Consider the following 72089-nt stretch of genomic DNA (forward strand, 5'->3'; position numbering starts at 1 on the left):
TTAAGAGGTTCACCGTAGCAACCCAGGTCTTTCCCTGGTGGTCTCCCATCGAAGTACTGACCATGCCTGGCTCCCTATCTCTGATGAGATTGAGCTAGTCTGGGTTGCTTCTTGACTGTCTTTCAATATGGCAAAAGTTGTCCAGCTCTGGCAAACTATTCAAACCTGAATATGGAGATGGGGTTCGCTCCGTTCCTGCCTAGAAACATCTTTACCCTCATCAGTTGCTTCTCCAGCTTCTAAAGGGGTGAACAGCTTCTTGCAGGCTTCATGTCTTTCCCATACGGGAGCTCCTGACTGAAATCCCCTTTCTCTGGCCACTTGCCAGCTGTTTCCTGAGCATGTTGGGAAAAGGGAAAACCCTACCAGGTAGGGTAACATCTGGTCGAAATGAGCTCAACCTTAATTTGTTTCTCTTCTAGCTAATTGCTTTTCAAATTGAAAGATGAGCCTCATTAAACCGATGTCTCATGAACAGCGAGCCAATTCGGCAGGCTGCTTGAAAGATTTACAGTAACATTTGGCAGTTATTCACTTGCCTTTCCAGGGTCCCCCTCCCCCAGGACAAAAGCAGGGCGGCTGGCTGTTCTGAGGATTGATTTCCCCACTGGATTACCCCCAGAGCATTTGCAGAACCTTCTTTCAGGCTTGCACAATTGCCCAGCAGCTAAACCAAATTCCACCCTCCTGTCATGCATGGTAACCTATCCAGATGTATTTGACAACCCCCCACCCTACCCTACCCTTGTGGCTACAGTACCCAGTAGGCAACCCCTGTTAGGCTGTAAGAGCAGAAGAGTCAGGTGTTAATAAAGCAAGTCAAGTTAAGAAGCCCCACTGGTGTAGGCAGGAAGAGCCTGTTGCTTCCTGCTGCCATTAGAAGGTCAGATTAGGGTTGTTAGGTCCCTCTTAGGTACCATGGGGGCTCAGGGCAATGGTTGCCAGCTCCAGGTTGGGAAAATCCTAGACATTGCGAGGTGGATCCTGGTGAGGACAGGTAGCTCCCCAGAATCACAGTATCATAGAGTTGGAAGGGGCCATACACATCACCTAGTCCAACCCCCTGCTTAACACAGGATCAGCCCAAAGCAACTTAAAGCATCTAAGAAATGTGTGTATCCAACCCTGAGAGCCAGTTTGGTGTAGTGGTTAGGAGTGCTGACTTCTAATCTGGCATGCCAGGTTTGATTCTGCGCTCCCCCACATGCAATCAGCTGGGTGACCTTGGGCTAGACGTGGCACTGATAAAACTGTTCTGACCGAGCAGTGATATCAGGGCTCTCTCAGCCTCACCCACCCCACAGGGTGTCTGTTGTGGGGAGAAGAATGGGAAGGCGACTGTAAGCCGCTCTGAGACTCATTCAGGTAGGGAAAAGCAGCATATAAGAACCAACTGTTCTTCTTCTTCTTTGCTTGAAGACTGCCAGTGAGGGGGAGCTCACCACCTCCTTAGGCAGTCTATTCCACTGCTGAACTACTCTGATGGTGAAATTTTTTTTCCTGATATCTAGCCTATATCATTGTAGTTTAAACCCATTACTGGGTTACTGCGCGTCCTTTCCTCTGCAGCTAATGGAAACAGCATCCTGCCCTCCTCCAAGTGACAACCTTTCAAATACTTAAAGAGGACTATCATGTCCCCTCTCAACCTCCTTTTCTCCAGGCTGAACATTCCCAAGTCCCTCAACCTATCTTCACAGGGCTTGGTCCCTTGGCTCCAGATCATCCTCATCATTCTCCTCTGTATTCAATTTTATCCACGTGAGGCCTCCAGAACTGCACACAGTACACCAGGTGTGGTCTGACCAGTGCCGTATACAATGGGACTATGACATCTTGTGATTTTGATGTGATGCCCCTGTTGATACAGCCCAAAATGCATTTGCCTTTTTTACCACTGCATCACACTGCCTGCTCATGTTCAGCTTACAATCCACAAGTACCCCAAGGTCTCGTTCACACACAGTGTTACCTAGAAGCGTATCCCCCACCCAGTAGGCATGCTTTTCATTTTTCTGACCCAGATGCAGAATTTTACACATCTTTATTAAATTGCATCTTGTTCTCATTTTCCCATTTTCCCATTGCGTTCAGATCTCGTTGAACTCTGTCTCTATCTTCCGGAGTATTTGCCAGTCCTCCCAATTTGGTGTCATCAGCAAACTTGATGAGTAGTTTCTCCACCCCCTCATCTAGATCATTAATAAATATGTTAAAAAGTACCGGACCGAGCACCAAGGCCTGAGGTACCCCGCTACTCACCTCTCTCCAGTCTGATGAAACACCATTGACAACAACTCTTTAAGTGCGGTTCTCTAACCAATTCCCTATCTACATAACTATCTGAAAATCCAGATTGCAGTCCTTCAATTTATCCATCAGAACATCATGGGGAACCTTATCAAAAGCTTTACTAAAATCCAAGTAAACGACATCAACCAAATTTCCACTATCCAGCAAACCTGTTACTTGGTCAAAAAAGGAAACCAGGTTGGTCTGACAGGACCCCTTCATTTCTCCTTCGACAAAAATGTCAGTGCAGCCTTTTGTAAATTCAGCCCTTGCAACTGGATCTAGCAGGCAGATATGAAGGCTTGGGAAGAAATTGTTTGAACATCTACAGACCTTCTAAACACCAACAGAGTGAAATTCTGCCCCTCTCTTTTTGAAGTTCTCCTTGATAAAAAAAAGAGGTTGATTAGAAATTGACACCAAATCCCTTTTTAAAAAAAGAGGAAAAGAAATGGATTATTAGATTTCATGGAGAAATTGGGTAAAGAGGAATTTAAGAGCGCCTCTTTACAAGGCCATTTGGACATGAGCTTTGAGCTTTCCTGATCCCCAGTCCAAAGCACAAAACATAAATTCAGGAAACATTAAATTATTGGGGCCAGCAAGAATTTCAGGACACACACTGCTCTTAGAACTCCAATTCAAATTAGGAGGTAAAGAAAAAGAATGATGGAAGCATAATTGAAGTGATATGCAAACACTGCTAACTGCTCTAAGGATTCTTATGACTATGCAGGGAATATCCCCAAAATCCCCCAAAGCTATGTGTAATCTACATATAAAATGAGCTGAAATAGAAATGAAAATTTAGCCCAAATATGCATAGACACCAAACTGATCTACAGATATTTTCTGATGACTCCACAAGGAATATCCCCACACTCCCCAAAGGCTGTGTGTAACCTATATAGAGGTTGGGGGGAGAAGTGCCCCCTCTCATCAGACCCCAATTCTTGGGAGACCACCAAGGAGGGCTCTACAGAGGAAGGCCATGGCAACCCCCTTCAGCTTCTCCCTTGTCTTGGAAGCTTCTTGCTGGGCTGACCATAAGTTGGTTGCAATTTGACGCCACTTATGGACGTAATCTAAGATTTTAGATGTTTTATTATCTTGACTTTTTGATCAAGAAGATCACCCAGTGAGTTTCAGGGAGGGGCTATGGCTCAGTGGTAGAACATCTGCTTTGTGTGCTGAAGGTCCCAGGTTCAATCCCCGGCATCTCCAATTAAAAAAAAAATCTGTTAGTTCACCATGGTGTGGAAGACATTTATTTGCCTGAGACTTTGGATAGCTGCTGCCAGTCAGAGTATTCCATACTTAGCCTGGTGGACCAAGAGTCTGATTCGGTATGAGGCAGCTTCATATGTTCCTGTGATGTGCTTTGAAACCAAGGCTCTCCACACTAAACCCACTGTGCCGCAAGGACTGACTAATGATTCAGTAATATTAATAGCTTGATAATTTTAGCATTTTCAATTACAGTTTCTTCTGGATATGCCCGTGTTGAGTAATTGGTCTACAGGGCTGTAAAAAATTATAACTTAATAGATGTTGACTTCAAAAGGAGGAAATGAACATTCAAAGTAGCTGTCCTTGGGCAAAAGAGTCACTCTTCTAAATTTATGCAACCTCTGTAGGTGGGGAAGAAAATGGTGGTTCTTCTGTAAAACCAAACAGAAGTTGGTTGATAACCTGCCTCCTACTTTTATGAATCATCACTGGAACTGGACACATTCCCATTTAGTTTCAGCTACCCTCAGGGAAGAAAATGCTCATGACCACACTCCTGTTTCACCCCAGGATACTCCTCTTCATCTTCAGTGGCCTGTGTCAATGCTCAGGTAGCCCACCCTATCATTCAAGAAGTGAACTGAGTTGGCTTTGCTCTTTCAGCCAGATGTGGGTCAAACTGGGCTCTAGTTTGTGACAAGAACAAGTCTCATCTTTTACACTCATGGAACCATTCAGGAAGGCATCCATCCATGGAAGGACATTCCACCATCTTTGTCTAGATTAGAATTTTGATGGAGTGGCATCATGTACATTGCCTAAATTTCTGGTAGAAAAAGTAGAATAAAATGCAAATAATGATAATGAAACCCAGCAATCTTCCAGCACCAGCTGGCCAGATGTTCATGAGGGATTCATGATGGTGGTTTCCATCCAACACTGGTGGATGTATCGAACTTCTCTTGGCCAAGTGCAGATTTGGGCTCAAGTAGGGTTGCCAAAAGAGCCTCTTGTGGCGCAGAGTGGTAAGGCAGCCGCCTGAAAGCTTTGCCCATGAGGTTGGGAGTTCGATCCCAGCAGCCGTCTCAAGGTTGACTCAGCCTTCCATCCTTCCGAGGTCGGTAAAATGAGTACCCAGCTTGCTGCTGGGGGGTAAACGGTCATGACTGGGGAAGGCACTGGCAAACCACCCCATATTGAGTCTGCCATGAAAACGCTAGAGGGCGTCACCCCAAGGGTCAGACATGACTCGGTGCTTGCACAGGGGATACCTTTACTTTTAGGGTTGCCAACTGTCGGCTGAACTTCCTAAAGATTTGGTAGTTCAGCCTGGGGACAGGAAAATCTATGAAAGGGAGGGACCTTAATGGGGTAGAATCTCCCTCAAAAACAGCCAATTTCTCCTTAACAAGATTAAAGATGCTCCTCTCGTCTCACATTGGTTGGAACATAATCATAGCTTAGAAGAATTCATATTCTTAGGTCTGGAACAACTTCAACCTTCACTATATGCCAAGGACAACAATATCATCCGCCTTCAACAACGGGAAAGTTTTTTCATTCATCATTTGAATACTGTGATGCCGGGGGGTCTTAATGCCAACAATGATTACAATTGTTTTTTGTAAAAATCTGTTTTGGTTATTTACTTTAATGGATCTGGTCTCTTTAAATAATTGACTACTCCTGTAACTGCCAGTTTCTCTATAAATACTAACTGAAGGTAGCCCTCATGGGCACTTTATGAAATCCCCAGATGATTATGAGCATTTTGCCAATGTGATACTACGACTACTACTATGACAGTATATTGGAAGGTATGTTATGCTACTTTGTAAAATTATGAACTATGTTTTGAAATTCTACATGCATATATTGTCTACTTGTCTATTCATTTTGCAGAGCAATCACTGACGAAGATAGAACAGAAAGCGGGTCACTTAACCTAGGATCCCGTTTTGGTTGACTCTATGTTTGATCATATGTTTGACCATTTAGACCAGGGGTAGTCAAACTGCGGCCCTCCAGATGTCCATGGACCACAATTCCCAGGAGCCCCTGCCAGTAAATGCTGTGCTTTTTATCACTCTCTCTCTCGTGTATTTTTAAAACCCACACAGGACCTGAGAGTATCTTCCATGTTGTATATTAGTTGTTTTATGCCAGGGGTAGTCAAACTGTGGCCCTCCAGATGTCCATGGACTACAATTCCCAGGAACCCCCTGCCAGCGTTCGCTGGCAGGGGACTCCTGGGAATTGTAGTCCATGGACATCTGGAGGGCTGCAGTTTGACTACCCCTGCTTTATGCCAATCAAAGGTTACTGACTGACTGACTATTAGTTGCTATTTTTTCTTCAGTGTATGTTGAGCAAGAGACACATATGCTGATGATGACTGGAATGAGTTTCTTGGAATTTGAGATGGGATTAGAGGGAGTCATGGAGAAGGGGCCAGCAAAGGCCAGCATCTAATCTCCACATGTTGGCATGCCACTTCCTGCAGAGGTTGTAGTTGAGAGAAAGTGTGTGTGTGAACAAAGCAGAGGTGCTCTAAATTCCAAAAAGTAGGAGAAATGCTGGTTTAGCCCAAGACGCAATAGCCTTTACCACAGTCCCAAATGTTCAGACCTTTGAGGCATCTGGGGTAGTACAATCAAGTATCAGCAACGTTGATGAGTTTCCTGTGATTCAACGTTGGCAAAAGTCATGAGCTGCTGTGCCGTGTCCATTCTTCACTCCTGGCCACAGGCATGCCTCATGCTACTGCAGGTGCGCTTGTTCATCCAGAAGGCTGTGGGCAGGCAGAAGCTCGAAGCAACATCATGTTCATCTGCAGAACAGACTGAGTAAGCCAAACATAAAATAACTTGTGTTTATAAATAGATGCAATTCTGGGACATTAGGTTCTATAGCTTAAATCATCCGATGGTAAGCATAGGATAATTCAAAGTAGTATTAATTGCTCCCATGCTTTCAATAATAAAAACCAATTCCATGACCCCAGGCCCCATCCTCAGCCTCCACTCATTCTTGTTTTACATGTATTACCTCTGGGCACATCCAACTGCATGTACATGGAGCACATACTATCCATGATGTTCTCAATATGCTAAGGAGGGTTGGCTCCTGTTAGCAGTTGAATGGGAGACCACCAATGAAGTCTAGGGTCCCATGTAAAGGCAGGCCATAGCAAATCACCTGTGAACAGCTCTTGCTTTGAAAATCCCACAAGGTCACCATAGGTCAGTTGTTGTTGTTGTTGTTGTTTTGTTGTTGTTTTGTTGTTGTTGTTATTTAATTTTTAGACCGCCCTTCTCTAAATAGGGTGGTTTACAACATAAACAGTTAAAACACAATAAAATCCCCATAAAAACCCCAATTAACATCCACAACAAGTCACACATAACATATAAGCGGTGGTGGTCACAATTCTGATCATATTTACCCGACTTCCCCCCCAAGTTCAACCTGGTGGGGAGAATAATATTCAGAAGAGGGTGGGGCCAATGCAATAGATCTAACAATGATCTCGATGTTAGAGATCTCAATATTGGAGGGGATCCTCCGATGGATTAATGGGAGAGCTGCCCTGCCCTCAACCATATACCTGGCGGAAGAGCTCCATCTTGCAGGCCCTGTGGACAGCTGGTAGATCCCGCAGGGCAGTTGCAACCTGACAGCACCTTCTGCCACTAGTTATTTACAATATTCATATCTTGCCATTCTGTTGATTTAGTCACAGTTAACAACTGGAGCAAGCATAATAAAATACATTGTTTAAAAAGTATCAAAATTTGTTGGAATTGCAACCAGCAAGTATTTTGGTGAAGTCAGCCTTGAATAGCTGTTAAGCTGTTTAAGCAGCTGAGCTATACTTGTGTGCTCACTAGTGGCATCAAGTGGTCACTGGTGACGTTATAATGGGAAAACCCTGAGCACATGTCCTGGGGATTCCTTTGTTTAAGGTGGGCTCCCACCCACTTTCCCTTACTTCAGGAAGAGGAGATCAGTCCATGTGCTTGCTGAAGCAGCGATCAGCCATATGCCATAATTCAAGTTAACACATATACCATAATACAAGTTAATCATGCAAACGTGTGCTAAAAATTATGGAATCTAAAACCCTAAAACTAGAAATCTAAGGCCAGAAATCCAGGACTTTTGGTAGGGTGGGATATAGGAAGGAGTCCAAATTACATGTTGGCTATTTTACTGGCCTCAACCATAGACCTGGAGGAAGAGGCCTGTTTTACAGACCATGCGGAATCTGGTGAGCTCCAACAGGGCCCTGATATATGGAGCCACACAGCATTTTATTTTAAATTTAAGGATTCTTGCTGCTGACTCACATATCTATACAAGAGCTCTCTCTCTCTCTCTCTCTCTTCATAAATAATCAAAGCCAAGTATTCAGAACTAATGAACTAGACACATTTTCCTGCCCTCAGATTATTACTTGAAATTATAATGTTAAAATCTTGGACAGGGCAACGTTAAAGTGAATGCTATTTACTTTCTTGACTTTGAAGTCTCTAGAGTCATTGTAGATCTTATTTACAGTCCAACAAGCTTAAGAGATGAGCCCTCAATCTACACTGGCTTTAAAAGTGAGAAAGCTTTTTTCAAAAGAAGATTCTTATCAGAATCAAAAGTACTGTATGTAGGGAAAGGACATGTCCAGTCAACTCACAAGAGCCAGTTGAAGCAACTAGGTCTGTACAATTGCACTTGAGGGAACGGCAAATGTCAGACCGCAAAAGTACTAGATTGACTTTAAATAGTTAAGAATAACCATGAACTTGTCTTTCTTAAGGGTCTTCAGTCTGATCTGGGGTATTTTTACCCATCTTTGAAGTGACAGCGTGGCTTGGAACAGCAAGAATCCTGCGAAAATACGTCTGCAATTCCTGAGGACTTGGCAAGCTCCCAAGTTGCAGAACACCAACTACCAGTCAAATGTCTGACTGTGATCATTCTTCTTCTTCTTCCTCTTCTTCTTCCTCCTCCTCCTCCTCCTCTTCATCTTCATCTTCTTCTTCCTCTTCCTCATCATCATTGCCGTCATCAACACTGTGGTACTTATATATAGAAGAGAGAAGCCTACGCTAAAATCTTGCTTTGACATTCTAGAGCAGGGCTGTTTTTGTACCCCGTTTTTACTAACTGAAGGATTCTCAAAGCTATCACCTTCCTTTCCTCTCCCCACAACAGATGCACTGTGAGGTAGGTGGGGCTGAGTGAGCTCTGAGAGAACTGTAACAGGCTCAAGGTCCCCCAGCTGGCTGTTACTCGTAGATTGGTTTTGCTTTGGTGGCCTTCAGGTAGTGCCGACTTGCTCTGCCATATTAAGTTGAAGATTGCCCCCTTGAGGGGAAAGTTTGGGCTGGCTGTCACCTGAGCTATTTCATGCATTCCACTGCAATCTCATTCTGTCATCAGAGATTGCCTTCTGTGCCCAGCCCAGCTGGGCACCTGCTCACAACCTGCCACCTCTTTAGGTAGGTCCCTCAACATGCACTTAGGCCATCTCAAAATGTCATCCATGAGACCCCCCTCATAATAACCAGCTTCTCCTCTGGGAGCTGAGAGACCCTGAGTACAGAGTCCAAGGAAATCCCCAAGAACGTGATGCATTCCGCCGGGCCCTCCGTCTTGGCAGGCGCCAAGGGAACCCCCAGTTCCTCAGCCATATCCTGAAAAGCCTACAGCCTGTCCTGGCAGTCTGAGGACCCTTTTGCGCTTGTGAACAAGAAATCATCGAGTTAATGCATGATTTCCTCAAATCGCAGCCTGTCCTTTTTGGCCTCGACTCCAACCGAGCCAAAAATTCTGGCAACCTTAGGCTAACAATGCTGGTATTTCAAAAATGAGTCCGCAGAGAGCCCATCTGAAGTATCAAAGGCAGAACCTTATCAAGAATGCAGTTCTGGTGCACCTATGACTCATGAGACCCTAACCCAGGAGGGTGTACACAGCTGTGACTCCCAACCATATTCTACACTATCACACCACTACTGGGGTTTCTCAACACCTAAACAATGTTTCAGGGCTTTCTCAATGGCAAAAAAAAAAGTTGAGAAAGGTTGCTCAAGAAGCAACCTTTTCACTTTCAGAGGGGTCAGGGGCTGATCACAACTGAGGGCTGAAAAGACGTCCTACATGTTCCCGGGTTCTGTGATTCAGTCTGCGATAGCCATTAGGCTGGGTGACTTTCTGAAGGTCATTCTGTGATGTTCATAACTGATTGCTTGAATAGGGCTTTGGACCAAGCTCTTGGGGTGTACATTCAACTGTGCCTGAAATGAAAAAAATACCCCCAAATACCTTTCGGGTATTTTTTGAGTATTTCTTAACGACAAAGAAGAGCGGCTTAATAAAAGTTATGAGATAGCTTTTGAGTCTTGGATTAGATTGCTTTTTTTATTGTGAGCTGCCTTGATTTCTTGGGAGAAAGCACTTCTGTACCATTTTGCAAAATCACTGCTTTCTGCCCTTCTGCTTTTTCTGCTTGTAGCTGAGTGGCAGGTGCGCTGCCCAAGTCACATGCTGCCTTCTGAACTGTTTAACCTTCCAGATGCCTCTGGCTCCTTGTGGAAACAAACCTTTTGTTTGTTTCAGAAGAAACACTGGTGAAAGCCCCAAAAATGAGTCACAGGGCAGTGATTCACCTCTCTTCACAATTCACCAGTCATACTTGATGACAGCAGATGCTCCTACATAAGAGAAACTCCATCAGTCAACATGGAAAATGCACTGCTGGGTAAAATGGACAGTTTGTTGAGAAGTTTTCCCAAGCTGTGGTTGAGGAAGATCCAGCTATGCAGGTGAGATCTAGCTTGGCTACATGCAAAACCAGGGGAATTCCGAGTTTCAGTGGAGAAAATTTCGCTGTACAATCAACCTAGATCTCACCATGGAACTTTCCTCTTCATTGTTCCAATCTCTCTCCAAAGCACCAAGCTGATGAAGTCTACCTGCACAGACTGATGCATGTTTGGCAACAGCTTCTTTGCAAGTACAGGTTGCACGCATGCAGGCACTTAGCTCATATGTGGGCAGCCCCTTGGTCACACATAAGCATGAACACACACAAAACTGTCTTAGATTTGGTCCATCAAGGTCAGTATCTTCTAGTCAGACTGGCAGCAGCTTTCCAGGGTCTCAGGCAGAGGTCTTTCACATCCACTGATCCTTTTAGCTGGAGATATCAGGAATTACCTTAATTCATAGGCAGTTTGAATCAAGTCAGCCATGTGTCCCCTGGCTTCAACATGGGGGGAAATTCCAGCTTGAAACCTGCATAGCTGCCACATGGAAGGCTAAGTGCAGGAGAGAGAATTGGACACTGGACAACACTCTGTAAATTCTGGACTTTTGACATTCCCTCTGATTTTGGTTACTGGGCATTGATGACATTTTCATGTCCACCCTCCTGAAATAAGAGCAAAAAAAGAGACTTTTGTGCAGAAAAGTTGAGGTTCCCCTGGAAGTAGAATTCTTTGTTTCATGTACCAATCTATGATTCACCCCTCTTGCCCTTGCACAAGTTCTTGTCATGCCCACAGCCTTGCTTAATACAAAATGGGTTCTGACAAGTAAATTACATGTTGATAGATGCTCATTCCACTCTATCTTCAGGTAATAGTCAGAGTCCAAAAGAGGCCCAATAAACATACATGCCATATCATCAAAACAAGGGTAATTCAAAGAATAAATGCCCAGAAGGGTTACTCAATGAGAAAGAAGGAATACACGGTATCTTTAATACAATCAATGTGTATAGATTGCCTGCATGCATATAATGTTCTCTCATCAATTTGCAACACGGTGCTTTCCTGATAAATGAAAAGAACAGCAAAATTTAAATGGCGAATGATCCCGCAGTGGTGCAGGGGTCATCAACCCCCGGTCCGCGGCCCGGTACCAGTCCATGAAGGCCACAGTACGAGGCCACCGGCAGCCGTGCCTGCCTCCCCCCCTACAGCGAGAAGCTCGGGGAAGAGGCAGGCCCGGCACGCCAGCAACGCAAACGAGCACGCACAGTTGCCGTGTATGCGCTTTACGCCCCCTGGTGGCAAAAATGTACATGCACAGTTGCCGCGCATGCGCGTTAGCGCCCCCTGGTGGCAAAAATGCACAAGTGTGTGTGCGTTTGTGCACAGCTGCTGGGCGGCGCCTGGGCCATCGGCTCTCCCCTCACCCCGGAGGCTGTATCTCACCAAAGAAAGGTTGGGGACCGCTACAATGGTGGACAAGGTGATGATACTTGGAAGGAGAGTTAAGCATAGCTACAAGCATAAGGAGGAATTCACGTTCCTGGATGAGGTGCCATATGTGCACAGATCTCTCTATGTAGCATAGGATGCGTAGAAGGAAAACACATCCCTATGGATTGGAAGAAGACACATGGAGAAAGGGTCAGGCCCAAAGGAAAGGGAAATTGAGACTTTTCTCAAGACACCTCCTCTGCATGTAGAAGGCAGTTTGAAATATTGTGTCCAGTTCTGGGCATCCCAGATCAGGAAGGATATTGGCAAGTTGGAGGATGTTCAGAGAAGGCAACTAGCATGGTTGAGGAGTTGGAATTCATGTCTTACAAGGAGATGTTGAGAGAGCTGGGTCTGTGTAGCCTGAAGAAGAGGGTGACAAGCAGTGATATGATAGCTGTGTTTAACTCCATAAAAGGTAGACATGTTGAAGAGGGGGCCAACTTCCCCACTTCACATGCAGCCAGCTGGGTGACCTTGGGCTAGTCACAGTTCTGTTAGGGCTGTTCTCAAAACTCTCTCATCCCTACCTACCCCACAGGGTGTGTGTTGTGAGAAGAGGGTGTTTGTAAACTCCTTTGGGCAGTGAAAAGTGGGATATAAAAAAACACCTATTCTTTTTCTTCCTCATTTTTGGTGCCACAAATGGCCTTCGCCTCAGAATTCTTAGCTGGACCCAAAGAACAGACTTAGATGTATGTGGTAGATTGACAGAACAGTCAATGTACATGAGGTGACTCTGAAGTAAAAGGGGATCCTTCACTGTAGTTGTTTGTCTTATATATAAATAGAGTTTATAAGTATAGCAGCGTAACAGTTTTTGTATGGCTAATAAGCTTAATGGTTTCAGCTAGACACATAAACATAATGCTTTCCTAATAAGCACACTGGCTTATTTTCTTACAGAATAAATCATCAATCAAATATAGAACTGTAGATTCCTCAATATGGACTCAGAAGAAAAGGAATCACAAGGCAAGATAATGTAATAGTCCTCTCTGTATTATTAGTGATATTGTTAATGATAAAGACTCTTTATTATTATTTGGACTTTTACTAATAATACAGAGAGGACTATTACATTATCTTGCCTCGTGATTCCTTTTCTTCTGAGTTCTTATTTTCTTACAGGCTATTTAGACCAATAACTTCCACGCAACTTAACTTCCCAACTCATCACCCTGGCTAGTCACTTCCACACAGGACACAGATTTCTCTCACACTTATAGCGACTCACTTTCTCCACACAGAGTGCTTCAATGAGGAGGGGGGGATAGAGGAAGTCCTGAGTTCAAATCAATCTGAATTCAGCAGGATCCACAATGAAATAAACAAAGTGAGTGCAGAATCAGTCCTGTTTCTGGAGTAGAGACAAGATTAGGGATGATAATGAACCGGCTGCTGAAATAAGTTCATCAGGAATTTGGGCTGGTTCATGGTTCATAAAGCAGTGTTCGTGAACTGAAGAACTTCCATGAACTTCAACGGATTTTTCTGCAGTTCATGGCAGTTAATGAACAGCGGAAAGCAAGGGTTTCTACTCTTCATGAAAAACAAGTGAACACGGTGTGAGTCAAACTTAGTTCCATTTCTCAAGAAAAGCAATTTTCCATCCCATTTTTATGAGAAGTCTCTCTATGGAGCTACAAATATCCATAGAACTCTCTATAGCTCACCTGAATGCAGACAGCTTGAGAAAGAAAATCTGTAGCTCATGGCAGGTTGACTCCTGGTAGGTCACTAAATTGCCTACTAGGTCAAATGTACTCAGGGGTAGTCAAACTGCGGCCCTCCAGATGTCCATGGACGACAATTCCCAGGAGCCCCCTGCCAGCATTTGCTGGCAGGGGGCTCCTGGGAATTGTAGTCCATGGACATCTGGAGGGCCGCAGTTTGACTACCCCTGTACTAGATCATAGAGCTCTTTATGTTGGCAGTCAAGCATAACATTCTTGGACAGAGTTTAGCACAGATTCCAGATGACCTTGTCATGATGGAGGGGAAAAAACGAAAAGCACAATTCCACAAGTAAAAGAATCACATGCTAGATACTCGAATATGAATCATGCAACTTGATTTAATAGACCAACGTTTTAGATTTCATAAGTCTCCATGGAAAAAAAATGAGGCTTTGTGATATTTATGACCAAATAAAACACTAAATTTTAGGCCCGATGGCTAACTTGTCAATTATCAAGGCAGCAGCTGGTCCGGCGTGCCATTTGTCAAACCCAACTTGAGTCACTGAAATCTGTGCTCACAGTGTTTGTGCACTGGTGTTTCCAAGAGCACTCAGCAAGCAGTCATTAGTTGGCACCTGCTCTTCATCCCAGAGCCCACCTCAAGCAAACCATTCCAAAAGGGGGTCCCAGCATAAAGATGGCAGCAGCAGCTGATGATCTTGCCCACTTGCAGGTGGCACCTGTAGGAGACCGTGTTCAAATGAATGATGTTGTGGCGGGGCCCAGGAGGGGAGGTGACCCAGTTTGTGGTCTTTCAGGTTGTGGTCTTTCACAACACCCGCTACTTGCTTACTTAAACTAGAGATACTGATCCCTCATTATATTCGCCCCCCCCCCCCAAGCAAAACATAAGGCAGAACAAGATTATAAACTGCGGTCAGCGATTATTCGTTGATACACAACAATATAATTTTTTTTAAATGCTCCGTTAATGGTGACTCTGCTAACCGAAGGTCTGGACGATGGTGGACAGGGTTTTGAGCTATGGACATATTTTGGGGCCGTGATGGTGTGTGCTACTGTGCTTTTAAATACTATTGTGCTTTTCGGGTACAATTTCCGATTGAGATTGTGCTGGAAAGCCAGGCACTTCCTCGCTTATTCGTTGGTATCGGTGCCTGCAAAGAAAAAAAATGGCGAACAGTTCGCCGGAAGTTCGGAGGAGAGATCCAGGGGGAGGGGCTTTGTTGGAACCGCAACAATGTTAACGCACAGGTCTTTTCCGCTAGTGTTGCAGATTGCTTGCAAGAGTGTAGCGCTTTTCGGAGGGTTAATCTACTTTTCTGGATTTCCCTTTAAGCACTACAACGAATCGCTTTTTGCGGGACTGTTTCAGGAGTGTGTTCAACGTCGTGCATAACTGCATATTAGTAGCAATTACAATTTGCAACCCTTCTGCTACATTAAACTTGTGCGAATTGGACCTGAGAACTGAACTTGGGCTGAGCTCTGCCCCAGTACGTAGTCTAGATTTGATGGGCATGACTAAAACCAAGCTTGGTTTGAAGAGCCCCTGGGTCTTATAGACTCATAGAGTTAGAAAGGGACATACCGGTACTCTCATCCCACTGCCTGCTCAAAGCAGGATCAGCTGAAAGCATCCAGGATAAGTATCTGTTTAGCTATTGCTTGAAGACCACCAGCAAGGAGAAGCTCACCACCTCTGCTGCTGAACTATTCCCTATTGACTAAGGCACTAAAAAATATGAGATTTTCTGCTCTTGCCACTAGAAAATGAGGTCCAATTTATGTAAGCAGAATTTTTAATGTTTTGCTATTCCCCCCCCCCCAAAAAATGACAGTTTGTTCTCATTCAGACTTTGTACTTTGTAGCCAATTGATATGCTTGTTATTAGCATATAAGCTTTATGCGAAGAACTAGAAATAGTCAATCGTGTATGGATTTTGTAAAATTGTGATGGCCCATGGCTAATTTAATAAACCCTTACTACTACTATTCCACTGCAACACTACTCTGATTGTGAAAATGGTTTTCCTTGTATCTAGCCAGTATGTCTACATATAGTTGAACCCCATTCCTGCAGGTCCTCTCCTCTGCTGCCAACAGGAACCCCTCCCTTGCCGCCTCCAAGTAACAACCTTTCAACTTTTTAAACAGAGCAGTCATATCTTAACATATAGTCCTCCCTGATACATTTTGCTTTTGTAATAAATGACTACCCCTTTGGATTTTGGAACGTGGACCATCATCTTAATTTTGCCCAATGGGTAAAAAATTTAATGACTTTGCAGACAAGACAAATCATGGGCATGATTGGAGAAACCCAAAACAAACCACAGCAAAAAACCCCGAGGTAGAAATGTTATCTCCCCCCCCCCCAGGAATATTTCTGATCATCACTGCTATATCATGTTAAGTTTGTACCATGGGGGGGGTGTATTTTACGCACTGATTGTACACTGAAGATAATGAAATAACATTTCATGCATGCCTTTAGGGAGCATGAAAACTCAGAACACCTTCACCAAAGCTGACTAGTGCACTCCAAAGAGGATTGCTTGGAGATATGTTGTGCTTGTTGATTCATGTCTTGCATGGCTCTGAGCTGGGGCATTCCAGTCCTGTGTTAATAACATTCTGGACTAGTTCAAACACTTCAGTATATACTTAAAACGCTATTAAGGTGTTCATTGAACTGTAAGCGGCTGTACTTTTTTCTCTTCTTGCTTAATCAGCACAGAGGCTGCAGCGGAGGGAAAGTGGGCTGCGTTTATGTCCAATGGGAAGGCAGATTTTCGACAAATGACAGCCCTACGTCAAACTGTTACCATTCCCGTGTCACCTCCCTGTGTATACCTTCCAGTTTTGTGTTAAGATAAATGGCAATGTATTATTATTATTGTATTAAGATTCATGGAAATACCTAGAGCGCTTTAGCTTTCTATGTCCTGCATTGGAGACGGAACTAGATGGCCTAAAACAGGGGTAGTCAACCTGCGGTCCTCCAGATGTTCATGGACTACAATTCCCATGAGCCCCTGCCAGCATTCGCTGGCAGGGGCTCATGGGAATTGTAGTCCATGAACATCTGGAGGACCGCAGGTTGATTACCTCTGGCCTAAAAGATGCCTTCCAGTACTAAGACTTTCTGCATATGAAAAGGAATATGGGGAAACAAATGGTAACAGGAAGGAAAAGAAAGGACGACAAGGAAAATAGATGCAGTAAGTATTGTGGACACATCTACATTGTTGGAATTTCCCCAGACCTCTGTGGCCTTTCCTATAGGGATTAAGGGAAATTTCTGGAAAATTATCCAAAAGTGATGCCATATTCTCTCTGAAATTCCACCCTCACCAGGCACTTTCCTCAAAATCTCCTGACATTTGCCAAGGCTAACCTTACCCCACCCCAGATTGACTTAAAATGATAGTAAAGGCCATTGTGGCATAGTGGTTAAGAGCAGCAGCTTCTAATCTCACAAGCCAGGTTTGATTCTCCTCCACATGCAGCCAGCTGGGTGACCTTGGGCTCGCCACAGCCCTGATAACGCGGTTTTCACAGAGCAGTTCTGTCAGAGCTCTCTCAGACTCCCACGGTGTCTTTTGAGGGGAGAGGAAGGGAAGGCAATTGTCAGCTGCTTTGAGACCTCTTCAGGCCGCAAAAAGCAGGGTCTAAAAACCAACTCTTCTTGTCCCCCCTTCTTTACTTCTGGTGGAAATTTAGGGGTGCAAAGTCCAAGCTGAGAAATCTCTGGAGATTTGGTCAGTGGAGACACCTCAGCAGGGTGCCATGCCCTAGGGCAGTGGTCCCCAAACTTTTTATCACCGGGGACCACTCAACGCCGGGGACCACTCACCGGGGACCACTCAACGCCTTTTACTGAGGCCCGGTGGTGGTGGGGGGGGTAGTTTACTCCTCTACTCTCAACCCCTGCCCTAACGCTCTCTGATCGCTATGGTAATGTTTAAACATCCCTTCAAAATAAGATGCAGACACGCCACAACAATGAACATAAGGAACATTTTATTTTCATGGAAATTTTAACTCATGACAATGACAAATCAATGGGAACCCTGAGCTTGTTTCTCTGCAACGAGATAGTCCCATCTGGGAGTGATGGGAGACAATGACACCCGAAGTGTGTTGTAAAGGGCCAGGGGAGGGGGATGAAGTAAAGGGTCGGGGGGGGGAAGAAGGCGTCCTTCGGGGCCCACCTCCAATTAGTCGAAGGACCACATGTGGTCCGCAGGCCACAGGTTGGGGATCACTACCCTAGGGTCTGCCCTCTGGCTTTGTGTAGTGTTTAAGAGTGGTGAACTTTAATCTTGAGAGCTGGGTTTGTTTGTTTTTTTAGTTGGGTTGATTTCAACTGAGCAATTTCTATTGGCTCTGCCTTGACTCAGTGGCCCAGAATATTCCAGTCTCATCAGGTCTCAGAAATTAATCAGAGTTGGCCCTGGTGGTTCTTGAATGGGAGACCAGCAAGGAAATCCAAAGTTGCCACACAGAGGAAGGCAATGACATGCTGCCTCTAGAAGCCTCTTGCCTTGAACGACCTCTGAGGTCACCGGAAATCAGCTATCACCTGATAACACTTCCCATCACCACTAGTTTCCATTGGGGATTATACCTGAGCCCTAATGCATGCAAAGCCCTCCCACCAAGCTATTGCTCCTTCTCATTCTGCTAAATCCAGCTCTTGCAGATATTTCCAACACCATAGATCAGGGGTAGTCAAACTGCGGCCCTCCAGATGTCCATGGACTACAATTCCCAGGAGCCCCTGCCAGCATTTGCTGGCAGGGGCTTCTGGGAATTGTAGTTCATGGACATCTGGAGGGCCGCAGTTTGATTACCCCTGCCAAGGATTCTACCAGGTACCTTATTAATGGACAAACTTGCCAACAGCATAAGCTTGGAGACTGGGTTATATTGGCAGGTTGTGGGACAAAATGACATCTGTGGGCCTCCCCTACAAAACACCTCCATAGAGAGAATTCGAGTCGGGAGATTCACAGGCAGCGAATAATCTGGAGGTTGCTATGACTGAAATGCTGCTGAATGAACGATTTATGCCTTTGACTGGGTTTTTATATTGTCAGTATTGTTACTGTTATGTGGATTTTGATTATTGTTCATTTTAATTGTATTTAAACCGCCCCAAGTTATTAGGATAGAAGGTATAGAAATTTAATAAAGCTTATAATACATGGTTCCATTTCTTAAAAAAGAAAGGAAAGTATTCAATGGTTGGACAAGCTAATTTCAGAATCCAAATAAATGTTACCCATTATAAAAATGTAAGTGCTAATCGAATGGCCTGTGGTTGGGGGAATGACAAGATTGTGGAAAAACAGCCATCCATTCAATGACAAAGAGGTCTCACTAACACGTTCTCCTCCAGCTATAATTTCATGAGAATGCCAAGGTCACTGAGACCTCGAGTTATCTGAGACAACTCTGGCATGACATTGCAAATTATTGATAACAAACGCAGTGCGTTTCATTCTCTAGACAATTCCCCCATTTAAGTCAGGACAGTTTCTTCTGCTTTCACTGCTCTTGGCAGGTCAAATTCCATGCATCATACATTTGTTCCCAAGTCCTGTCGAATGGCTTCAGTTGGAGGAATTAACTTCCTTGAACAGTAATTAATGGAGGGGCAGCTTGATATCTATCCATCTGAGTCTTCCAATGAAGGCTAGAAGTTGATAATTTTTGCGTTAATATATGAGTTCCATTCTTCTGTCCTTTTTTGTTTTTAATTGTATTATCCACTTTCATGAGGTTGAAACCTTGGATACTGTTATATGCTAAATTGTTTGGACTAATTACATGCAATTGCATGGTTTTTCATCCTGATTTTGGAAATGGATTTTACATGGACCGCTATGGCTATATTTTTTCCTGGTTCTGGTTCTGGATTTTACATGGAGCACCATGACTGTATGACTTTTGCATAGGGTTATTGGCAACCAGCAGGAAATGGGGGGAAGGAAGGCCAGAACCAGGTTGGAAAACTCCTGGAGATTTGGGGTTAGAGGCTAGGGAGGACAGGGACCTCAGTGGGGTAGTAGTAGTTTATTTAAATAGCCTAAGACCAGAATAATAATAAAACTCAAATAGAAAAAACAATAGACTAAAACATGAGGGGAGAAAAAAAAATCCCTTATCCATAAAAGTAGGGTAAAATAAGGCAATCCCAATACAATAGGTACAAATTTCACAGAAAAATCACCATACCTTGAGGCCCCTCAGTGGGTTACAATACAATAAAGTCCACCTTCCAATGCAGCCCTTTGCTCCAGGGGAACGATATGTTAGTCTGGAGATAAGCTGTAATTCAAGGGGATCCCCAGTTCCCTCCTGGAGGATGGCCTCCCTTCTTTTCCTGCATATTTCAAACTCAGGGTGGTGGCTTCATTCCTGCTGCAATCAAACTGTTTTCAGCCAAATCACTGGCTCAACTTACATATGGTGCCCAATTAGGCCCTTACTCCAATTTTGCTCCCCTAGAGAGAATTCAAGCAGGTTTTCTAAGAGCCCTCTTTAATGTTCCAAGGTGTACAGCTAATGTAGTTCTCCGGCAGGAGGCAGGGTTGATAAAAGTAGAGACCAGGGCATGGATAACAATAATTAACTATTGGCTACAAAGTCATCTTCAACCTGTAGGCCTTATTCCTTCTTTCTTGTCAGTTAACCCACAGCTCACCTGGTGTACAGAAATAATTAACAAACTTCTTAAAATTGGTTTAGCCCCTGATCATCTATTAGAAACGGGGCACAGGCAAGCAAAACATCTGGTCTATCCATGACTTATGGATATTGAGCTGCAAAATGAGATGGCCCTACTCCCAAGCCCATATAGGTTACTAAAGTCCTGGGAGGGATTTTCTACTGCACCATATCTAACATACATCACCTTTACTAAATTTCGATGGGCTTTTTCGAGGGCCCGGTTCAATGCATTTCCATCAGCACTGCTAAGTGGAAGACTGCAGCGTGTGCCCATAGAGGACCGACTATGCCCTTGCAATTCAGGTGTAACTGAATCGATTGCCCACATTATATTATACTGTGGCTTTTATAAGGTTTCCAGAAGCCGTTTAATCTTGCCCTTGCTATCTAGGTTCCCTGGACTTACAGATGATCATCTCATTAACATCTTGCTTGCTGAAAAAGATACCGTATTTACCGGCGTATAAGACAACTGGGCATATAAGACGACCCCCCAACATTTCCACTCTAAATATAGAGTTTGTTACATTACATTACAGTACTGAAGTGCACCCGGCGTATAGGACGACCTCCCCACTTGGAGGCATGTTTTTCAGGGGGGGGAAGTAGTCTTATACGCCAGCAAATACTGTAATTCTGTTTCTTACATGGTGGCAAAGTTTTGCTACACTGCCAGCAGAGTGCGGAAATCTTTGGTTACTGTTGATGCTAAATGACCTGACTGTCAATGTGCTATATTAACGTTTTGTGCCTTTGTTAACTCTCTGATGCCGAGTGTCCTGTTAAAACGCTGTAATAATGTATGTGGTCTGTAGATACTTTGATGCTGGTCAGTGACCGTAATAAATAATCATTTCATTTCATTTTCCTGCATATTGCAAACTGACAGATTTTTCATATTTATGCACATATCAAATATGCTTTTCAGATCATCCCAGTCAATTCTCTTTTTTTACTGTCTGGCCATTTGTATTAGAAAATGTTGGGCAACTTTTCATTTCATGAGGCTATGAGACAGGGGCCCCAACCTCCCTTTTGAGCCTGTGGCACCTTTGGGGCAAGCACAACCCAAGTGAGGGCTTTCAAGGTAAGTGAGAAGCAGAGATGGTTGGCTGTAGCCTCCTCTTCAGAGTCTTCCTTGCTGGTGTGTGATCCAAGTACAAATCTACTTAGCTTGCAAGATGTAATGAGATCAGACTATACCATGCTGCCTTACCTTCCAATAGCTAACCTATATACTATTATGTCTTCTTCCAGTTATTCTGGGAACTCTAGTTTGCTGAGATCCTATTAGAAGAAGAAGGGGTTTTGTTTTTTATACCCTCTCCTCACAGTGGACATCCTGCGAGGTAGGTGGGGCTTGAGAGCTCTGAAAGAACTGCAACAAGCCCAAGGTCACCCAACAAGCCTCAAGTGTCTCAAAGCAGAACACGATCGCCTTCCTTTCCTCTCTCCGCAACAGACACCTTATGAGGTGAGGCTGAGAAAGCTGTGAGAGAACTGTGACATCGCCCAGCAGGCTTTTGGAGTAGGAGTGGAGAATCAAACCTGGTACTCCAGATTAGAGTATGCTGCTGTTAACCATTTCACCACACTGGTTCTTTTCCCTACTCCCAGCAGACACATTTGATCCCTAGGATTCCTCAGGACGAGGAAATGCCTACTAAATTTTAAAATCTGTGGATGTGAATAGGCCAGTCTGTTTATTTACTGCATGCTATCCATGATTTGGCAGCTTGGCTAGTGGGAAAATGCATTTCATTTGCTCTTCTCTCTCGTGAAAACTGTTTTGTTTACAATATCAGAAGGACCAAAGGAATGTTTGGCCTTGTATGGCTGGCAAATCAAATGATAAGGCTTTATTTATGTTCTACTCTGAGTTATGTTTAGAGGGGGGGGATGGCCACTGAACACAAGAATAATCTTTCAGATAAGAAATAGTTAGAAACATAATGTGGCATTTATCAAATGTTTCTGCTGAAAGAATCTGTTTCAGTGTACAGCTGGGATATCCAGTCCTCCAGTCGGATACGTGTTATCCACATCAGACTGTAAACACTTGAAGCTGGAAGGAGATGCTCTCCTAAAATAGGCAAACACCAGGGACATCAGGTTCATGACCACAGCTGCTTCGTAAGCGATCATGGAATAAGAGCTAGGACTTTTCATCTTGTTTGCCTTAGGGAGATAGTAGAAAGCTAGAAAACTCTGCTCCTGACAGATGATACCAGCTTAACACTAGTTCATTGATGCATGTCCCTTATTTGCAAGTCGCAGATACTTGTGGGTTATGTGCCATGGAGTAACTTCTAACATGGCTGCCCTGTGAATTTATGGCCTCCAAAACATCCTATCATTAACAGCCTTGGTCTCCAGCCATGGACCCTGAAGGCTCTGGCTGCCTTCACATCCTAACGGGCCACCACAAATCAAAGACCTCTCCGTATGGCCCTTTCCAATCACATCTCAGCACCTGACGTGCAGCACTTCTCAATGGGGACTCATCAGCTCAAATTTTCAATTGTGAGCCAGAGGTGAACTTTTCTACCTCCTCTGGGACAGACTTGAGCAATTTCTGCCAGCCGTCGCTCCTGTTATGATAATGTGTTTTCTAACTGGATGCCAAATTATCATTTAGAATCATAGAATTATAAAATCATAGAGTTGGAAAGGGCCATACAGGCCATCTAGTCCAACTCCCTGCTCAACGGTGGATCAGCCCAAAGCATCCTAAAGCATCCAAGAAAAGTGTGTTTCAACCTTTGCTTGAAGACTGCCAGTGAGGGGGAGCTCACCACCTCCTTAGGCAGCCTATTCCACTGCTGAACTACTCTGACTGTGAAATTTCCCCCCCCCCCCTGATATCTAACCTATATCGTTGTAAAGGTAAAGGTATCCCCTGTGCCAGCACCGAGTCATGTCTGACCCTTGGGGTGACGCCCTCCAGCGTTTTCATGGCAGACTCAATACGGGGTGGTTTGCCAGTGCCTTCCCCAGTCATTACCGTTTACCCCCCAGCAAGCTGGGTCCTCGTTTTACCGACCTCGGAAGGATGGAAGGCTGAGTCAACCTTGAGCCAGCTGCTGGGATCAAACTCCCTGCCTCATGGGCAGACAGCTTCAGACAGCATGTCGCTGCCTTACCACTCTACCACCCCGTATTGAGTCTGCCATGAAAACGCTGGAGGGCGTCATCCCAAGGGTCAGACATGACTCGGTGCTTGCACAGGGGGATGACTATCCTAGAAAGATGAAAACACTGCAGGAGCTTTAAAAAGCCTATTTGGATGAACAGAGCACTCCAAGAGAAACTAAGAAAGAAAAGGGAAATGTTCAGGAAACGGAGGGAAGGACAGAGCTCTAAAGAAAAGTACCTATAGGATCCTAGGCACTGTAGATCAATCATCAGAAAGTCCAAAGCTGAGAGTGAGCTAAGATTGGCCACGGAAGCCCACTGTAACAAGAAAAGATGTTTGATCTGCAAACATCTGGAGGACAATTTGGTGATCCAAGGAAGTCAGAATGGATTTGTCTCCAACAGGTCCTGTCAGACCAACCTAGTTTCCTTTTTTTGACCAAGTAACAGGTTTGCTGGATCATGGATATTTGGTTGATGTTGTTTACTTGGATGGAATAATTCCCATTACTGGAACAGGGGCATCACATCAAAATCACAAGATGTTATAGTCCCATTGTATAGAGCACTGGTCAGGCCACACCTGGAGTACTGTGTGCAGTTCTGGAGGCTTCACTTCAAGAAGGACATAGATAAAATTGAAAAGATACAGAGGAGAGCGACGAGGACGGTCTGGAGCCAAGGAACCAAGCCCTATGAAGATAGGTTGAGGGACTTGGGAATGTTCAGCCTTGAGAATAGGAGGTTGAGAGGGGACATGATAGCCCTCTTTAAGTATTTGAAAGGTTGTCACTTGGAGGAGGGCAGGATGCTGTTTCTGTTGGCTGCAGAGGAGAGGACACGCAGTAATGGGTTTAGATGGGGCTAGATATCAGGAAAAACATTTTCACAGTCAGAGTAGTTCATCAGTGGAATAGGCTGCCTAAGGAGGTGGGGAGCTCCCCCTCACTGGCAGTCTTCAAGCAAAGGTTGGATACACACTTTTCTTGGATTCTTTAGGATGCTTTGGGCTGATCCTGTGTTGAGCAGGGGGGTTGACTAGATTACCTGTATGGCCCCTTCCAACTCTATGATTCTGTGATTCTGTGATTCCTTTCCCACCCTTTGATGTGGCTTGTAAAGGGCAAGGAGGAGGGGGGAGTAGAGGAATGGACCAATTGGCAACGCATTACATTGCCTTTGCTTTGCAAATTGATTGCATTGCAAATTGATCGCTTAGCAAAGGCAATGTGCTACAGCGGTCCGAATCTGGCCCAGCTTGCACAACCCTAGTCACAACCCATGAAATGCATCCAGAAAAGTGCATCCTAAAAGCCAACAAAGCAGAGACCCAGGCACTGGGTACATAGCTAAGTTGGTATTTTATGGAATGCACATTCAGGGATAAACATCAGCAGTAGGTACTTACAGAGCCAGGGATTATGGAAGACATTGTAGATTTGATAGAACTTTCCACCATCAATGATCATTCAGAAATTACATTCTGATATCCCTATGTTTCCCTAGCCATGTGGTTGGAGAGCTGGTAGGGAATTGGGACCCACCAGCATCAGAAGATCCAGGGTTGCCAAGTCCTACCCAGAAGTCTGCTACCACCAGTGCTCCAGGGGTGCCAGAATCCAAAATGCCATCTACTTCAGCTTGGAGGGCTCTCCGGAACAGTGACAGCAGTGGAGGTGAGATGGTTTGAAAGCACATTGGCGGAGAGTGTGGTTGGCAGCACACTGTCAAAATAGATAGGACACAGCTGTGGATCCTCCATCTGAGGAAGATTGGGGCCAGCTGGAAATACATGGGACTTAAAGAGAGATGGTGGCAAAGTTGCAATTAAAGGTTCCTTTTAGGTGTATTGTTTGTGTTCCCTGCCTGTCCACCAGAAGCTCTGCTAGCTGGAAAGATTTCAAACTTGGCTGCCCTTTGGACCTATGACCTTGCTCAGCAATAGCCTGACTCCTGTGCTTCTAGTCCTCTGACTTGTGACTCCTCCAGCCCTGACTGATTGCACCAGTGTGCCTGCTAATCTCAAGCCCTGCTACCTTCCTGGATCCTTGACTGACTCCCGGTAATGACATCTGCTGTGTAATGGTGATGGTGATAGTAGTAGTAGTAGTAATATACCACCCTCCCAGGCAGCTCAGGCCATGAACATCATGTTACATCATGATCCTGCATTGAGCAGGGGGTTGGGCTAGATGGCCTGTATGGCCCCTTCCAACTCTATGATTCTACAGTACAGAGAGCTAATACATATATAATACAAAATATAAACTACAAGTTTAAACTACAAGTACAACGATATAGGCTAGATATCAGGGGGAAAAATTTCACAGTCAGAGTAGTTCAGCAGTGGAATAGGCTGCCTAGGGAGGTGGTGAGCTCCCCCTCACTGGCAGTCTTCAAGCAAAGGTTGGATACATACTTTTCTTGGATGCTTTAGGATGCTTTGGGCTGATCCTGCATTGAGCAGGGAGTTGGACTAGATGGCCTGTATGGCCCCTTCCAACTCTATGATTCTGTAATTCTATGAAAATAGAAAGTATACTAAAATTTCATCACATAAAATTATCAGTTTTACTACAGTATTAAAACATTCAACCAAAATTGACAGTTAGCCAATTTATTTACATTCCAGCTCATGCCAGTTATTCCATTGAGCAGATTGATGGCAATTCGAGGGGGGGGGGTAGATGGTTCCTGGAGTTGTTAGATGCCTGATAGATGTTAACAGATCACTGGCCCCGATCCCAAACTTGGTGGAAGAGCTCCATTTTACAGGCCTTGTGGAACTGAGACAGCTTCGACAGAGCACAGATCCCTAGAAGGTCATTCCTCCATGTAGGGGTGACGACAGAGAATGTCCTGGCCCTGGTTGAGGCCAGATGTACTCCCCTAGGGCCAGGGATCATTAACCACTTGGAGGTGGTTGAACATAATGCTCTTCTGTTTTGGGGCTTACTTAACCTGTTTGCTTGTTCCTGCTTGAATAGGGACTGTTTGTGTCTTCACTCTTGGACTGTGTGTGGATGGGTTTCCCAGCCGCAAGTGCAGAATAGGTGTGGCCCGGCAGGGTAGCACAGTATCTCTTGTAGATAGGTAGCCAATGCATTTGTTGCTTTAGAGCCCATTTCTGAAAACATCTGATTTTTATTCGTACAAACACTTGACCTATGATCATAGCCCATCTATGAGTCTCATGACTCCAAATCCCAGAGTTCCTGAGGTGTTTTTTTTGGTTATCTGTCATAAACATGGCAGTCTCCCAACCAAAGAAAAGTGATTTGGCCATAAGAGCAGCTCTTGTTCCATCTGAACTGTACGTGATCATACAGCACTTGTAAGCCTGCCTTGGCACGCCACCTTCATTTCTGTATTTGTTCTTTATGTGAGGAGACATTGCTGCAGTTCTAAGGAGAAGGTTATTGTTAGGTCATTCCAAGCCTGCATCACAATTTCCCATGCCTTCTTTGGCAAGTGGCCACTTAGGCTAGTGGCTTCTGAGGAACCCTCAGGTATGTATTGAGGTTCCTCAGGAGAAAGAGCAACAATAGTTTTAGAAGTTTCCTTGAAGGGTGTCTGGCTATTCAAGATGGACCAGCTCTGGTCCCTTCAAGACTGATGGTTCAAAAATGGGAATTCTTGAAACAAAAAATGGGATTTAAAAGAAACAAACCCAACCTGTAAAATAAGATAGGGACCAAAGAGTACGAGAAGTCAAAAATTATTATAAAAATAAATGAAATGCACATTTTATTGCACAGTGCTAATGATCAATTCAAAACAGTGCATTAAAATCTCAATAGACCATATACAAGAATGCTGTCAGTAACACAAAATAACAGTCCTTCCTTCTTTCCTTCCTTAAATTACAGATCCACACATAAATAAATATTCATAAATACCTGTAAACCTTTCCTGGATGGGAGTGAAATCTCTAAGTGTAGCAGTCTTTTGACCTGCCCACAGCCACACACAGATATTTTACTTCAGGATTGTGAATTCTATCTTTCACAATATAAACTGAGGATACTTACTGGCACTTAGACGGCTTCTGGTGGTACCTGTTAATGTTAATGCTGATATTGATATTGTCAGAGACACCCCTGTGCTAATGCTTTTCACTTGGTTTGATGACCTGTCTGGCACTAACAAATTTATTTGGACTAGAATTTCAGTTGCCCTAACCTGGTTTGGCAAGTCTAGCATGATCCTGCAGATCTCAAAAACCAAGAAGGTTCATACTTAGATAGGAGACCGCCAAGGATGTCCAGGGTCAGTACACCAAGGGATGGCAAGCCATGAGTCACCACAAATTGGCTGTGACTTCACAGCACTTTGCACACACACAAATCTTCATGAGCTAGGGTCCATCAAATGAATGTTGGCCTGAACATCCATTTTCCACCCCCACCCCTTCAGACGCTGTTGTAATCAGATTTGGAAGTGGGCAGCTGATGTCTTAAGAATTTTAATTTAATGCTAACCCAGACTGTTTTCTTTAAAATATTTAATATGGTATTGCTAATTTATAAATTAAGTAATATTGACTCATCCAAGATGGAGTGGTATAGAGATTGAAACTAAAACATAGACACAAAACAGACAGAGAAAGTGGGGGGGGGGGCAGTGGAGAGAGAGATCTGGTGTCTGTCCTTTTGTAAGAAGTGTCTTAAATTTGCATATTTACATATTCGTTTTTTCCATTAATTTCAAATTTAGTAATTCCCACCCTCAGCCCCATGCTTCACTTTGGCTTTTTCTACCTCTTCGATGTTTAGACCTCCGATACGTTACTTCCTTACGGAGTGTAAGGAAGGAGACCGATCGGGGGCAGCCCAACCAGGAAGGCCAGCTCATAGGGAACCAAAAGTAAAAGGATTCAGATGCCTTTATACTAACGCCCGAAGCATGGGCAATAAGAAAGAAGAGCTGGAACTTCTCCTGCTGATGGAAAGGTATGATTTAGTAGGCGTCACAGAAACTTGCTGGAATAATCCCCATGACTGGAATGTAATGGTGTATGGATATGAACTGTTCAGAAAAAACAGAATAGATCGAAGAGGTGGAGGAGTGGCACTGTATGTGAGGAAAGGGCTCACCTGTCAGGAAATTCTAGTGAAGGAGAGTATATCTACAGTGAAAAGCATCTGGGTGAAAATAAGCAAGGGGAAAACAAACAGTGTGGTGGTTGGTGTCTGCTACTGAAATATCCAAGCGGCAGGACCTTGTAATCATGGGTGATTCCCAGATATGTGCTGGGAAACAAACTCTGCGAAGCGTCCTCAGTAATACAATATTCTGACCTGCCTGGCTGACAATTTCATTTATCAAATGGTAGATGAACCCACAAGAGGCTCAACCATACTGGACTTAATACTGACCAACAGGCAAGACTTGGTGCATGAGGTGAAGGAGGTGGGGACCCAAGGGGGGAAGTGACCATGTCCTCATAGAATTCCTTTTGAGATGGGGGGACAAGGAAGCTTGTAGCCAGACGCAGATGTTGGATTTTCGTAGGGCAAACTTTAATAAACTCAGAGACATGATGAGTGTCATACCATGGACGAGAATGCTGGAAGGGAAGGGAGCATGTAAAGATGGTTTTATTCTTTGATGCATCAATTCTTTGACGCTCGGCCTTCCTTATGGTCCAACGTTCGCAGCCATACATTGCAACTGGGAATACCATAGCCTTGACTAAACGCACTTTTGTTGGCAGGGTGATGTCTCTGCTTTTTAGGATGCTGTTTAGATTTGCCATAGCTTTCCTCCCCAGGAGCAAGCGTCTTTTAATTCCGTTGCTGCAGTCCCCATCTGCAGTGATCTTGGAGCCCAGGAAAATAAAATCTGTCACTATCTCCATTTCTTCCCCATCTATTTGCCAGGAATTGAGAGGGCCGGATGCCATGATCTTTGTTTTCTTGATGTCGAGTTTCAAGCCAACTTTTGCACTCTCCTCCTTCACCCGCATCAACAGGCTCTTTAGTTCCTCTTCACTTTCTGCCATTATTTATTGAATACATGAAGTATTTTGGAACTTTTAATCAATGTTATATAGTGTTTTACTGTTTTGTATTTTATACTGGTCGTTGACCGAAATAAATAAATGTATATGTATGTATGTAGTGATCAATGTGGCAAAAACGTAACATAACACGGGGGACATAACATAACACATTGGGATCCCCTCATGCCATAATGGGGATCCCAATGCACAGGACATCCCCGACCAACGATCCTCAAAGAACGAGACTCGGGAACACACCACGGGCTGTACCAAAGTGGCTGTCCATGGCCTTCCTTTGCAAAGTATTCCTTGCTGTCCCTTCTTAGCTTCTGAGATCTGATGAGATGGGGCTATACCATGTTTCCTTCCCTCCCCAATCAGTTGCATATATGGACCTTAATAAGGAAGCTTGCAGTCACCAAGACAGCAGCACAGTATAACTGAATGCAAAATATGAAATCAAACTGACCTTTGTTTCTCCAGTGGTAAGCGCAAGAAGTAGAATTTCCGAGGGTCAGCAACCACAGCAGGAACCTCTCTTCCAAGCCTTGAGCACTATCAATTTCATAAATTTTGGGAGTGCCATCTGTTGCCCATGATGCTCAATCCCACATAAGCGACTTTTGATGTTCCATCAGCCTGAACAACCAGATCCTAGTTTGCTTTCATTTTCACTTTTGCTCCTTAGGCTGCACACACAAAATGTCTAGAAATTTCCGAATCCAGAGCTGGCAACACTCTAGTCTGTGAGATGCAACAACAGGGTTGCCAGCTGTGAGCTGGGAAATATCTGGAGGTCTGGGGGTGCGGGCAGAGTAGATCCTGAGAAAGATAGAGTTTGGGAGGAGAGCATCCACAATGGGGAATAAAACCATCTTCCAAAGCTGCCGTTCCCCCTCCCGATGAGCCATTCTTTATTGCCTGGTGATCAGTTGTGATCTCAGATCTCCAGCCACCTAGAGGTTGGCAAACTTGGGGATGATTGCTGGGCCTAGTTAATGTCGGAGCGCCTTTAGCACTTGCTCCCCGAGCTGTTGCACAGAGCCTCCTCTGATTTATATTCCCCTTACAGCTGGATGCCACTAGCAAGAGTCAAACGGATGACCTTGCATCATTTTCAAAGTGTAAGAGCAACATCTGAAAAGCATTTGAACTTCCTCGAGAAGCCACACACACTCTGCTTCCACTCGCAGGCCTGAAGGCTGAGAACATGCAAAAAACACATGGGCATGTGACTGTCCTCTTGACAAAGGGGGAAAAGGGGGGGGGAGAGAGAATGCAGGCAGAATGGAAACAAAATGTTCTTTGGACCGCTGAACAAAAGATCCTTTTGTTTTCCGTTCAGTTGCTTTGCCTTGCTCGTTTTGGCCAAGCTCGGGACAACTTTTTGTTGCTGTTTTGCTACTAAGTTTTCTCTGCCTGGAAAAAGATTTATTGTCCAGTGCCCACACACATGGATTGATATCGTTTGGAGATTGCTGCTGGAGATGCACAGCTTAATTTGGAAATACAGCTGTTTCACACTTGCTGAAAAGTAACTCTAATTGTTGCAAAGTTGCCCAAGTTATAAATAAAACAATAAGGGCCCTTGTGTGGGCCCTGTCCAGGATGGGGAAGGGTGCCCTTTGGCCCCTTCCCCCCGGAATGACAAGCAGAGGGCCCAATCTGCAGGCGCAAAGTGCCTGCCGATTGGGCCTTCCACTTGTCATTCTGGCACCAAGGGGCCAATCGGCCCCTTGGCCCTGAGAAGTCGGGAGGCGCACAGCACCTCCCGACCCGCCCACCCCCAACTTCCACCGCCTTCCCCCCACGGCGCCATTCCCACGATGCCTGCCTCTACCACAACGAGCCGCCCGGCATGGACAGCCTGGTGGAGATGGCATCCCTCCCTCCCTCCCTCCCTCCCTCCCTTCCTTCCTTCCTTCCTTCCCTTCACCCACCCCTTGCCCTCCTTTATCGCTCCCATCCATCCTTTCCTCTTCTGCCTTCCTTTCTTACATTCTTTCTCCCAATGCTTACTCTCCTTTCTCCCTTTCTATCTTTCTCTCTCTCTCACTTTCTCTCTCTCTCTCTCTCTCTCTCTTTCTTCCTTTCTCTATGCCTGCCTGCCTGCCTGCCTTCCTTCCTTCCCTCCCAGGGGGGCCAAGGTCCTGGGGGGCCCCTCCCACACCCACCCACCCACCCACGTCCTGCACATACCCACTTCCCGTTAGTGCCCACTGTATTTTTCCTACAGTGGGCTTAATTTCTCATGTGTGTGTATGCACACTAGAAATTGGGGAGGGGAATTATGTATGTGTATATATATATATATATACACACACACACATGCATACATACATACATACATATCTACATACACACACACACACATGCAATTTGGGTAAGGAAATGTTATGGGTGGCCTTTCATCACTCTAGTTCAGAAGCATCCAGGAAGAATAAAGGATTCCATCCAATCTCAGCATGTGGACAAGTTTTTTGGTTAGTTAGCACTGTGCTGTACATGTTGTCAACGAGCTTTCCTAAATCCTGAAGTACATCAGCTTATTTTGAAAAAGGGAGGTCATTAACCCAACCTCAGAAATCTCTAATGATCTGCTGAGGTCATGGTCAACTCCAGGCTAAATTAATGTAAGGTCCACTCTTAGCCATGACCCAGAGGCTGCAGCTAGCAGAAAATGCAGCTGCTCATGACCTCACTAGAATACCATGGAGGGCACATATCTGACTTACCCCCTAGCAGCTACATTGGCTTCCAGTTGAATTTCAGATCAAGTTTAAGGTTTTGGTGTTAGCCTTCAAGGCCATATGCAGTCTGGACCATTCATATATAAGGGGCTGCCTCTCCCATTTTGCCCCCAGAAGAACTTTAAGGTCTTCTAATACCACTGTGTTGGTGATACTAGCCTTGAAGGAAATACATCTGACCTCAATCAGGGACAGAGGCTTTTGGGCTGGGGCTCAGCCTGGTGGAATGAGCTGCCAAATGAGAGCCAGGCATGACAAAACTACCTAAGTTCTGCCATAGTTTTATGATCTCTGTTTTATTGCTTGTATGTTTTAGCAGCTTTTAAATTATTTATCTTGATGTATATCTTATATATTTAATCCTATGCCAGATGACACAACAGTATGCAATCAGTTCCAAGGTCTGCCTGAAGAGGTTGATTCAGGAACCCAGGAGCATGTGCAAGCCCCAACGTAGACCTGAAAAAAGTCACAGTCCCGCACAGGTGAGAGTTCTAGGTCTTCTCCCCCGCAGAACCCACAAAGATCAGGAAACACTTCACAGTCCCTGACAAGAAAGAGTTTTAGTTCTGCTCCCAAGGGTATGAAGAAACGGGTACTAGTAATTGGGGATTCCTTGCTAAGAGGTGTAGAGGCTGAAGTGTGTACACCAGACTTGTTGTCTCAAGAGGTCTGCTGCCTACCTGGTGCATGCATGGTGGATGAGGTGAAGGAGGTGGGGACCCTAGGGGGAAGTGACCATGTCCTCATAGAATACCTTTTGAGATGGGGAGGCAAGGAAGCTTGTAGCCAGACTCGGATGTTGGATTTTCGTAGGGCAAACTTTAATAAACTCAGAGACAAGATGAGTGTCATACCATGGACGAGAATGCTGGAAGGGAAGGGAACATGTGAAGGGTAGGCGCTACTCAAACAAGAGCTATTGCATGCTCAATCAATGACTATCCTAAAAAAGGTTAAGGTATCACCTGTGCAAGCACCGGGTCATGTCTGACCCTTGGGGTGACGTCCTCTAGCGTTTTCATGGAAGACTCAATACGGGGTGGTTTGCCAGTGCCTTCCCCAGTCATTACCGTTTACCCCCAGCAAGTTGGGTATTCATTTTACCGACCTCGGAAGGATGGAAGGATGAGTCAACCTTGAGCCGGCTGCTGGGATCAAACTCCCTGTCTCATGGGCAGAGCTTCAGACTGCATGTCTGCTGCCTTACCACTCTGCGCCACAAGAGGCTCGTTGTACTTGCAGTTTAAACCCATTTAATATCTGTTCCATTATCTTACCCACAACAGAGGTCAGACTCGCTGGTCTGTAGTTTCCCGGGTCATCATTCCTCCCTTTTTTGAAGATCGGAATAACTTCCAGTCCTCCAGGACATATCCAGTCCTTAATAAGGTCCCAAAGATGATGGACAAGGGTTCTGCAAGTTCTCTGGAAAGTTCTTTGAGCACTCTCGGGTGCATTTCATCTGGCCAGGGGATTTGAACTCATCCAGTGCAGCTAAATGCCTCTCAACAACTTCTCTATCTGTGTCGACTTGCCACCCAGACGCTATCCCTTGGCTACTGCCATGTGCCTAAACCCTTTGACCTGTGGAGAAAAAACAGATGTAAAATAGGTGCTGAGCCTTTCTGCTTTCTCTGCATCCTCCGTTAGAGTTTGTCCATCTGCACCCAACAGTGGGCCTATTGCCTCCTTTACTTTACGTTTTCTCCTCACATAACTGAAAAATCTTTTTTTGTTACAATTGGCTTCCCTGGCCAATCTTAGCTCACTCTCAGCTTTGGCCTTTCTGATGATTGAGGAACGGGAAGGAAGCTATTTGGAAGCAGAGTTAAACTGACACACGGCCCCAAAATGTCATTAACAAGCTGTTGGAGCTCGTTTTGGACTGTGACTAAACAATTTGCTTCTGAAACGGGCCCGATTCAGGCGTTTCAAGCCCATTTCACTTCAAAATACACAGTCCTTGATGTGACAACAGTTAACCAAGCCATCCTGGGACCAGGGGTCTGTAAGAGGCCCCTAGATGATGACCAATGAATATGGGGGGATTGTAATGGGAGAGACTTTCCCACAGGTATGTGGGCCCTAGACCACTGAAGGCTTTAAAATCCTGAAATATTGCACAGCCCCCTTCTGGCCCTCCTTTCTTCACATTTCCCTTTGATCAAAATGGAACTGATTAGAAACTCACTCCAAATTCCTGAAAAAGATGGAGAAAGGGATTGCTGGATCCCAGGAAGTAATTGGAATAACTCCTCTTAACAACCATAGTTTAACAAGTTCTCTCCAGAAACAGCATACATTACATAATATAAAAAGCACTTTTATCAAGTATAAAACCTTCCAATATTTGCAGGTCTCCTTTGTATTCAGCCATGATTTCCCTGCTCTCTGGCTTCCATTTCCTCTTAAACATGACCATGTCTGAATAAAGATAAATTTATATTATATTTATAGTCAGGTGGTTTGTTCGCATTCATTTTAGTTCTTCTAGGTAGTTGAAGAAGAGCACCTCTTCATTAGGTTAGGAGGAAGAGGACTCCAAGGAGGCCCATGGCAAAAAAAATATATTGAATTTTGGAATCTCTACACATCTGTATTATTTCAGAGACAGTGTGAATGATGTTTGGAACCTAGAAATTAAAAGGAAGAAAAACACATAACGGACAAACATCATTCATGTCTCCCGAATCCAATGAATGGCTTAAGTTTTAAGGTAGAGAAAGGCAATTTCCTGTTCTTAGTAGCTTCCAGGTTAAACACCATCAAAGTGAAACACAGTTCTATGGCTTTAGGATTCATTCCAGGTGGAGATGTGGATTTAGGGTTTAGATTAAAGGTTCTGAAGAATAGGTTGGTTTTCAGATGAAATTTCAAAGAAGAGAAGAAGGTGACACTATGTAGATGTTCTGAGAAAGTTTTACAGTCAAAGAGTATGAGAGGGCAATAGGCAGAGATCCTTGCTTTCATGGCCAGAAGAGTTTTCATTTTTTAAAAAAAATTCAAATCAACAGTTACAGGTATAGTTGTGTCTTTTCAGGTACAGCTACCTCTTTGAAGCAACATCATCCCCATAGAAAGCACAATTCATTTGTTGGCATTGCTTTCAGTCTCAGCTATGAATAGATTAAACCATGCACCTCAAAATTCTGGATTCCATGTATGTAAACTGGACCCCAGAAACCTTTCTGTGGTGCTCATTCTGAGGACTGGCTTTGTGATGGCTCCTGGATTTCTTTTTTGTAATTTGTCGGCCACCACTCTCAGCCAGGCTGGCTCGAGGCGGCTTACATTATAATAAGATAAATAAAATATCCTAAAATAATAAAACTCCAGAGTAAAACCCCAAGCAATAATAACAGTAAAAAAAAAAAAACCCACCAGCAATGAAGTTGCCTAGACAAATTCCTCCCTTGGCGGGTCTAAGGAACTTTATTGCTGTTTTTCTTTCTTTTTTTTACTGTTATTATTGCTTGGGGTTTTAAACTGGAGTTTTATTATTTAAAAATATTTTATATATAATTATAATATAAGCCATCATGAGCCAGCCAGGCTGAGAGCAGCGGCCAACAAATTGCAAAACAAGGAAGTCAAGAAGGGGCATTTCTAGATGTAGATTAGAATCCCACCCAGCTGAACCATATCTAGCTATATACTAGAGTTGCAAAACAGCTTTATGGTGATTGCATGTCAATGTGATGGAGGAAAGTGATATCAAGAGTGTTCAAGATGATAGACTTCCAGAGATGGTTTCCCACTGCTTGCCTGTGGGCTTCCTAGGTGGCCTCTCATCCAAGAGCTAAGCAAGGCACAACATGCTTAGCTTCAGAGATCTAACAAGATCAAGCTACCCTGGACCAAGCAGTTCAGTGATAATGATGTCCTTTTTCATAATCTATACTTCACTGAGATCCCTGGCACATCCAATTTAGGGAGGCAGAATGAGTTGAATTGCTTAGCATTTCTGTTGACCAGAAAGGCGGGGGGGGGGGGGGGGGAGATCTTTGTTTCTTGTCAGGTAGTTGAGAACCCATCCCCTTATGCAAGAGATTCCACCTATGGGGGCTTCTTTTTCTTCTGTATCATCTCTTGGATCACCAAAGCACCATGATTAATAATTCTGGGAAATGCACGATTTAGAAAGAAGATGTCAGTTTGACCTTTTAAGAATCAGAAATATATACCCATCTCAAGAGATCTGAAACTGGACATTGATAAGACGGAGATCCTCCTTTCCAAGTTTTCTAACCTTTCAGGGATCAAATGAATCATTCCTTTAGCACTTCTTTTAAGTGTGTTGTGCATCCCTCTTTCAGCGGTGTGGGACGGTGCATCCGGTCCGGCCCTGGCTAAGTTCACTCAGACTTATGTCCCATTTGTTTAAACAGGAATGACTGCCAAGTAAGCGTGCTTAGAATGGCAGGGTTTTATTTAGTATCAGTGTGTGTAAAAATTCCATGCAGCTTAGGCAACAGTCAAAGTAACAAACAATCACGGTTGTCTTGCAAAACATCAGATGGAAAGGGCTACATTAGCATTTTGCTTTCTTTTTTTTAAATGACATATCTACAATTTCTTCTTCATTCTTCTTCTTACTCTCAAGGCAGAACCTTTGATTGCCAAAGAACAACAGTGTGGGCATCTCCGCAGCCCCCAAGACTACTTCCAATATCAGCCACCTCCAAGTAGAAGGTCCCTCCTCTCTAATGAAAGCTAGAAGCTGGTTGCTTCTCCTAACCATACTTTGCCATTAATTACTTACTCACTTTATCTACTCATAGCCAGCTTTTTGCAGGTCATCACTAACCATTATCACACAAGCAGCTCAAAAAGAAGGTGGCCATTTTTTGAATATCACACCAGGAGAACAGGACTACTGTATATACTCGCATATAAGCTGACCTGCATATAAGCTGAGGCACCTGGTTTCACCACAAAATCTGGGCAAACTTATTGACTTGCATATAAGCTAAGGGTGGCCTATTCCATGCTCCATCATCACAGACTCTCCCATCCAGCCTCCCCACCCCCAACAAATATAGAAAAGTCAAGAGGATAAATAGCTGCTGGTTTTTGTACCCCGCTTTTCACTAACCAAAGGAGTCTCAAAGCGGCTTACAATTGCCTTCCCTCCCTCTCTTGATTCCAGATGCCCTGAGATCGTTTATGCACTGCTTCAACTTCCTCTGTGTAGTGCAGCCTTTCTCAACTTTTGGACAACTGAGAAACCCCCAAAACATCCTTCAGGCTTCAAGAAACCCCAGAAGTGGTGCAACTGTGCACTTAATCATTTATCCAAGCAACTTTGCAAAGTTTTTGCAGGGCCTGCAAAATGGAGCTCTTCCGCCATGTTTATGGTTGAGGCCAGCGCAGCGAGGTAAATCTGATGGGCCCCCTGGTACTAAGAGGGTCAGCACTTAGCTTTGTCACCCATGCTCCCTCTTCCCACTCCAGTTTGGTGTAGTGGTTAGGAGTACGGACTTCTAATCTGGCATGCTGGGTTTGATTCTGCATTCCCCCACATGCAGCCAGCTGGGTGACCTTGGGCTCACCACAGACCTGATAAAGGCTCTCAGCCTCACCCACCCCACAGGGTGTCTGTTGTGGGGAGAGTAAAGGAAAGACTAATGTAAGCTGCTTTGAGACTCCTTTGAGTAGAGAAAAGCGGCATATAAGAACCAACTCTTCTTCTTTTTCTTCTTCTTCCTCCTCTTCTTCCTCTATGTAGATTTGGGGGTTTAATGAGTTGAAGACTGCCATGGTTCTCAGTTTTATATCCAGAATTTTTTTACTGGGTTTTTATATGGACAGATTGTAACCCACCATGAGCCAGTTCGGGAATGGCGGGTAATAAGCCTAAATAATAAATAAATAAATAAAACCATTTTGTGCAGTGCAACCCTATGACCTACACAGAAAAGTCTTCTTTATTTGTTCAGCTTTGTATAATTTGTGGAAAGCCAGGAGAGGGGGAGCTTTTCATACCTCAGTTGGTTTGGGAAGCCACAATTTTGCATTTAAGCAACAGCACAACCATCACCTTTATGTATAATTACACCAGCTATTTAAATGGATTGACCCCAAGTCTCTGTTAGGCTCATATAAGGCCTGAAAAGCAGAAATTAACATGCTGCTTCTAACATGCCCACAAAAAACTCTGCTATGACCTTAGTCTAAAGATAATTGAAAGTATACATTTCTATGAACTAAAACACAAAGGTTAAACAAGGGTAAGGAGATCAGTGCACTGTGCTAATCAAAATAGTGTCCTCACAGTAAAATCTCTGAGAGACACAAGTCTGAACACATTCTCCTTTCAAATGGTAGCCAACAAAGGACTCCAATCCTTTGCTCTAGAATGTATTCAGTGGCATCACTGAGTCAGATCTTTTCAGCCGTTGATGTGACGCAACTGAGGCACAATGCCACACTGATACTCCAACATTTAAGATGTACTCAGGTGTGTTCCAGCTCATGAGCTCATATAATATTTACGAATGCCCAGACTTGTGTACCATGATCAAGTGGCTTAAAAAAAGAATATAATAGTAGTACTTAGATCCTGATACATTGTTTGATAATGAAAAGGCTTTTGATTAAGTTGAGTGGATTGTTGATGACAATAGGCCAAGTTCTAGACAGCATACACACACCTGCTAACTTCACAACTCTGCTGTTACGTCTCCGAATTGACACATAGGAAGTAGGAGATGTGATTTGTTAAATCTGATTAATCAAATCTTTGTCTCAGGAAAAGTTGACCTTTCCTGGAACTGACATGGACTTAATAAAAGTTGCCAGTCACTTTCTTTGCTCCCTATACACAAGTCAGTAGCTTAACAGGAGAATGGTAGAACTGGCTCTCTAAGACCGTTTATGCACTGGAGGTTTCATGCTGGGCTCCAGGCTGGAGTTTTAGTCGTGGCAGGTTGCTCCACCTCTTCCTGCACCTACATGGGGGAGCATTTGGCCTGGTGCACCTCATCCACTCCCTATCTGTGCTCCTGATAAGGGGGTGGGGCAGTGAAGTTCCCAGCGCATAAACGGTCTAAGAGAGACTGATGGCTTTATATCAGATTTCCTCTTCTGGGTTGAAAACATCACCCAATTGCTTTGAATAACCTTTTTCTTGCTAGGACAGTCAACTAACCATTTTTTAGGATGGCTCTTTGTTGATATAGCTGGCTGATAAGACAACCAAGTGCCACAGAGAAAGGGTCTCCTGTACAAAAGAAGGAATCTCATAGGGCACAACTTCTCACACAGTAAGCTGTTCTTATGGAAATGCCTTCCAACACAGCTATGCGTGCTCAGGAATCCAGCCCTTCTTTGCATCTGATCAATATTCTGGCAGCCACCATCTTCCAGATGCACAGCCACTATAAAGGAAGTATCTTGATTATTTGGTAGACTCGCTCCTTTTTTTGTTTGTTTGTTTTGTAAGTTCAAATTTCCCTGGATAATGGGCCCATTTAATATCTTAGCAAGTTTTACCGTTTACATTGCTGATGGCTATACCAAGAAGGGTTGGGGAGCAGACCTATATAGTTTCAAATGTGTGGGAAGGCCCCATACTTGCAGCCAGTTTGTTGAGATTCTCTGTAACGTAGCTAGCCTTAGATTGTGTTTTGATCTCTTTGCCCACTGGTGACTCTGGGATTGATTCGGTGAGAAATAGGCGAATCTAACTTGCATTAATACTCTTGCAAGGAAAAAACTACGGTAACCCCTTGAGCAATTTATTTCAGAACACTATAATAGAAAAGGAGGACAGTGCTAGGTTTTACACAAGATCTTGCATGAGCAAAACTGTGAAAAGTCCTTTTGTTTGTTTTTGCTTGCATAGTGCTGGACCCAAACTATGTGGTCAAGAGGGCCATCATGTTGCAGCTGATTTAGAGTGACCAGGTAGGGATTTCAAGTCAAGAGGCAAACAGAAGTGGTTTGCCATTGCCCACCTTTGCATTGTGTCTCTGGACTTCCCTGGTGGTCTCCCATTCAAGTTCTAACCAGAGCTGACTCGGCTTGGCTTCTGAGATCTGACAAGATTTGGCAAATCCAGGCCATCCAAATCAAGGCAGTCCAAGAGACAGTGGAAATTATTTTTTGTCCACAAGGGAGACACGCAGCACACAAGAAAAACGTAGCTTTTTTGTTTTGAGAAGTCATTTTATGGAGTAATATTTATATGTTGCCTCTTACAGTCACACTCAATGAACAACTCCATATAGACTGAGACATACTTGGTTCCCAGGCATAAATTCTTGTCATAATTCTTCTTTGCACTCAGTGGCTTATGCTTTGGCACCTTGTTGGAATTCCTTCCACCCTTGGATTCCACCCTTCAAATATTTCCACTGTAGCCTGGTTATCCCACTATAGGAAAGCAATAAACATGCTCTGCCATTGAAGCATGGTCATAGCAAGACGTAAATTGGAAACATTATCCAGATGGAATAGTCAAGCCATCATTCTGGGCTTGACTGGGCGTGACTGTAAGAGGCAACATCTTTTCACAGAGAAAGCCCAGCTGCACCGCATGTTTAGAAGAGAAAAACTCCCGTTTTGACACACAGGCATGTGACCCTCTAAAATGGTTACCTGGTATTGTTCAAGGGTGCAAAGTGGGCAGGGTAAGCAATTAAGGAATATGTTGGCAGAATTTGAATATGCAGAGAGAGCAGAGTACCAGGCTGATTAAAAAATTCAGTGGAGAGAGAGAGAGAGTTAATGAGAGATCTAACTGCCTTACTTGCTGTCATTGGCAGCCTGCTTAACCACTGTTCTGGAGGCAAGCAAGTAGGAAGTGTGCTCAAAAAGCAGGAAGTCTCCCATTGACCCAATCAGGAGAAGATCATTTTAAAAATCATCCGGAAATATCATCCTATCAATGCTAAATATACGTCTCCTCCAATGCCCCCTGCAGGACACCCTTTACATCCTGCTCAGTTATACACATGGCAGACCTTGCATATTCCAATAAGATCTGCCTTTTGTAACTGTTACATCAAAGCAATCCCTTATATCAACAACAGAAATATAAAGTGAAAGATGAAGCGTTTCATTTGATGAAAGAAGGAAAAGAGGGCGAAAATAAGCACCAAAACACTCTTGCCCAAAGGAACAAGCTAAGCAATAAAAACAACTCTTAGAGATAAGTGACCAATAAAGGACTGACATTGTTCCTGGACTGTACAACTTTATATGACAGCTGTTCCTTCAGGCCTGATATGAATATTATGAGCCTGGTCAAGAGGATTTTACATTCTGCTCACTTCCCTTTGAATTCCAGTCCTAATTCCAGCTGCAGCAACTGACCTAAGGTTTCCTGGGCTGGAGAACATATACTGCAAGTCTCAGTTGGATTATAACACTGCCCTGACCAGACCCAGAGTGAAAGAAATTCATGGAATGCTTAGATTCAAGGCCAAAACACCCAAGAAACAGACAAGACTTTAATGGTATAAACTTTCAAGAGTCTAAGTGCCCTTAGTCAGAAATGGGTAGAATAGAATCCTTTTATCCCCGTCAGGAGGTAGGAGGGGTGCAGGGTAAAGAATGCTTGTAAAGGATGTGAAGGTACAGTTTGTATTGTCATCAGCTCGATTAGGCAAAAACATTTAAAAAATATTGTGTTAAGCTCTAAGCGTATTTTTTTAATGAGCGTATTTATTTGCATTCTAGTAATTTATACTGAAGAAGATTTGCAATTCGAAACAGGCTTGTTCATGCTGCTGGGAAACACACAGCAGATTCCTGCAAGCTGTTTGCATGTTGCTGCTGCTGTGAAATACACGGAAGAGTAAAGAATATCTACATAAACATCCACTACTTTGGCTGTGGCTCTCCAGATGTCCATGGACTATAATTCCCATGAGCCCCCAGGATCATAGGAATTGCAGTCCATGGACATCTGGGGAGCCACAGTTTGGACACCCCTGTCTTCGAATCCATTTCCAAGACGCCCATTTCCTGCAAGAGAACTGGTTTTGACAGTCTAGAGCAGGGGGAGTCAAACTGCGGTTCTCCAGATGTCCATGGACTACAATTCCCAAAAGCCCCCTGCCAGCATTCGCTGGCAGGGGGCTCTTGGGAATTGTAGTCCATGGACATCTGGAGGGCCGCAGTTTGACTACCCCTGCTCTAGAGATCAGTTGTAATTCCAGGAGATCCCTAGGCCCTACCTAGCAACTGTAACTTTACCCATCCACCCCCCCCCCACTGTCCCCCTTTTTCTCCAGCTTCCAATTCAACAATGAATACAGGTCAAAGACAAGTGCCGCTTGCCAGTGCAGCCTGAGATTAGGCCTATGATCCGTATTCTCTTTATTTCTATTTCAGAAAGTTCAGAATTAAAAGAAACAGAAGCCGTTCGCATAACACTGTGGCTTGGTTTTATTAAGACTCAGTCAGGCTGTTTCAAAGAAATGTTTCTATTTTGGATCATTCGGAGCTGACCCTTTAATTACTGCACATTCCTGCCTTTGTTTGCAAACCACGACTTTATTTTTCATGGAGAACAAAGGTATGTGGTGTCTGATGTCCTTGGGAATTTGTTTTTATTGCGCCCTTCCTTATTTATTTCTCACAGAACATTAGTCGCCGAAGTTTTCTCATCAGTCATGCAGCACACTCGATATCTCGTTCCCGGCCCTACTTTCTAATGCCATATATACCGAGGAGTAGAATGGATCTCCATTGTGAAATGCAATTTTAAAAAAAAGGCTATCAAGTGGGCTGTCAAACATGTGGTGCCTACAGGATTTATATCCCCAGGTGTAATGCAATTAATTGCTTTAGCAAGTGTTTCTGCAATATTTGCAGCATAGGTGAGGGGAAAAGAACTGAAAAGACTTTTTTTTTGTCAGAGTGAGAAGGAAAAGGCTGTCAGCTCCAGATTGTGAAATTCCTGGTGACCCAGGTGGTGGAACTTGGGGAGGTCGGGGAACGGAGAGATCTCAGTGCGGTACAAGGCCATAGAGTTTGTCCTGCAAATCAGCCATTTTCTCCAGGGAAACTGATCTCCATAGTCTGGAGATCAGTTGTAAATCTGGGTCCTCTCTAGAAGTTAATGAAGGGATGACTTGCTGGTTTGCAAAATAGCAGAACAGAGGAAACTGATAGTAAGGCTACACAGGCTTCCTACAATAATTTCTTCTTTGTATTTACAGATTTACGAGACTAGTAGGCATGGTCCACATTTTACTCTGTCCCTTGTATAACATGGCAAATACCCAGATTTACTTTCAACGTTTTACACAAATTAAGATTCCTATACACATCTACATGACAATTACTGGAATAAACACGCAACGAACAAAAGAAGAAATTCTTCTTCTTCTTCTTCTTCTTCTTCTTCTTCTTCTTCTTCTTCTTCTTCTTCTTCTTCTTCTTCTTCTTCTTCTTCTTCTTCTTCTTTTCAAGCCAAAGAATACAGAAATGAAAAATAGATATATTTTGGAGACCAAGCCCTATATTTTGGAGACCAAGTGGGAAATTATAGAGATACAATATGAATGTAAATTAAGATAATTCCCTTTGAACTCTGGTGTTCTTCAGCCCTGCCCATTCTTCAGCCCTGCCCATCTTTTTGCTTGGTTTCTCTAGTTTTCATCTTGGTGTAACCAAGCTTTTCTGGGGAGGGGGGATTTCCATCCAGTTTCTTTGACACTGAAATGTCCCCATCTGATGGGATGCTAACAAGGCCAAATAACCCCAGAAAAAGAGAGAGAGAGAGAGAGAGAGAGAGAGAGAGAGAGAGAGAGAGAAGTGTTGCAGAAACCCAAAAGGAATTTAGTGAACCTTGAAGAACAATGTATCCTTAATGACTAGGGCAGACGTTGGACGAAATGACATGCAGAGTTCTTGGTCATGTGCCAGTGTAACTAAAGGTTAAGAACATAGGACACTGTTTATAAATAAAGTGAGAACAGGGGCGGGTGCCGTGTGCTTTGCTTGCATATTTGGCCAATGAGTTAGAGAGAATGACCTACGAAAAAATAGAGGAAAACGTTCAATTAAAAATGGATGATATAGCAAGGGTGCAAAACCATATTTGTTAGGCTATAAAAGCATCACTCACAGCCTGACAGTTCAGTCAGGAGTACCTCTGTGAATGGACAAAGGCAGACCAGATTATTGATTCAAAACTAGTTGAACTGTCATTTGTTCTTCTTTGTTGGGTGGTCGTTGGGTTCCTACATTTGTAGAATTTAAAACTAAGAATGTTACGTACTGTCAACAGGTGAACTATGTATGACTAGGGCAATGCCAATTACCACTTTGGGGTTGGGAGGTGAATTTCATCCAGGCCAGATCACCCAGGGATTCTGGATTTTTTTTTGGAGGGGGGGGGCATCATCTGAGCATGGAATTGGTGCCACTGTGGGTAGGCAGGTAGTTGTGAATTTCCTGCCTTGCACAGCAGGTTGGAGTAGATAACCCTGGAGATCCCAAGTTCCAACGCCATGATTCTGTGATATATGTAAACTTGGGGAAAGTTTACAAATATTGGCAGCCATTAGAATTGCTCTGTTGCACAGATCCTACATCAGAGAAAGATGTTGTTCTTTACAGACTCCCTGATAAAAGATCACCTGTTTGGGGTAGTTGTTAAGAGCAGTGTTTTTTAATCTGATTCCTCACTTATCCCACTTCTCTAAATACAACTAGCTGGGTGACCTTGGGCCAGTCACAGTCCTGATAGAGCTGTTCTCACAGAGCACTTTTGTCAGTGCTCTCTCAGATCCAGATTATATGATTTATAGTCGGATCCACTGTCTATCTAAACCAGCCTTTTTCAACCTTTTGATCATGAAGGAATCCCTGAAATATATTTCAGGCTTTGAGGAACCCGGGAAGTGGTGACACACCCCTTCAGAGAAGTGGGTACAGAAGTAATATGCAGGAGCCAGACAAATTATTGGACTAGATGACCCATGAGATCGCTTCCAATTCTATTATTCTATGATTCTATTATTCTATGAATCATTTTTCCATTGTGGAGAGACTAGGCCTATAGAGCAACAGAGGAACTAGGCTCCGAAATGTCCAGTGATGTCAACAGCCATAAGAACTTCTGGGAAAGGCTGCGTAAATGCTGGGGAGATCTCGCCTAACTCCAAGGTTTCCTGGAACCCTGGTTGGGAATTCCTGCTCTAAACTCAGAAAAACTAGAGAAGGAAGTAGAACTCTGTGAGGCTGGGAGAGAACTCATAGGGGGGGGGGGAGGTTGATCATGCTGCATTAGGAAGGTACTGTTGAAGCCCCTGCCAAACAGACAAGAATGGGTGGTTGAACACATGAATCATCTAGCAAATAACTGGCTCCCAGTTTGCAAGTGATGAACAGAACACGAATGAAACAGGCAGTGGTTTGAGCATCTCTACTAATCTGAACATGAGGCTGGGAGTTCAATCCCAGCAGCCGGCTCAAGGTTGACTCAGCCTTTCATCCTTCCAAGGTTGGTAAAATGAGTACCCAGCTTGCTGGGGGGTAAACGGTGATGACTGGAGAAGGCACTGGCAAACCACCCCGTATTGAGTCTGCCATGGAAACGCTGGAGGGCGTCACCCCAAGGGTCAGACATGACCCAGTGCTTGCACAGGGGATACCTTTACCTGTACTAATCTAGCAGGAACTGTAAAAAAAAAAAAAAAACCCTGCCTAACTACGCACCTAACCATCAAGATGTAGAATCTTCCATCACTGTATTTACATCAGGAATATAGATAGCAGATACCGTAACTTTCTTTAAAGAATTGTATGTACCTCTGAAGTCATGGGATCTATACAGAATTGGAGTGCATGCATGGAATAAGTTGGGTTGACCGTCTCTCACTGCTCAAATATGAAGTCCCCTGGTCCCTCAGCAATACATACCACCAAATTTCAATAACTTAGAGCTAGATCCCTACAGTAATCTGTTTATTGCTTCATGGTGTCGGGAGGGGAAAGTACATTGAGTACATCGACAGACTTGGAACCTTTCCGATGGCAGCACGTGGGCTTGGCGTTTTTTTCATAATCATAATCCTTATGGACAAATGGTAACCAGCTGGGAAAGGATTATTGCCAATATTTGATATTCTCTAATGGATTGATCGTGGCCTTGACTGGTCATATTTCAACAGGCAAAATCCTCGTTTGTTTCTGCGGATCGACACATGCGGAAAATCTGGAGCGTTTGATGTCTTAATTAAAATGCGTGTCGGGGCAGTGAAAAGTATCCGGTTGCATTGCAATATTGAAACCTCCCCCCCCCCTTTCAGTAGACTAAAACATGTGGACAAAATGAATTATTTGATGTCTTAATTAAAATGAGGGACTGGGAAGTAAAAAGAGTCCAAACAGACTATCCGTATTAATTCAGCAAACAGATGATACGGGTAACTACATTCCCTACATAATATCCAGCTAAGATGGAAACACCACGTGTGGTATAGATGGTAAACTATGATGCATTGCAAAAGTGGTAGTGAATTCATTCTTCTTCCTGCATGGGTCTTGTGGGGGGTGCTTAGGGGAGCTGTAGCACCAATGGCGGATGGATGGGGCTCTCCAGAGGCCTGTAACAACTGCCCACATTGTTGTAACATTCTGCTTCCTTCTCCATGGGAAACGGAAAGCTTTCATGAAGAAAGATCTTATCAGCTGAGTTTGGTGTTTAATTGCGTTGTCTGGAATGACCATTGTCAATTTTTATTGTCAATGTTATCCTTTTTATATTGTTCACATATATTTAACTTTTTTTGTATTCTGTGCTGATCAAAAAATGTAACAAATAAATTGAAATTGACTGTCCAAACTGATCTCTGCAAAAGCCCATTGAGTAATCATGAGAAGAGTCCCGCTAGGGTTGCCAACCTCCAGGTGGCGACTGGGGATTTCTTGGGATTACAACTGATCTCCAGGCAACGTACATCACCCATTCATTCATTCATTCATTCATTCATTCATTCATTCATTCATTCATTCATTCATTCATTCATTCATTCATTCATTCATTCCATATCTTCTGGCAAAAATGCCTGCTCTGGAAAATGGATTGCATGGTATCACACTCTACCAAGGTCCAACTCCCCAAACCCCAGGTATTACCCAACCCAGAGTTGGCAATTCTAGCCCTACTGGATCACACCATGCCCTGATGTAGACTCCTAGCACTGGGTTTCAGAAGTTTGCTGCCTCTGAATATGAAAATTCTGTTTACACCCTGAGGTAGAAGCCATTGATGGATATATCTTTGAAATAGGTGTACCGCTACAGACTTTTACGGAAGTACATTCCCCAGTGTTCTTTGAGGGAAGCAATATCAAACTGAACTAGTTCAATTTTCCATTGTACATATGCCTTGATTTTCAAAGGTCATAGCTGTAAGTTAGTCTATATAGAACCATAAGGAAGAAAGGATCTCATGCCACATTAAAAATGCATGTTGTATGGAGAGGAAGGGAAGGCGACTGTAAGCTGCTTTGAGACTCCTTCAGGTAGTGAAATGTGGGGTATAAAAGCCAACCTTCGATATAGATGACTAGAAATTAAGCCCGCTGTATAGAAAATAAAGCGGGCGCTAGTGGGCAGTGGGTGGAGGGAGGAAAGGAAGGTAGGCAGGCAGCCAGGCATAGAGAAAGGGAGAGAGAGAGACAGAGACAGAGAAGGGGAGATAGGAGAGTAAGCATTGGAAGAAAGAATGGAAGAAAGAAAAGTAGAAGAGAAATGGATGGATGGGAGCAAGAAAGGAGATTAAGGGTTGGATGGATAGATGGGTAGAAGGGAGGAAAAGAAAGAAAGAAAGAAAGAAAGAAAGAAAGAAAGAAAGAAAGAAAGAAAGAAAGAAAGAAAGAAAGAAAGAAAGAAAGAAAGAAAGAAAGAAAGAAAGAAAGAAAGAAAGAAAGAAATGGGGAAGGAGAAAAAGAGGCAGAGAGAGAGAGAACGGAAGGAAGGAAGGAAGGAAGGAAGGAAGGAAGGAAGGAAGGAAGGAAGGAAGGAAGGAAGGAAGGAAGGAAGGAAGGAAGGAAGGAAGGAAGGAAGGAAGGAAGGGAGAGGGAGGGAGGCAGGTAGGCAGGCAGGCAGGCAGGCAGGCAGGCAGGCAGATAGGTGCAATGGAAGGGGACGCGGCAGGAGTGGAAAGAAGGGGCCGCTGGGCAGGTGTGGGGGTGAGTAGTGAGGGGGGAAGAGCTAGGGGTAGAGAAGGGTGGGGGCAAGGTGTTTGGGGGTGGGGAACCAGCAGCAGAGTGCAGGGGTGAGTTGTGGGGCGGGGGAAGCATGTGGGGTCGAGAGGGGTGGCTGCCTACCAGTGTCGGCATCGACTCCCATGTTTGTGTGTTGTTTGGGGTCAGTGGCGAGTCTTACGGCTGGCTGGCGGGCACCTGCGGGTGTTTGGGCTATGCAAAGAGACAGGGCTGATGTGTCAGTGATGTGGCAGGGCTGTCCCTGTGGCGGGGCCGGGCTGCTGCCAGACAGCTGCAGGGCTTCAGCATAGGAATGGGACAGGGCCGCGGCATCAGCGACACGTCAGGCCTGTCCCCTTGGTGGGGGGCAAAGCCCCCCCGCCACCTCTAGCAACTTGGGCCAGGCGCCTGCGTGTCCTCACGGTAAGCAGCCTGGTCATGGCTGTCTGGGGGGAAGGTGGTAGATGTGGGGGGGTGGGCGGGTTGGGAAGCTCTTCATGCCTCCTGACTCATCAGGCCGAGGCCAAGGGTCCAATCACCAACCATGCTGCGCTCAGCTGGTGATTGGTGCCTTCTCCCTGGAATGATAAGCGGAGGGCTCAATCGGCAGGTGCAATGTGCCTCCACTTGTCATTCTGGGGGGGAAGGAGCCAATGGGCTCCCTTCCCCCATCACAGACAGGTTCCACCCCAAGGGCCCTTAGCATTTTATTTATACTGCTTCCACAGAGCAGTTACAGATGTTGTATGCCACCCCAAGATGACAGGCTCAATAGGGGCAACTTATAAGTACCAATCAGCCAATTAACCAATCAGCCAATTAACCAATCAGCCAATTAACCAATTAGCTAATTAACCAATTAGCCGATTAACCACTTAACCACTTAACCACTTAACCACTTAACCAAATCAACCAAATCAACCAAATCAACCAAATCAACCAATTAACCAATTAACCAATTAACAATTAACCAATTAACCAATTAACCAATTAACCAATTAACCAATTAACCAATTAACCAGTTAACCAGTTAACCAATTGACCAATTGACCAATTAACCAGTTAACCAGTTAACCAATTAACCAAATCAACCAAATCAACCAAATCAACCAAATCAACCAAATCAACCAAATTAACCAAATCGACCAATTAACCAATTAACCAATTAAAAAACAAATAAATAAATTTGGGCCTAATACATTTTGATCTATAAGATGTGATGAAAACCTTATAGATTGAAACATGTTAGATTCAAGGTTTTTGTATTTATAGTGTGCATGTTTGTGTGAGGCGTGTGTGACCTTTAGGGAAAAGAAATGTTCCTTTTTTATGGTTCTGCAATTACCTTGAGCTCTGTTTAATAAACTGCTTCTTTAATATATTTTTACTAGGGGCAAAGCCCATTGTATTCAAGAATACAATGGGCGCTAGAGCTTGGCAGTGGGAAGAGGAAGGGGAGGAGTTGTCCAGTCTGTAAGGGCATGGGGTGGAATGTGTGTGTTGTGTGGGAGGTTGTGGTGGCATGGTGGCAAATGAGGGTATGGATATGGAGAGATGGGTGTCAAGAACCTGTGGTGTGGAATGTTCGTTGATTGTGGGAGAGGACTGACCTTTGGGAATTTTGGCATAGTGGTTACAGATGAGCTTTCCAGAGCCATGTCCTCAGATATGTGAAGGGAAAATCAGACTGGAGACTCTTCTTAGGGGAAGATTACATGGCAACCAATTCCTCCCAGTTTTGCGTCATTTCCCTTCTTGTGTGAATTAGGCCACATTCACCGAAATGCCCCTCTGCCCTAATACACATGGGGTAGTCACAGTACACAGGTGTCCACCCTGTTCCTTCTTTTCTATTTTTTCAGTGTTGATAAAATGTTATGTGCCCACATGCTTCTTTCATGGTTGTTCCTTAGAAGAACGGATTTTTGTACCCTATTGCTTACTACCCAAAGGAGTCTCAAAGCGGTTTACAAACACCTTTTCCAGTCGTCTCTCTACAACAGTCAACCTGTGAGGTATGTGGGGTTGTGAGAGATCTGAGAGAACTGGGAATGGGGCGCAGTGACTCAGCAGACCTCAGGTGTTTCAAAGCATTTTCCAATCGTCTGCCCTTTCTCTACCCATAGCAGAATCCCCATGAGGGAGGTGGGGTAGCAAGCCTCACAGGGAAGCTGGCAACCCTAAGAGGAAGACTCTCTGTGCACAGCAGTCTTGACCTTAGTAAGGTTTTTTATACTGTTTTTTTATTTGCCAGGCCAAGGTTATTTGCCAGGCCAATAAGACATTACAGTTACCATGTATCTCCAGACATTTACTTGTTCTCTATTGACTGTTTCAGGCTGTAAATATTTATTTAGAACTTCCTGCACTTTCTAAGCTCATAGGACTGATGCTGGTCTGCCTGTCTGCGCCCCGGAATACAAACAGTTGCTGGTAAGGGCTGGCCATAACCCATAGGCCAGGAGGGACACTCCTGGACCACTCCCTCCCAACTGCTGGCAAAAATGTCTCCTCTGAGGCATTGTATGATTTTGAAGTCCCACCTCCAAACCTCCAGGAATATTTCCAACCCAGGGGTAGACAACCTCCAGGTGGGGCCTGGAGAGCGCCTGGAATTACAGCTCACCCGCAGAGTATAAAGATCAGCTTCCCAGGCAGAAAGGACTACTTTGGACAGGGTTGTGATAGAGAAGAAATATTTAAGGCCTCCCACACAGGTTGTTGTTGAATTGAAAGACTTGAGGTCTACTGCACAGGGTTGTTGTGCAGATGAAACAGGAGACAAAAGAGCCAGTTTCTTCTGCAGAATAATGCTGTGTAGTGACTTCAAATCTGCAGAGAGTTGCAAAGAAGAAAGACACATGGCTTGGCTGTGTCTAACGCCCGGCCAGAGCAATATTTTAAGTGAGAAGGGGCTTTTCTGTGGCCTCCCTGTCAGGCAACTGTTTGGCAGAAGGGGAACGTTCCCCCCCCCTCAAAAGGAAGGCCCTCGGGCTCCCCTGCATTGCTCTCTAAAGGAAAATGCCTCCCTCCCCTCAGTTAGGGCCTCTCAGAGGCTCCTTCGCAGCATGCCTGAAGGGGGGGAAGGGGAGCACTCAGCAGCCTCCTGCCAGCTCTGTCAGGGTTCTGAGGCAATTTGCTGTTAGACATGACAGTTTGGACAGCCTTGGGGCAAAAAGAGCTGGCGCAGCCTCTGTTCTCCTCCCCCTTGGCAGCCCTGCTGACCTCCTCTCCCTGCAGTGGTCAGGAGCAGACTGGCAGCCAGACTGGGCTGGGTGAATGGAATTTTGGTCTGTCCTGGTGAGGGGCCAATGGGGAAGGCACTTCGCGCACCTCCCCATTGGCTGCTTGGCCCTTGAGTGGCCTGTGAGTGGCACTTGGAGGGGCGAATCAGGAGCCGCTTTGCGGCTCCTGATTTGCCCCTCTGAGTTTTTATCATGGACAGAGCCCTCCCTAACTCCTCCCCAATAGCCCTTAGGGCTTTATTTAACTGCAGGGGCGGTTAAAGATAATGACAATTTATTGCTCACCCTCTCCCTAGTGACTCAGACCAATCCAATATACATAAAATAGGATAAAATCAATATTGCCAGAGGGTTGGTTGTGGAGATCAAGGGGTGGAACCAGGAGTGACAAGCAGCAGCAGCAGCAGCAGAATGGAGCTGAGATTAAAGGCTCTGCTTTTTGGAGGGTGCACCTCTTCCCTTGCGTGGCCAACCCCAGCCACTGAGCAATGCAGGCACGTGGGGGATGAGGCCAATACCCAACAGCGCCCCATCATCCCATATATAAGACAGACCAAAGGGTGACATTCCCACAGGAAAGCCCAACCCATAAATAAGCACCTGCATCACTTGCACCATATAAATCAGCCATAGAAGAATTTGTCCTTCATGATGCTAATGGCCACTGGCAGCATTTTTGCACATGTGCAGTGTGACAAACCAGTGGAAACCTGTTCAGCAGATTGAAGGACTGATGGTTCAACTAAGTTCAACTGTCAAACACATTCACAGCAAAATGTGCAGGACCTGGAGTCACTGGGCTCCATTTCAGGTGGAAATTAAACAAAGCCGGAAATATTCTGTCACAGACATCCCCAAGACTCGGTCCGTGCAGCTATTTCATGCTTGCAAAAGTTTCTCTCCATCTCTTTCTCTCCACAGGGTATTTCAAGAACAATCCTATGCAATGATTTTTCTTGGCATATGGAGTGACGAACATCATTGAAGCGTTCCAAAAAAACCCCATACTTTCTGGAAATATGTCCATTTGGACCAGAAGATTAAAATGAGAAAACACTTAAATCTGTGTTATCCAAGGTTTCTTCATGCATGTCCATTTCTTTCCACTGCATTTGTGGGAGAGGCAGTTCTTCACCCACATCATTTAATTGCTAAACACAGTGATCCAGTGACCGTCAAGGAAGCCTGCACAGACACAGAAGCACCTACAAGGCAATGACACCAAACTGCCCCATAGATGCAAAATTGTCCACCTCAGGGAAGCTATTAAAGGAGGTCTGAGGCAAGGGTAATATTCCTTGTGTTTCAGATTTCAGGTGAGTTATTCCTAAGAAACACGCCTTTTTCTGGCTATTGTGAAGTTTTTATCGAAAAATTAATCCCATTATATGCTCTAAAGCCCTGACCTGGCTGATCTAGGCTAGCCCAATCTTGTCAGATCTCAACAATCAGATCTCAAAAACTAGAAAACGATATGAAGGGAACTCTCAGGAGATAGCAGCATTGGCTTCTAATCTGGTGAGCCAGGTTTGATTCTCTGCTCCTTGACATGTAGCCAGCTGGATGATCTTGGGCTCATCACAGCCTTGATCGTGCTGTTTTGACCGAGCAGTCCTGTCAGAGGTCTCTTTGCCTCCCCTACCTGACAGGGTGTCTGTTGTGGGGAGAGGAAGGGAAGGTGATTGTAAGCTGCTTTGAGACTCCTTTGAGCTGTGAAAAGCGGGGTATAAAAACCAACTCTTCTTCTACCACAAAAGCAGTACTGAGAGTACCATTGCAGGCATGGTAATCAAAGGTAGAATACATTATTTAAAAGAAATGAACACAGTAATCATATAAAATGAATTCCCATGAAAAGCGAAGAATAGTGGAACATACATAAGAACAATGAGCCTCTTGTGACGCAGAGTGGTAAGGCAGCAGACATGCAGTCTGAAGCTCTGCCCATGAGGCTGGGAGTTCGATCCCAGCAGCCGGCTCAAGGTTGACTCAGCCTTCCATCCTTTCGAGGTCAGTAAAATGAGGACCCAGCTTGCTGGGGGGTAAACGGTAATGACTGGGGAAGGCACTGGCAAACCACCCCGTCTTGAGTCTGCCAAGAAAATGCTAGAGGGCGTCACCCCAAGGGTCAGACATGACTCGGTGCTTGTACAGGGGATACCTTTACCTTTACAGAAGAATACTCTCACTTAACCATTGATGATAATCCCAAGTGTAGACAAGGAGCAATCTGAAGTACACAAGAAGCATTGCATTAAATCCATGTTTGGCTCTGTACCTTACACTTAAAACATTGCAGTGAGGCACTGCATTAACTCCACATTTAGCTCCGTGGCAGCTGACATTGAAGGGAATTAGTCTTTTTCAAACCTCTTTTGCAATGAGTCAATCAAACAAACAAAGAAACACAACCTTTACTGGCATATCGGTTAAAAGCTGATATCAGCTCACAGCCAGATAAAGAGTAAGATAATCACACTGGATGAAATGTATAAAAATATGTGCATAAAAATAAACAATTTAAGCAACTTTAGATTTTATCTTGGAAATTTCTGCAAGGAATTTTAATGCAGCCAAAGTGGTTCCAGGGACAGGTGGCATTTCGTCATTGATTTCTTGCTCACTTAGTCAAAGGAGAGCCAAACTCATGCTGATCCTGATGGACTCAAGTGTTGCACAAGAGTGAAATTACAGCATGCTCATGAGATTTCAACGTGGATTCAATGCATTTCATGTATTTCAGATTGCTCCCCATTTGTTGATTCCTTATATGGGACGATTGCTGCTCATCAAGTGAGAGCATTTATTTGGTATGTTGCACTATTTTTCACTTTCCACAGGACTTCATTTTGAACATTGATTATTGTGGAGTTCATGCTTTTAGGTGATATATCACACCTTTGATGGTCACACCTGTTTCTGTACTCTCAGATCTTGGAAACTGAGCAGGGTCAGGCTTGCTATGCAGAGGCAGGCCATGGCAAACCAGTGCTGAACACCCCTTGCCTTGAAACCCCTTTGAGGTTGCTGTAAATCAGCTTTGACCTGATAGCAGTTTCCACTACTGTGCCCTAGAAAACATCTGCCATGTTGCAATGGAATACCCAGGACTGGGACTGTGAACCATGCTGTGGATGATGTTCCAACCCAGACGTCCTTCCCTTACATACGATGATCTGAAATTATTATTTCGTAAATACCCATAGCCTCTCCTCCCTTTCCAAAGACTTCAGAAGCAGAGATTTTTTAAATATCCTGCACCCGAACAGTTGAAAGACAAAGTCTAGAGGGAGAGAGACAAAAGTGTTGGGATTTTCCTATCACAGAGCAGTGGAGTCGTTCCTTAACACCATCCACTCCATATTATAAATTGAATCAGTTTGGGGACATCATGAAGAAAGGTTGCATGGTAGATTTGAGAGCGGAGGTGGGAGAAAAGCTGTTATAAGTTCTGGCTGGGAAGAACCCAATAAATTGGAGAATCCGGTTTCTGATTCTCCAACATCCCCTCCAACAATGACAATGATATTTTCTCTGGCCTCAGCACGGAAAGAATTGTCTGTCTGTCTGTCTGTCTGTCTGTCTGTCTGTCTGTCTGTCTGTCTGTCTGTCTGTCAAAGTGAGGGTGAATCTTATAAGAAAGGCGTGGAGATATTTTTTTTTGGGGGGGGGGGTTACTTCCTTAGAACAATATGTGCTTACTATTATTACAATTTGGAAACATGAAGGCTCATCTGAAATATTGTGGGTGGCCAGGGCAGGGAGTTGTTTGATGAGCTCTGTGGTTTTTCTTTGAAAATCGATGCCAGTAAATTAAGAGACAGAGACATCCTCACATTTCCAGTCTCTCTCAGCTCAGGCCTGGTCCACACATGGAGATGCAGGGCTTGGTAGATCGCCATGGTTCCTGACCCACTGAACGCATGGATTGGCTTCCTTGGGAAAATAAATCTGCTTGAAGTGACAGTCTATGATGGAAGATTCTGGTTTGTGTTGAGTCATCTATCTATAGAAAAACCAATGCTTGGAATTCCATCCCTGTATGCCAATATCCCATCATGGGGAAATAGACTGGCCATGCAGTAATGAGGCTTAAAGAAAACCCTGTGAGAGGTGAACAATGAAAAGGGAGGTAAATAATGTAGTTTATTCTGACCCAAAAGTCTTAACAGAAAAGCTTCAAGTATGTTCAGCTTAATGAATCCTTCCAAAATAATGCTTGAATAGCGATTGATTAGAGCTATTTTCAGGAAATTATTCCTTCTCTTCAGAAATAGTTCATCTGCGTGAATAACAAGAAATAAAAAGTAATAGCTGAACAAATATCATAGACTTATGTCGTCATGCAATAAAACATCAAACGAAATGCTACCTTGCCTGAAGAGTTGAATTAGAGTCACTGCTTCTCCTCCCTGTGGTGCAGCCCTGCTAAATGCTAATACATAATTGAAGACACTTGTGAAGGGTGTGAGCACTACCAGTTGGGCATTTTTCTTGGATCAATTTAATTTTTAATAGCTTTATCGATAACAAGAAAATTAAATTTTGTTATTTAAACCTGCAGGGATAGGGGTTTGAAAATTGTGTTTCTTTCTGTAGTAAAAGTTTATAATTATCTGGGTTTTTTATATGATTTAGATTTAATTACTTCTAATACAATATGTTGGAGAAGACTCTTAGGAGTCCCTTGGACTGCAAGGCGAACAAACCAGTCAGTCCTAAAGGAGATCATCCCGGACTGCTCCTTAGAAGGCTGGATCCTGAAGATGAAACTCAAATACTTTGGCCACCTTATGAGAAGGAAGGACTCCCTGGAGAAGAGCCTAATGCTGGGAGAGGTTGAGGGCAGAAGAAGAAGGGAACGACAGAGAATGAGGTGGCTGGATGGAGTCACTGAAGCAGTTGGTGCAAACTTAAATGGATCCGGGAAATGGTAGGGGACAGGAAGGCCTGGAGGATCATTGTCCATGGGGTCGCGATGGGTCGGACATGACTTTGCACCTAACAACAATACAATAAACCTGGATTTTTCACCTAAACGATTTTCTTTGAGATGATGGCTGACAAGAGGCGCTTCTGAATGTCTGTGCCTTCATCTGCTCAAATGTTCTCCAATTCCAGGTTTGAGGGGCCATGTTGTTTTGCCCACATACAGTTTGTTACATTGACATATCTACATATCCACACAATTGCAAGTATTACAATTGCTGAAGTGCTTCAATCTGAAATGAATATTTCTACCATGAATTACAGTAGCTTCCATGGCAAGTTTGCATACAATGCATCTGTTGCATCTATAATGAAATGGATTCTATCATTCATTTCAAATACAGAACTGTGAACATGTGTAACCCACTGTGATATATATTTGATCTTCCTAAGGCCTATCTTTGGTCTTTCTCAACAGCCTGGTCTTTGGTCTTTCTTGATATTCCATCATGGCTTCACATGAAGCAAGGGACCAAATTAGGTGAAGGATTCCACCTGTCCAGTCTGGCTTGATTTGAAGACAAATTTAGCATAGAGACACCAAATACCAGAGTGTTACTCTGGAGTCCCAGAAATGGTAGTGTTACTTCTGGGTCACATGGGCAGTGATGTAGATACATTGCTGTAATTGGATGGGTCTTCCCCCTTCCATCCCTGCTGGTTGCCTGGCAACCCAAGAGGCACAGGCCTGGCTTGAAACTACAAACTTTCTTCATAGCTGAGATATCCTGGCCCTATGGGCACAGCTTTTCCTCATACAGATGGACAACGAGGAAGCAGGAAGGATAAAATATTAGCACGGCTGCAATTCCAGAGCCTCAGTAGCAGGTCAACTTTCTGAAGTCTCAAAATTTATAGCCCCTGATTCGAGCCTGGATGCTCTCAGAAATTCTTCATCTTCGACCACATGTATCTTCTCAACAGTCCCTGGCCCAGAAAAGGTTTCAGCTGCACAGTATGAGCCCATGGAAAAGAACTTTATTTCAAGAGTTTATTTAAAAGAGGACACACAGTCCTGAGGCAAAAATATACAATACTGGACTTGATTTATTACCTTGATATTGCATTTTTGTTAAAAAGAAAAAAGAAAGAAAGAAAATGAGCCCCAAGATGCAGAATAATTATAAACACTCCACTCCAATGAAAATACCCACCAAGAAATGGAAGACCTGAGCAGGGCAGGCTTTTTGCTATCCACACCAGGCTTGTCACCTGTCCCCCACCCCCCAATCTGTCCCAGCTGGGCCTGGCCACAGGGATTCATGCCACAGTCACCTCCAGAACAGACTACTGCAATTCCCTCTTCACTGTGCTGCCACTGAAGGTGATTTGGAGATTTCAGGTTGTCCAAAATGCAGCTGCCAGGCTTCTTACCAGAACATGCTGGTTTTCATCTATATGTGGCTGCCTATTGATTTCTGGGTGAAATTCAAGATGCTGTTTTTGACTTACGACAGCCAGTGTGGTGCAGTGTTAAGAGTGGTGGCCTGTAATCTGGGGGATCTTAGGGAACAGTGGTACATAAATGGGAGTAATTAAATAAATGAGGATGCTTCCCTGGTTGAGAAAGATTTTTTGAGAAAGATTTTGGGGGTGTTACCAGAAAACTATCTTGCTCTGGCAAAGGCCAGATACATTTTAAGGCTGCTTGGGCAGGAACAGTCCCCTATGGATTGTGCCCTAAGGTTTTCAGGTGACGGTTTTAAAAGAGCCACAGGCCACCAAAGACATAAGTTCTTCCCAGACCTATCCTAACAGGATAATGGGGTGGCCACTTTGCAGACAACCTGTGACAACCTTGCACAACCAGAGAACTTGCACAACCCTTGTCCATCATCTTCGGGACCCCTTTAAGGACTGGAGATGTCCTGGAGGACTGGAAGAGAGCAAAAGTTATTCTGATCTTCAAAAAAGGGAGGAAGGATGACCCGGGAAACTACAGACCAGTGAGTCTGACCTCTGCTGTGGGGAAGATAATGGAGCAGATATGAAAGGGAGTGATCTGCAAACATCTAGAGGACAATTTGGTGATCCAAGGAAGTCAGCATGGATTTGTCTACAACAGGTCCTGTCAGACCAACCTGGTTTCCTTTTTTGACCAAATGACAGGTTTGCTGGATCGTGGTAATTCAGTTGATGCTGTTTACTTGGATTTTAGTAAAGCTTTTGATAAGGTTCCCCATAATGTTCTGATGGATAAATTGAAAGACTGCAATCTGGATTTTCAGATAGTTAGGTGGATAGGGAATTGGTTAGAGAACCGCGCTCAAAGAGTTATTGTCAATGGTGTTTCATCAGACTGGAGGGAGGTGAGTAGCAGGGTACCTCAGGGCTCGGTGCTCGGTCCGGTACTTTTTAACATATTTATTAATGATCTAGATGAAGGGGTGGAGGGACTACTCATCAAGTTTGCAGATGACACCAAATTGGATGGACTGACAAATACTCCAGAAGATAGAGACAGAGTTCAACGAGATCTGAACACAATGGAAAAATGGGCAAATGAGAACAAGATTTTTTAGAAGTCTGTTTTTACTGTATGTATATGTGTGTCCACATTTATTTTAATGGAGTTTTACTGGGTTTTTACAGGGTTTTTATATGGACTGGGTTTTTATATGTGACCCACCATGAGCTGGTTCAGGAGTGGTGGGTAACAAGTTTAAATAATAAGTATAATTAATTAATTAATTTAAAATCCTGTAAATAAGGGGAGCTGAACTGATCATGTGCTTCTTCTTAGAAGTGGCTCCTTGCTTCCAACTTGTTTATCTTTGGGCAAGACATTTTTACAGACTCATGTAATTGCGCTCCTTTCATTATCTACGTCATAGTAATTTATGCTATCATTTTCTGTTGAGCTAGTCATGGTTAAATATGCAAAATATTTAAGTCGTAACAAAGGATTAAACTGAAGCCAAAGAGCACACAGGACCACTTTGTACTAGAGCCACAGAGATCCTCAAACATTGTTGAGCTGTATATCTTGCCAGCCATTAAATTATCTGAGACCGATTCAGGTGGGTAGTCGTGTTGGTCTGAAGGAACAGAACGAAGTTGGAGTCCGGTGGCTCCCTTAAGACCAATGAAGTTTAAAGCTAGCCAGAGGCAGATTTGGGAAGAGAGAATGAAGAGAGGGATAATATGGGGAACCTCAAGGCTACAGAAATAATCAGACAGACTTGAGTATCCCTCTTCAAAAGATCTCTGGGGAAACACAACAACAACAATAATAATAATTGGTGGTAGTAGTAGTAGTATTTATTACCTGCCCTTTCTCTTTGGACTCAGGGTGGGTTACATCATAATAAAAATATACAGAATAGCAAAACACTTAAATGCATGCCATAAATAAAAGTCTAAAACATCCAACACCAATTAATTGCCTGTTCTAACTTTCCATGGCAAGGAAGGAGAGGGGGGGGGCAGAGGAGTCTCATTGGCCACAAATGTTGTGGAGTTGGGGCGTTGGGAGGGAGGCCAGCTCAACTCAGCAATGTTATAGACCTCAACCCTCAGCCTGGTGGAAGAGCTCTGTTTTACAAGCCCTGCAGAACTGTTCAGGATCCCACAGGGTGCTGATCTCCTTTGCAAGAATGTTCCACCAGCCGGTGCCAGGGCCAGGGCCAGTCTAATCTCCTTGGGGCCTAGGACCCTAAGTAAGTTTTGCAGGCTTGATCTTAATTCCCTTTGGGGGACGTACAGGGAGAGCCCGCAGGTATCTATGCACAGGCCCATTTCTCTTGATGGAGGGTCATTTGTTCCCTGAGCCATTTACCGAGGCTGTTGCAGGCTATGCTCACTCCTGAATTTTAGCGCCTGATCTGCCTTTGCCCAGACATGGCCCAGAAATCATTACTAATTTTTCCTGCGAACACCCATGCAGTCTACTAGTGTCATTCGTCTTGATCACCCATTAACAAATGCGACCTCTGGGCTCATACAAATCCCCTGAGTCATGGTGAACCTGTGAGCACTTGCCTGCCTAATCCCTGCTTCTGGGAGGTGAAGTCATCAAGACAAAAATAGAGGCAGATATTTGCTTGGCAAACCTGTTCACTCCACTGGGGGGGGGAAAAAGATAGGTGGGGTCCCACTTAGTCTATCGTCCTTTGATTGAATGGCTTTCAAAACATCACATTGTTCAGTGATGCCATATCCCCCGAAATGCAATGCACGTTTACAGACAATTGATGAAAATGTAATCCACACAGCCTCCAAAAATTAAGTGCCAATAATCTTATACTCTGCAGAAATACTGGTGGAGAAAAGTGCCATATAAGAACAAACTCTTCTTCTTCTTCTTCTTCCTCTTCTTCGAGGGCGTAGTGGAAAAATGAGGGACATGGTAATGAAATTTCAGTTCCTTCCACAAGAGAAACTCTGCTGAGGAAAGGGGCATTTTCATCTATTGATGTTCTCCGGTCTACTGATTCACATGACCCAAGGAATAATAGAAAGGCGATCTCTCAGATATGTGGGACCTAGACCTAGACCACAGAGGGCCCTGAAGGTCAGAACCAGAACCTTGAACTGGATTCCAGCAGTGGAATAGGCTGCCTAAGAAGATGGTGAGCTCCCCCTCACTGGCAGTCTTCAAGCAAAGGTTGGATACACACTTTTCTTGGATGCTATAGGATGCTTTGGGCTGACCCTGTATGGCCCCTTCCAACTCTATGATTCTATGATCCAGGCAGCAACTGGCAATCAATGCAGCTGCCTCAGTATAGGCTGGTGTCAAAGGCAGACAGACTCACAAGGATTCTGGTTTAATAGAAAGCTTTAATTGGAAGTAGTTCTGATCACTCTAACATCTGAAGTCAGCCGCTTCCTTTTCCCAAATCGCCCAGTTCATTTCAATACCTACGAATTTCTTGGAGATGTACACAGGCGGGTGCAGTTTCCCATCCTCCCCTTCTTGGAGGATCACGGCCCCCATCGCTACATCTGAGGAGTCTACCTGCATGGTGAAGACCTTACTGGGGTCTGCATGAGCCAGCATGGGTTCCGTGGTGAACAGTGCCTTGAGGCGCTTGAACGCTTCCTGGCACTGCGGCGATCACACCAAGGGCGCACTCGGCTTGGACACTTGCTTCTCCCCCCCCCCTTTGGTTTTTAACAAATCAGTCAGGGGGAGTGCCACTTTGGCAAAGTTGGGGATGAACAAACGGTAAAAGTTGGTGAATCCGAAGAAGCCTTGTAGCTGCTTCCGCATGCAGGGAGGTTCCCAAGCCAGCAAATCCCGGACCTTCCCTGGGTCCACTTCAATATCTGCACGGGACACCCAGTAGTCCAGGAAGTCCACACAATCCTGGTGGAACTCAAATTTAGATAGTTTAGCATAGAGGTGATTTGCTCGCAGCCTGCGCAACACCTCCTCCACCTGTCAGGATCAGTGCCTGTTCTGACACGTGTTCAGAGGGGCCTTCTGAATACAGCAAATATCATCCAAATAAACCAGGGCCCCCATGTACAATAGATCGTGCATCATCTCATTAATCACATTCATGAACATACCTGGAGCACCGGGCAATCCGAACGGAATAGCGGTGTACTCAAATTGCCCATAGGGGGTATTAAAAGCAAACAAATATCCGTGCCCTTCCTTTATCCGCATCCGATAATAGGCCTCCCGCATGTCCAGCTTGGTGAAAACCCATGCCCGCCCCAGGTGGCCCAACAGGTCCTTGATCAGGGGCAGAGGGTATGCATTGGACATTGAGACGGCATTCAGGCCCCTGTAATCAGTGCACAACCGCAAAGTTCTGTCTTTCTTTTTTACAAACAATACTGGAGCTGCCATGGGGGAGGTAGAGGGGCCTGCATCTCTCGCGGACTCCTCGAATACAGCTTGGCACGAGGGAGGGGCTCTCCAGGTTTCGATTGCACAGTCAGTTTTCCGGTGGGAAGGGAGTTGGTCACATTCTTTAATCCCTCTGGGCCAGCCCTGGCCAAGGCGGCCACTTCAACCCCCTCCTTTTCACGAGATCCTCGCGGGATCGGGCGGTGGTGCTTCCGGCAGACCGGATCCAAAAATCTAATTTTACCAGTGTGCCACTGCACACTTCGGTCATGCTTGCACAGCCAGTCCAGCCCCAACATGCATGGGAATGCCGAGCTAAGGGCCACTACCAGTTGAATCTTTTCCCAATGGTCAGCCACATCTAGTTCCAATGGGAGAGTTCAACTCACCACTTCCCCACCCAGGGCACACTTCCCATCCATTTGGGCGAACTGGAGTGGTTTGGCCAGTGGCTCCTGCCCTACCCCCAACGTCTCAGCTAAAGGGGGGTTAATCAATGTCTTGGTGCACCCTGAATCCAGGATACTCCGCAACCCCACCTTCTTCCCCAATTTAGGCACAGTCAAAGTCACTGGGAGGAAGACAATGGGGCACTCACCGATCGCTTGCCCTGCCTGGGACCTGCTGGCGGGGCATCCTCACAGCAGGTTGTCCTCATTTCTGGACAGCACACCCGAGGCACTCCCCTTGTCTGCTCCGCTGTTGGAATTCGGCTCAAACACCACTGGCTCCACAAGGGGGGCGAGCAGGGATCTTGCTATCTTCTTCGCCAGTGCCTTCCCTCTGGCGGTGGTGCCAGAGGGTTTGCCAGCCGTAGGCTTGGCAGCAGGCTTCTCTCCAGACGGCGGCGACGGCTTCTTGGAGGGGCACTGGGCTAGGAACTGCCCTTGTCCCAGGCAGAGACCTTTCTCCCAGCACCGGCTGCACTCCGCCACATCCAGGCTTGAGGTTTTCGCAGGCACCCCCTTTTTGGGGGTGGAGGTCTTGAGGGAGGCTTTTGGTCTTTCCCCTCCCAACTTGGCTGCGACACACATCCTCCTCTCGACTGATGGAAAGGTATGATCTAGTAGGCATCACAGAAACTTGCTGAAATGATTCTCATTACTGGAATGTAATAGTGGATGAATATGAAATGTTCAGAAAAAAACAGAATAGATCGAAGAGGTGGAGGAGTGGCACTGAATGTGAGGAAAAGGCTTACCTGTCAGGAAATTCTAGTGAAGGAAAGTATATCTACAGTGGAAAGCATCTGGGTGAAAATAAGCGAGGGGAAAACAAACAATGTGGTGGTTGTTGACTGCTACCAACCGCCTGACCAACAAAAGGATGTGGAAGCTGCACTTTGTGAGCAGCTTGAGAAAATATCCAAGTGGCAGGACCTTGTCATCATGGGTGACTTCAATTTCCCAGACGTGTGCTGGGAAACAAACTCTGCAAAGCGTCCTCAGTCATGCAACTTTCTGACCTGCCTGGCTTCTAGGTAACACATGCCTAAATGCTAACAAGATTCTGTTTTCATTTGCTGAAAAGATCTCATGACCCTATGGAATGTATGCACGGACACCCAGAAGTCTCTGGACCCTAGTTTCAGGAATGTCTGTTTGGCCAAAATGGTATTTTATTGAACAAGATCTTGGGGTACTTGTGGATTGTAAACTAAACATGATCAGGCAGTGTGATGCAGCGGTAAAAAAGGCGAATGCTATTTTGGGCTGTATCAACAGGGGCATCACATCAAAATCACAAGATGTCATAGTCCCATTGTAAACGGCACTGGTCAGATCACACCTGGAGTACTGTGTGCAGTTCTGGAGGCCTCACTTCAAGAAGGACGTAGATAAAATTGAAAGGGTACAGAGAAGAGCGATCTATGAAGACAGATTGAGGGACTTGGGAATGTTCAGCCTGGAGAAAAGTACAACGATATAGGATAGATATCAGGAAAAAAAATTTCACAATCAGAATAGTTCAGCAGGCAATAGGCTGCCTAAGGAGGTGGTGAGCTCCCCCGCACTGGCAGTCTTCAAGCAAAGGTTGGATACACACTTTTCTTGAATGCTTTAGGATGCTTTGGGCTGATCCTACGTTGAGCAGGGGGTTGGACTAGATGGCCTGTGTGGCCCCTTCCAACTCTATGATTCTATGTTCCTTTGCACTATCAGGAAGTAATTCCAGACTTTTGAGCCTTGGGACACCGCAGGCTGGCTTGCAGCCTCAGAAGTCCCCTGAGCTGCCTCCTGTGAGGAGCTCAGGCTGGACACACCGTGTCCTGAGGTGGGGCCAGAAGGAGGTGAGGGAGGGGGAAGGGGTTGAGATGGTGGGACAGGCGGTGCCACCTCCATCTCTCCCTCTTGTACCACTTCTTCCATCTGCTCCTGCCCCCACACCAACTCAAGCTTGCTGGATCCTAGAGGAGACAGGAGAGTAGACTGCCGGGCTAGTCCCTCACCCATCTCCAGGGCTCTCTGCACCCCCAAGATGCCTGGGGTCATGAAGGACAAGCCACTCATGTCCCCAAAGCTCACCCCGACGGAAAGATCAGGCAACTCCTCCTGACGCCCCCATGCCTCACTAGGAAAGCGAGCGACACGAGGGGCTGCCTGATCAGCAAGCCCCGCAGAACTGCCAGAATCCATTGCCCCTACCTAATGCACCTTAGAAGGGGGTGCCCCTTTGGAGCCTCTTTATTGCACCACTCCTGTCAGAGGTAGGAGTGGTAGAAGGTCAACCCAAGACAGGCCTCTTATCAGGTGAGGAGAAGGATGCTTCCTTCCCCCTCTCCCTCTGGACAGTGGAGATAGCGAGGTGAGACACCATGGCAGTGTGGCACCCTAGGCTGGCCTCCCCCACCCCCGAGGAGGCACCAGCCCTGGCAGATGATCACACGATGCCCAGCTCCTCGGTGATGGGCAGCATGGGCAGCTGGCACAACAACAAGGTGGTAGCCCTGTTGAATGTGTGGGGAGAGCATGACGTCCAGAAGGCCCGCTACGCATCCCACCAAAATCGTGACATCTTCAAGGGCGACACGAGGGACCTCCGTGCATGCGGCTATCAGTGCAGTACCATGGAATGCCAGACAACGACCAAGGTGGTGTGCCAGGGGTACTTCTGTGCCCTGGTGCACAATGAGCAAACAGGCGCTGAGCCAGCCACATACTCCCACTACCTGCAGCTGTCCGAAATCCTAAGTCTGCAGCAGGTCTCCTGAAGGGCCAGGGCAGGTGATGCATCCCGCTGGAGTGGGGCCAGTGGTCAGGGAGAAATGCCCCTGATGCAGAGGGTCCAGCAACAGCACGGGAGCATCCAGGTTGTGGGAGCTGTGGCCAGGTAATGCACCGGTTGGACAGGGCAAGGCGGGAGGGCTCCCAGGGATAGGGATGCCATGGCTGCCAACCATACCCCGTTCTGGCCACCAGGTCTGTTCATAGCACCAGTGTCACCCCCAGAAGACAGTGGCCAGAGCGGGGAGATGGAGCGGAAGTCTGATGGGACACAAAGCACTTGAGGTACACTGGTGGACTCACCCCCAGGGTCAGGTGTGGGACCGCTGAGGCTGTGGGGCGTATAGCCCCCTGGATGCCGGGCCCGGCTCGGGAACGTTAGGAGCCGGGACCCACAGCTAGGCCATTGCCCCATCACGGCGTTGCGCATCCAGGAGCTGTGTGGTGGGATGGCCAGGGTGGAAGCCCAGCATTGCTGGAGGTGGCCTCAGATTGTGAGAGACAGGGGGAGGGGTACACTGGTGTGTGCAGCAGAGCAGGGCGGGCCGATACAGCTCTAAGGGAGGCCGGTCCCCCCCCCCCGTGCCGGATCCCAAACATGCCGCCTGCAGGTATCTCTGGCGGCAATGGCGACGGCCCAGGCCTGGACCTTGGAACCCTCTCCGCCAAGGAATGGCTATGCCGGGAATGGACCAGCCAGCATTGCATGACCATCCTGACAACAGTAGGGAAATGGATGCTGGAGCAGGGCCAGGAGGCGGTGGTTCGAGGACGCTGTGCTGCTGCACGACCAGGAGCGCGCGCGGAGGAGGATGACTGGGACCAATGGGGGTGGGCTGACTTCCAGGTCATGTAAAGGAAGGCCATGGCTGGGCCAGCCACTTCCCTAGTGGCAGCAGCGGCAGCAGCGGCAGCTGCGGCAGTAGCGGCAGCAGCGGCAGCAGCGGCAGCAGCGGCAGCAGCGGCAGCAGCGGCAGCAGCGGTAGCAGCGGCAGCAGCGGCAGCCCTAGACTGCATTGCCAGCTCTAGACCCCTGGAGAGGCTGGTTCCCGTGGTCACTGCCCCAGCCGCTGCCGATGGCAGGCCACCGGACATCTCCCTCCTACGACCACCGGTTGCACGGAGGGGTGGAGGCTCCAGATGCCATAGCCCCGGATGGACCACAAGAGGACCAGAAGAGTCTCCAGTCTGATTTTCCCTTCACATATCTGAAGACATGGCTCTAGAAAGCTTATCTGTAACCACTATGCCACAATTCCCAAAGGTCAGTCCTCTCCCATACTCAGTGAACATTCCAAACAACAGGTTCTTGACACCAACGTCTCCACACTCATGTCCTCATTTGTCACCATGCCACTACAACCTCCCACACAACACACACATTCAACCCCTGTGCCCTTACAGACTGGACAGCTCCTCCCCTTCCTCTTCCCACCACCAAGCTCTAGTGCCCATTTTATTCCTGGGTACAACGGGCTTTGCCCCTAGTTATAGTATGAAATTGACTGATTAGAGAACCTGGCTTGGTCCCCAGGCCTCAGATCATCCTCATCACTCTTCTCTGCACTCTCTCAATTTTGTCCACATCCTTTTTGAGGTGAAACCTTCAGAACTGCGCACAGGACTTCAGGTAGGGTCTGACAGCAAGATTACAACACCTTGTGATTTTCATCTGATGCCTCTGTTGATACAGCCCAAGAGTAGATACAGATGAAGAAAGGAACAGGAATTGAAAGATCCTTACTGCACACTGGATAATTTTACAAGAGACCTCCCGCCACCCATTCTACGAGGCAGCTGAAACCAGTACTGTGACCTACTTAGGGAAATTCAGCTGCTCTAGTTTGGCTGTGAGAGAACTGAATTGGTAGCATTTTTGACAGCAAACGTTGCAGGATCCTTTTAATCGCAATGGGAGATCAAAGCGATCTGGCGAGGGGGAGAAGTGGCCAAGTAAATTTGCAGACATTTTTTTCCCCAGCAACAATTCTCCAGATATTTTTAGTCACCGAGGATGAAAGCCGGGGGATAAATGCTTAACCTATGACTAGAATGCCCATTTGTTGCACTCAAAGGGATGTTTAGAGAACACTTGAACAATATTAAAGTATGTGAACTCGATCTTGTTTACTAACAACTTATGCTAACAAATGGGATGCCTGAACTAATATGACAGAGAAGTGTAGAAAACTAAACAAACTGGGTGAGGCTTTGGAGAGCCGTTTTCTTATGTTCCCTTTGGGGGTAAATATTTGTCCCCTTGGAGACCTACTCTTAATGACCTGCATTTGCTGAAACTTTGCTTTTGGCATTTCTTTTGGTAAAAAAAAAATGATGTAGATGGACTACATCTGCCCCAAGTGTAAGCTGGTAAGACTTTTGGAGGAAAGGATTAGGGCCTTAGAAGAGAGGATTATTACTCTGACCCAAATAAAGAAAGGGGAGGAGTTCATATACCGGAGCTGTGCAACTCGGAATAAAGAGGATGCAACCAGTCTTGAAGAGGATAAGGGGATTGACCTCATTACGGAGCCTCTGCAAACAGTTAGAAAAAAGACTCAACAGCGTACAGCAAAACGGTTCTCGGGGCCTTTGGAGCTCCAGAATAGATTCCAGGCCCGTGCAGAGGAGGTGCAAGTGTCAATGAGGGAAGAGGTCCCAAAACAAAGTCTAAGAGAAAGTGAAGAGGCCATGGGGATAGAAGAAAATGGTATTGAGAAGAAAAAAAAAAAAGGAGAGTACTGGTAATTGGAGACTCCCTGCTAAGAGGAATGGATCGCCGTGTGGCTGGGTCCGATCCCCTAACCCTAAAGGTGTGTTGCTAGCCAGGAGAAAAATTAACGATGTTTCGGAACGGGTGCCCAAACTCCTCAAATCTACGGATCGCTACACATTTGTGATGGTCCACGTGTGAACAAATGACATGTCAGTGAATACCATCGCTCCTATTAAAACAGACTATCAAGATCTAGGGAGGAAGCTCAAGCAAATGGGGGCACAAGTGGTATTCTCTTCAATCTTGCCTGTCAAGGGAAGAGGAATGCGTCGGGAGAGGAAGATAATGGAGGTGAATCAGTGGCTGCATAGTTGGTGCCGGCAGGAGAGATTTGGAAGGACAGAGCTCTAAAGAAGTGTACCTACAGGTTACTAGGCACTGTAGATCAATCATCAGAAAGGCCAAAGCTGAGAGTGAGCTAAGATTAGTCAGGGAAGCCCACTGTAACAAGAAAATATTTTTCAGTTATGTGAGGAGCAAATGTAAAGTAAAGGAGGCAATAGGCCCACTGTTGGGTGCTGATGGACAAACTCTAACAGAAGATGAAGGACCTATTTTACATCTGGGTGGCAGGTTGACATGGACACAGAGGTTGTCGAGAGGCATTTAGCTGCACTAGATGAGTTCATATCCCCTGGCCACCCACCTCTGTGGTGGGTAAGATAATGGAGCAGATATTAAAGGGAGCGATCTGCAAACATCTGGAGGACAATTTGGTGATCCAAGGAAGTCAGCATGGATTTGTCTCCAACAGGTCCTGTCAGACCAACTTGGTTTCCTTTTTTGACCAAGTGACAGGTTTGCTGGATCGTGGAAATTGGGTTGATGTTGTTTACTTCGATTTTAGTAAAGCTTTTGATAAGGTTCCCCATGATGTTCTGATGGATAAATTGAAGGACTGCAATCTGTATTTTCAGATAGTTAGGTGGAGAGGGAATTGGTTAGAGAACCGCATTCAAAGAGTTGTTGTCAATGGTGTTTCATCAGACTGGAGGGAGGTGAGTAGCGGCGTACCTCAGGGCTCAGGGCTGGGTCCGGTACTTTTTAACATATTTATTAATGATCTAGATGAAGGGGTGGAAGGACTACTCATCAAGTTTGCAGATGACACCAAATTGGGAGGACTGGCAAATACTCCAGAAGATAGAGACAGAGTTCAACGAGATCTGAACACAATGGAAAAATATGGGCAAATGAAAACAAGATACAATTTAATAAAGATAAGGGTAAAGTTCTGCATCTGGGTCAGAAAAATGAAAAGCATGCCTACTGGCTGGGGGATACGTTTCTAGGTAACACTGTGTGTGAACGACACCTTGGGGTACTTGTGGATTACATGAGCAGGCAGTGTGATGCAGCGATAAAAAAGGCAAATGCCATTTTGGGCTGTATCAACAGGGGCATCACATCAAAATCACAAGATGTCATAGTCCCATTGTATATGGCACTGGTCAGACCATACCTGGAGTACTGTGTGCAGTTCTGGAGGCCTCACTTCAAGAAGGATGTAGATAAAATTGAAAGGGCACAGAGGAGAGCGACGAGGATGATCTGGGGCCAAGTGACCAAGCCCTATGAAGATAGGTTGAGGGACTTGGGAATGTTTAGCCTGGAGAAAAGGAGGATGAGAGGGGACATGATAGCCCTCTTTAAGTATTTGAAAGGTTGTCATTTGGAGGAGGGCAGGATGCTGGTCCCGTTGGCTGCAGAGGAGAGGACACGCAGTAATGGGTTTAAACTACAAGTACAATCATATAGGCTAGATATGAGGGAAAGAAATCTTCACAGTCAGAGTAGTTCAGCAGCGGAATAGGCTGCCTAAGGAGGTGGTGAGTTCCCCCTCACTGGCAGTCTTCAAGCAAAGGTTGGATACACACTTTTCTTGGATGCTTTAGGATGCTTTGGGCTGTTCCTGCGTTGAGCAGGGGGTTGGACTAGATGGCCTGTATGGCCCCTTCCAACTCTATGATTCTATGATTCTATGGTTACTAGTCTGTTTCCGGATCAAGGTTAATGTATTGGTTTTAACCTTTAAGGTAGTATGTGGCGTGGGTTCTATCTATCCGCAGGACCGCTTATCTGCTTATGCCCCCACAGAGCACTACATTCTGCGGGTATGAATCTGCTGGTTGTCCTGGGCCTGTGGGATATTTGCCTGGCCTTGACCTGGGATTCCAAACTGGTGGAATGAGCTCCTGGAAGCTAGGATCCTCACTCCCAGTTCCTAGACCTACATACTGAATGGAGGGGGGAACATTGATGTTTTATAGTTTGCCATCTTGTTTAGTGTGATCTTATATTGTTTTTAAGGGTATTGTTGGGAAGAGCCAGTTTGGTGTAGTGGTTAGGAGTGCGGACTTCTAATCTGGCATACCAGGTTCGATTCTGCGCTCCCCCATATGCAACCAGCTGGGTGACCTTCGGCTCGCCACGGCACTGATAAAACTGTTCTGACATCAGGGCTCTCTCAGTGATATCAGGGCTCTCTCAGCCTCACCCACCCCACAGGGTGTCTGTCGTGGGGAGAGGAAAGGGAAGGCGACTGTTAGCCGCTTTGAGCCTCCTTTAGGTAGGGAAAAGCGGCATATAAGAACCAACTCTTCTTCTTCTTCTTCTTCTTTTTCTTCTTCTTCTTCTTCTTTTTCTTCTTCTTCTTCTTCATTCTTGTAAACTGCCACAAGATATTTGTGAGTGGCGATATATAAATATAATTATAAATAAATATATTTAAGTATATAAATATATTTCTGTCACATCCTTGACGCATGCAGCAAGGATGTTACAGAACGGCTGGGCAGGCTCATCAAGCATACAGATCATTACCCCTTCCTTCTCACCCATGTAGGAACAAATACTACTGCCCAGCAGAACATGGAACATATTTAAAAAGACTTTATGGATCTGGAGAAAAAAATAAAGGGCCTGGGAGAACAGGTTGTGTTTTCATCAGTCCTTCCTGTAAGTGGCCGAGGCATTTGGAAGAGAGAGAAAAACTATGCAAGTACATGTCTGGCTACATCAATGGTGTAGACGAGAACAATTTGGATTTCTGGATCATGGTCAACGATGTCAATATGAGGGGCTATTTTCAGGAGATGGTGTGCACCTCACAAGGGACGGAAAAAGTATTTTTGGGAGAACCTTGCACACCTGGTGAAGAGGGCTTTAAACTAGACAAAAAGGGGGAGCGAGACGTAAATTCAGAACTTGGTGTGATGGCAAGATCTGAACATGAGAAGATCTCAAATCTACAGGGAATGCTACATAAGCAGGGAACTACTAGCTTACAAATCAGTTAGGGGGCGTGCCACTTGGGTGAAATTCAGGGTGAAAGTTCTGTAAAAATTAGCGTAGCTCAAAAAAAATTGTTATTGTTTACGATTGTGGGGCCCTTTCCAACTCAGGTAATCTACAGGGAATGTCACCTAAGCAGGGAACTACTAGCTTACAAGGAAGTTCAAAAACCCAAACCATGAGCCACACAAAGGATAGACTACAATGTCTCTACACTAATGCACAGAGTATGGGAAACAAGCAGGAGGAACTAGTAGTCGTAATAGAGGAAGGGAGCTATGACCTAATAGCCACAGAAACTTGGTGGGATAATACTCACAATTGGAATACTAAAATTGAGGGGTACAATCTATTCAGAAGGAACAGAGAAGAAAAGAAGGGGGGAGGTGTAGCAATATATGTTAGAAATCTTTATACTTGAGAAGAAATACAGGTACCCAAGCATGAAACTTCAGTTGAG

General features: G+C 45.1%; 1 long non-coding RNA gene across 2 annotated transcripts; it reads left to right on the forward strand.

Annotated features, from left to right (window-relative positions):
* The first annotated feature begins 25224 nt into the window (after positions 1–25224).
* Positions 25225–52544, forward strand: LOC143820365 (uncharacterized). Of its 2 annotated transcripts, none has more exons than XR_013225320.1 (3): positions 25225–25431; positions 32495–32608; positions 52465–52544. It is a non-coding gene; the product is annotated as an uncharacterized LOC143820365 (long non-coding RNA). The 2 variants fall into 2 exon arrangements; XR_013225321.1 differs by lacking the exon at positions 52465–52544 and adding an exon at positions 42468–42580.
* The last annotated feature ends 19545 nt before the right edge of the window (positions 52545–72089 follow it).

This window comes from Paroedura picta, chromosome 11 (assembly GCF_049243985.1).
Source record: "Paroedura picta isolate Pp20150507F chromosome 11, Ppicta_v3.0, whole genome shotgun sequence".
In the NCBI taxonomy this organism is placed as follows: domain Eukaryota; kingdom Metazoa; phylum Chordata; class Lepidosauria; order Squamata; family Gekkonidae; genus Paroedura; species Paroedura picta.